General features: G+C 44.1%; 6 protein-coding genes and 1 non-coding gene across 8 annotated transcripts; 6 read left to right on the plus strand and 1 right to left on the minus strand.

Annotated features, from left to right (window-relative positions):
- The first annotated feature begins 16143 nt into the window (after positions 1-16143).
- LOC112883787 (probable LRR receptor-like serine/threonine-protein kinase At3g47570) lies at positions 16144-32103 on the plus strand. Its single transcript, XM_025949003.1, has 4 exons — positions 16144-16351; positions 28526-28612; positions 28701-31418; positions 31537-32103. Exons 3-4 carry the CDS (start codon positions 28748-28750, stop codon positions 31896-31898), a joined length of 3033 nt encoding a protein of 1010 aa, XP_025804788.1. The 5' UTR covers positions 16144-16351; positions 28526-28612; positions 28701-28747; the 3' UTR covers positions 31899-32103.
- Positions 32104-33391: 1288 nt separating this feature from the next.
- Positions 33392-36734, plus strand: LOC112883789 (lipase-like). The gene is made up of 10 exons (XM_025949006.1): positions 33392-33754; positions 34191-34261; positions 34385-34450; positions 34551-34598; positions 34715-34782; positions 35000-35072; positions 35155-35316; positions 35832-36026; positions 36119-36207; positions 36292-36734. The coding sequence occupies exons 1-10, from the start codon at positions 33472-33474 to the stop codon at positions 36473-36475; spliced, it is 1239 nt and encodes a 412-aa protein (XP_025804791.1). The 5' UTR covers positions 33392-33471; the 3' UTR covers positions 36476-36734.
- Positions 36735-37654: 920 nt separating this feature from the next.
- Positions 37655-42742, minus strand: LOC112883788 (receptor-like cytoplasmic kinase 185). 2 transcript variants are annotated; one of them, XM_025949004.1, is made up of 5 exons: positions 42360-42742; positions 41031-41239; positions 40666-40855; positions 39879-40270; positions 37655-38841 (listed from the first exon to the last, which is right to left on the minus strand). In XM_025949004.1, exons 1-5 carry the CDS (start codon positions 42463-42465, stop codon positions 38299-38301), a joined length of 1440 nt encoding a protein of 479 aa, XP_025804789.1. In that variant the 5' UTR covers positions 42466-42742; the 3' UTR covers positions 37655-38298. The 2 variants fall into 2 exon arrangements, with proteins under 2 accessions (XP_025804789.1, XP_025804790.1); XM_025949005.1 differs by having other exon boundaries at positions 41031-41227; positions 42360-42741.
- Positions 42743-46662: 3920 nt separating this feature from the next.
- On the plus strand, positions 46663-49897 carry LOC112887829 (succinate dehydrogenase subunit 4, mitochondrial-like). Its single transcript, XM_025954098.1, has 3 exons — positions 46663-46873; positions 48876-48977; positions 49073-49897. Exons 1-3 carry the CDS (start codon positions 46718-46720, stop codon positions 49472-49474), a joined length of 660 nt encoding a protein of 219 aa, XP_025809883.1. The 5' UTR covers positions 46663-46717; the 3' UTR covers positions 49475-49897.
- An 8437-nt stretch (positions 49898-58334) lies between these two features.
- LOC112886415 (probable leucine-rich repeat receptor-like protein kinase At5g49770) lies at positions 58335-61841 on the plus strand. The gene is made up of 8 exons (XM_025952316.1): positions 58335-58727; positions 58855-59033; positions 59143-59375; positions 59782-59908; positions 59989-60060; positions 60138-60321; positions 60497-60629; positions 61224-61841. Exons 2-8 carry the CDS (start codon positions 58877-58879, stop codon positions 61470-61472), a joined length of 1155 nt encoding a protein of 384 aa, XP_025808101.1. The 5' UTR covers positions 58335-58727; positions 58855-58876; the 3' UTR covers positions 61473-61841.
- A 284-nt stretch (positions 61842-62125) lies between these two features.
- LOC112887601 lies at positions 62126-65501 on the plus strand. The gene is made up of 4 exons (XM_025953826.1): positions 62126-62266; positions 62650-62686; positions 64808-64883; positions 65004-65501. The coding sequence occupies exons 1-4, from the start codon at positions 62141-62143 to the stop codon at positions 65197-65199; spliced, it is 435 nt and encodes a 144-aa protein (XP_025809611.1). The 5' UTR covers positions 62126-62140; the 3' UTR covers positions 65200-65501.
- Positions 65502-65912: 411 nt separating this feature from the next.
- TRNAN-GUU lies at positions 65913-65986 on the plus strand. Its single transcript has one exon. It is a non-coding gene; the product is annotated as a tRNA-Asn (tRNA).
- Positions 65987-70127: the final 4141 nt, after the last annotated feature.

Consider the following 70127-nt stretch of genomic DNA (forward strand, 5'->3'; position numbering starts at 1 on the left):
TAATGTTATAAACAAGTTTATCCTCAACATCAAGAATTTACAATCCATTCACCAATGGACAATGAGCATAAAGTATATCATTATAATAAATTGAACAATGCTTGTTACAATCTTATAACCATCAATTTCTTCAAAACATGAAGAAGAAATAATGATCTTACTCAAAGTAGGAATGCAATAATAATTATTTAATTCAAAAACTTATCCAGAGGGTAACGACAAGTGATAAGTGCCGACCGCCATGACTGCAACCTTTGCTCGATTGCCAACACGAATATCCAACTCACCGCCATGACCGCAACCTAGTCCTTTGAAGTCCCTGCAACGATTTGCAAGTGTGAATGATCGACCCAGTTTCAAATACCCATGATTCATTAGAAGATATAGCAATATTAATTTCTATAATATTTATAATATTTATACCTGAGGCGGAAGTCTTACTTCTCTTCTTCTTCTTCAGATCCTCCAAGTATTTCTTGGAGTTTTTTAATGCCCCTTGGTATGGCAATGGAAGCATTCATCATTAGGAGTAGGGCCAGATTTGACCTTTGGCTTTTGCTTAGAGCTTGAGGGTTCATTAGGAACCTTTCATTTAGCTTTGCCTTTGGGAGGCATCCAACGCTTCCTCTTTTTGTTCTTCTTCTGAACCACCATCACATGAGTGGGGTTTTTCTTACTGCTCTCCTCTGCTGTTTTTAGCATCCCATGCAATTCAGCCAATGTTTTCTCCATGCCATTCATCTGAAAGTTCGTGATAAAAGGCTCATAGCTCGCCGGGAGAGATTGGAGAATGACATCAATAGCCAGGTTAGGCTTGAGTTCAGAACCAAATTTCTCCAAAGTCTCAATTTAACCAATCATCTTGATCACATGAGGACTGACCGGGCTACCCTCTTCCAGCTTGCACGCAAACAAGGACTTTGAGATGTTGTACCTCTCAGTGCTAGCTTGGTTCTCAAACATTCTACACAGCCCCTCAATCATGGAGTGAGCATCGGCATGCTCATACTGCTTCTGCAGATCAGGGGACATGGTGGCAAGCATGAGACAGCTGACATCAAGTGAATCATTGCAGTGCTTCTCGTAAGCTCTGCAGGCTGCAGTATTTGCACCATCGGGGAGGTCATCAGGGTATTGTTGCTCAAGAACATACTCCTTTTTCTCTTGTATAAGAACAATTCTCAAGTTGCGGTACCAATCAATAAAGTTCATTCCATTCAACTTTTCTTTCTCAAGAACATATTGCAAATTGAAAGTGGAAGTGTTACTGGTAGACATGATCTACAATATTAAAATAAGAGCAAGATTTTAGCACTAAGTTTTATGCAATGCTTCTATTAACAAATTTAATAAAAGACCCCCACTATATTAACATCATCTTTCCTCTAACGACATATAGGGGACCAAGATCCATATTCACTAAAATCCTAGTGAGATTTGGCTTCACTGCTAGAAAGTTGGTGACATAGGTAAACAGCAAATTGCGAATCATATCTCTATATGACTCTTGTTTGTTGGGTGGCATTCAATGCCCCGGCTCCAACTCTTTATCCTAAAGCCCAAAACCATTTTGATAGCTTTGTTGAGTAATCCAATACTATTTCTAGTGAATGTCTGACACCCACCCTATTTATGATGATAGTTGATGGTACTCTACTTTGGTAAACCTATCACACAACGATCAAAATTTTAATAGGTGCAGCTATTGGAAAAGGATATCAAAGTTCTCAACTTTAATGAGGGAAGCCATTCTATCATGATTAAAAGCATATCGACCATATGAAAGATATGAGAGAATAGTATGATAGGTAAATGAACATCACAAGCATATAATCATATTATATTGTGAATAGTAAGGCCTTTTGCATCACAATGGGCTCCATCACCATGACTCTACGGTGACCTCCATTGCCATCCTTCCTGTCTTGTGGTGATCATCATCGCCATCATGCTTGAAGCCTTCAAGGACAAATACTAAGCTATTACATCTAATAGCACTAGTAAAGTAAATTACATGAGGGGATCAAGCATCACATGTCGACACGCAGGCCATTATACAATAATGGGACAACCTTAACCCGGTTGTTTCAACTTGTGACTCGCAGGTCACACAACTTATTACACACAGATCACCACATGATATTGAGGCCATACCATTCACATCATACCCTGCAAAAATGAGTTAGGTGCAGAACGTATTCTACTATAGGGGTATGAATAGGCCGCTATCAATAGATTGCAACGGCGGTCCCGCTATGAAAATTTCATCAAATTGATCCAACCAAGCCGATTTAGGGTCATTCATAATGTCCCTTATTTTCACTAGATCAATCATATTGACCATCACGACAGGTAAATCGGAGAAGACCGCAACACACGACTTAGATAAGTCAGTTCAATCTCTTCTCATTTACACAGTTAGCCCATATGGTGATTCCAGCCGGTATGGGCATGTCGTGCACACAGTAGAGAAAGAACACGAACCAATCTATAGTCATCATGATGCTATCAACTCGTACCGATCCTATAACGTGCATCAATCTATACAACCCATAGGAACAGATTGCAAAACCCTAAACAAAGCATATCTCTATATACGCATCCAGACCAAAGGCTAAACATGATCGCTCTGGTGCCACTGATAGGAAATGGGGGCACTACACTAGCTACTGTGTTCAACAAGGATTTCATGTAAGCGGATGATTATAGATCATTACCACTAGATATGCAGCGCAGCAAAATTGAGTTGGGGTAGCATGCCCTAACGTAGTCATGCGTCGATGAAGAGGAAGAAGATCATAGCTCGCGCTCCTCCTCCTCCTTGTCCTGCCGATCAGCACCACAGCAATGCAGCAGCGCCTCCTCGAGGTCCACAAGTACGGGGGAGGAACGCCGGTCACCGGTGTGCTAGCACCGCGCGCTCAGCTAGGGTTGCGTGGAGAAGAGGGGTGACGGCAGTTAGGGTTTGTGGCGCAAGAGTGTTGGCCGCCCACAGCCCCGCCCCTTATTATATAGACCCCACTTAATGGGCCTTCACGCTAGAAGCCCATTAGGATTCTAATCCTCCTCGGATTAATATCCAGCCCACGCATGATTGCCTCTTGGGCATATCACCAACAGTGCATATGCATCTCTCGTGGGTATTCAAGAAAAAATAAATGGTCACTATGTAGTTCCGGCATACAGAATTGAAAAGCCATCAATAAAGTGCACATGTCATTTACTTGTCAATAAATAATGTGCATGTACACCGCCTGCAAAATAATAGCGCCGCAATTATAATAAATAGATAATGATTGCGGTGATAATATTCTTGTTCGCCAATTATTACGCATAAAGGCTACATGCAATGAATGCATTATGGTGAATTGCGCGTGTTAATTGATGTAGGGTGTACAACTGTGATGTATATATACATCCCCGGCAACAAATGCATGACAAGGAACTTAGATGAGGAGGAGCCGTAAATCTTTTGGTCTTAGATGACAATAAATGCATGACAAGAAAGATTGAACATCATAGCACATACAGGCTTTTGCTTTTTACAATAGGAAAACTTATGCTGGCTCGTGATATATAAGCCCTATCTGTAGAAGATGAAACGAGAATCTTGCTCACCTTAAAAACCAAAGGATTGAAGATAGGAACCTCGAATCCTAGATATAGGAGTTAGAGAGGGGATTTCAGCTCTGCAACGTACGTAAGCTGGAGAGATAAGCCTGATTTCTAAAGGTATAGTATGACAAAAATTAAATTTGATTTGATTAAATCCAACGTGGTGCTAAAATGAGGATAATGTGAAACAGATACCAAATTAATATTGAATGCACACTCATTCAGATCTTATTGTTCTCTGGCTCAACAAATCCAGACAGCTATAGTTTTAGTTCTTCCTTTTATTTGTAGTTTCAGCAGTTTGTTGGACTTTCTTCAAGAACTGCACCCAGTGTTTTTATTCTTTCCTTTTTGTCGATCAGTTCTTCATCGTAGTAGGTATGTCATAGGAAAAGCTTTCATTGTTATATTTTATTATATGTTCATACTTCTGTTGTCCTCTGTGTTTAGTACTAGTATAGGACTGCTGCTATAGATGGATAAAATGATATTCTCTTCAAGCATAAGTTCTTTACTACTATTCCTAGTATAAGCTTTTCATCACTATTGTTACGATATTATTTTTGTTATACTCTCTGTGTTTATTGTTTATTACAATGAGTGCTACTACGGTATATACACTGTGAACATAAGATTATATATAGATAAAATTAAGTACATGATCATCTATTCCGGTGTACATTGAATTGAAAAATGTGGATTAAATAGTAGATTTAATGTTGTTTGCTTCACTATGTAAGCCAGCCTCATAGGAGACGCAGTTAACTCACATAGGAGATGTGTTTTTTTGCATCTCCAAATTTACGTCTTTGATATGAAGTCATATGAGACGCGGTTTTCGCCATCTCCTATGAGAGGGGTCATTGGAGACATGTTTTTACAAACCCACGTCTCCAATGACCCTCACATAGGGTACGCGGGTTGTTAACCCGCGTCTCATATGACACACATAGAAGTGGGTTGTTAACCCACGTCTCCTATGACTTCACATAAGAGACGCTGGTTGCCAACCCACATCTCCTATGATGAATTAAAAAAAGAAAAAAAGGGAGGACAAAATATACCCTTATATACGTCACATACACACATGTTTTATCCATTCTTTACATCACAAATTCACATACTTTATCCACTATATACATTACAAATGCAGTCCTAATTTATTGAACTCATACAAATCCACTAGTATCTTTGTGCAGAAACAAAAATAAGACAACATATATTCCTAGTAGCCATCATGTCACATTGAGCTTCAAATATTCATTCACCACACCATACGTCTGTGTACATTATCACTTCTAGCAAGTAAAATGCCAAAAGAAATTCATGGTTAATTGGTTCTAATAGGACACTACTACAGATTGATTTTCACCACCAGCCCTAAACCCATTTTCACCGCCGGTTTAGGCGCCGGTGGTGAAATATTGGCGGTGAAAATGGAGTTATCACCGCCGGTCCGTAACAAGAGCCGATGGTGAGAATAGGGTTATCACTGCCGGTCTGTGACATAGGCCGGTGGTGATAACTGTGACACTCAGGTAATTAGCTTGGTCACACCCTAAAGCTTTGGTATGCTTTTATGTCCAAAGTATGGCAAATGTGTGTTTAATATGTGCAATGTTATGGAAAAAGTGGTGTTTATGTAATTAAATTTAACTAGAGGTCCTTTTATGCAAAATGGGTGGATATAGAGGGAAAAATTTAAAAGCATAAGGGTTGTTTTGTAAAAGGTAGTAACCTGTGGATAAATTGCAAATATATGAGAAATTACCCTTGGGTATGTATGTAAAAGTGTTTTTATCCATAGGACTTACATAAAATGTGAAAATTTTACTAAGTCTAAAATATCTTCAAAACTGTTGCTCAACTGCAGATGAACTTTAAAGAGAAGTTGTAGAGTTTGAAAAACTATGCACTTGTGCTTTTTGGACCAGCTCCATTTGAGCATTGGTTTAAAAGTTACAAGTCCTTTTCAGTGAGGTCCCTGCTTTTCTCTAATATTGCAAATCAGTCCCTGGTTCAGTTCTTACCCCCTTCTTCCTCCCTGCGCCCTGCTCCTCTGCTCTGCGCTGCTGCACGTCAGGTGCTCCTACCGCCGGCACAATGCGCCGCTCCTGGCCACCGCCTTCCACCTCCTGCTCCTCCCTCGCCCACGCGTCACTCCACCGTCCCTCCACCGCCCTAAATCCCCTCGCTGGCGCCTTGCCCGAGCGCCACGCTGCCTGCGGTCCTGCAGCGCCGCTCGCCGGTGCCTCTGCCGCCGCCGCGATTCACCGGTTCCCCCCCCCCCCGTAGCAGCTCAGGTCCGAAGTTCAGGCCGCCCCGGCTCCCCCGCCTCACCCCATTCGCCTATAAAAGCTGCCTGGACCTTCCCACGCGTGCACAGAAGCTTGCCGCCTCCATTAGCGCCGCCGTGAGCTCGGTCCGTAGTCGAGCTTCCCCCTCCGCCCTTTTCTTCCCCAAACCGACCGCACCATCAGCTCCCCCGTCCCCCACCGCACCTCCCCAGCCCGGCCCTTCCCTCCTTCGCACGCCGGAACCTCACCGCCGCCGTGCGCCTCCGGCCGCCGGCTCGGCCTCCCGTGGGCAGCACTGCTCCGGCCACCCCGAGCCTCTCCAAGACCACCAATAGGTAGCCCAAGACCCCCTCGTGCTCTCCCTCCCCTTCCCCCTCACCGCCGGCGACCCCCACGGTCGGAATTTGGCCGGAACCGTGCCCCCATCGCCGGCCATGGCCTCTGGACCTGATTGCAAGGATTGAGTTCTTTCCAGGGGGTTACCTGTTAAAGTTAGGGACTAATTTGTAATAGAAGTAGCTGTTATTTCATGTGTGTTTCCTGTCTTGCAAAATTCGTAGTAATTCACAGAAAAATCCAAAAATGGCAAAACTAGTTTTGTTAGAAACTAGATTTCAAACTCTATAACTTTTGTTAATGGAGTTTAGTTTGAAACAAAATACTTTTACCTTTATTTTTAAACCTAAGATTAAGGGGTAGTTTATGCTTAACTTTGATATTTCATGCCTCGTTGCTTATGAAATTGGCATGAAGGTTCTATAAGCTTTAGGTAACTTTGTGCAAAGTTTCAAACTCAAATTTGATTTTAACTTAACTTCTTTTATTTTGAACTTTCAAATTTGAAATGTTAACTAAACCTAATGTATAACCTTTCCTAATTGAAATCTATTGCCATTCTCTAATGTGATATTTTATAATATTTAATATATAATCAAATTTCTAAAACCTATAATCTTTTATTTAAAAGTTTTGAATTTAAATTTTGGTTCATTCCAAATTTAATGTTTTAATTCTTGGTTGCAACAAACTCCACCCTATCTTTGTGATTCCTTTATAAATAGTGTTTCAAACCTAAACCTCTTTATTTTGTAAATTCTTGTGTGTTAATTGGATAAGTTACGACATTTGAAATGTGAAATCTTAAATTTAAATTTCACCTCATTTAATTTATTGCATCTCATATAGAATCAACAACGCTCGACGACGGGGACTACGAATTGGTCTTAGGACAAAACCAAGGCTTTCCAGAAGACCCAACGCAAGTCGTCGAGGGACTAACTGAAGCCCCGAACCCGAGTTCGGAAACCTCTGACACTCCTGCCCCCACCCCCACTCCAGAAGGCAAGCCCCGGACATATCCCACTACTTTATTTACACTGCAATCTATGTCTATCTATATTATATCTTGCATTAAGTCTAGGAATTGAAGTGAAACCCTAGATGCATGAATCCTAAGAATCCAATGTAATGCTCCCGAGTCCTTATCGGATAGTTGCTCCGCTAATAGGACCGGTAGAAGTCGAGTGATTTCCTGTCACTCGCGCGATATAGGAGTTGCATATTTACATTCCTGCAACCACTATAAGGATGACGGACAGGGTCATGTGTTGTATCATGACCTGGAAGTTTACCCTGTCTGTTTCGTTAAAAGTTGATAAGGTCGATATGTGTGGTAGTGGTGGCTAAGCATTTGAACAGTACTAGCCACATGCCGCGAAATATGGTAAAGCGGTAAGCCTAGTAACCAATCGGCCCGGCAAGTGGACATACCTTCCACCACTCGATTAATTTGGTTCTTTTTACGCACCGACCTGTGGGAGTACGTTCTGCATGGCAGACAGGAATACGGATTTTGTAGTCGCGCTACAGACGTATGTCCTGCACATATAGGGTGTGCGTACGATCCTGCAAGTCGCTTGTGGTGGCCTGTTCCACGACCCGGAATGAAAGGCAAACGGTTGCTTCGGAACAATCTGTGGATGTTCCAAGCATGTGTGTTAGGTTTACCTTGCAAGGTTGAATCTCAATTCAGGAATCGTCCGCCTCTCACGATGCATGAGACTGCTTATCCCTTCTGCCACATTGAGTAAAAAGTGTAACTAATGAGGAGATAATCTTGGTGGATGATAATATCTATCATGCTTGTTTAGTATAGGTGCTAACCTAGAATGGCTAATCAAGCTAGAATCTGAAAGCTAAAACTTGAAAATAGTTTATACTCTCTGTTGCCTTTCAGCTGAAAATAAACCCAGAGCCTTTACAATGCCTTCATGAGTCTAGTTATGGGCTAAAGTATACCCAATCCCGGGTAAGCCTTGCTGAGTATTAGAATACTCAGCCTTGCTAATATCTATTTCAGGTATGACCTACGAGAATCCCACGGACAACCTTGTGTGGCCAACGTCCGTTCCTTTTGGCTGGTCCGTGGAATGGGACCCGTCCCCGGCCGGCACTGACCCTCCGGAGTGACACCAGGCCCTGGGCTAAGCTTGGTGTTCGCCTTCGCGACGTGTGTAGTCGCGTAAAAACTTTTTCTTCCGCTGTGAGTTTGGACAAGCTGTTATGCTTGTCAGTTTGAACATGGTTTGTAAAAGTTTACTTATCTTTGAACTCGGTTTGTAATAATGTATGTACGGCTGTAAATTAAAAGTTGATGAGCTATTCTGTGATGTGAACTCGCCTTCGTGCGAGGTAAACCTGCTTCGATCCTGCTGAACCGTGGTTGCATCGGGCGGAGACCCGACAGACCAAAGGATTGTTCCGTTTGAAATGCGTTGGGCTGATTGCAGTTGTACGGCGATCAATAGCGCACTTGAGCCGGAATAATTCGAGCGGTTCTGCCACAATAACCCTTTACCGAGGATCAATTATTCCAGCTCAATTTTCATAATTAAACCGTATTTCAAAGATTTAATATGATTCACATATATATAAAATGGGTACAAATTTGGATCAAGCATTATAAGTGGTGCATTGCAGATATGATGACAGAAGCGATATAACCAGCTTGGAACAAGAAAATTTTCGCAAAGTATAATTCAACAAAAAACAGCAATGGTTCATAAACAGCATTGTGCATTTCTTTCTTTTAGGTAAGAGTACATATTGTGTAGCAATGACTCATAAATAAGCTTTTAGCAGTACAACAGTCTTAAGGCAAAGAAACCACATCTGTTCCATTAGCTACTCAATCCACTCCATTATCTGGTAGATTGTAGCTTTGCAACTCTAGTCAGCCACAGGAAGATCATGCCAATTATCTTATGGTTCACCATCACCCCCAATTGGCTGAAAAGCATCAGGAAGACGATTTTATTCATCCAGCTCAAGAAAATGATACCACTATTGAGCTAGTCTATACTGCTGAAAATAAAAAAAATAAAAGAGAGAGCAATAAAAAACCTACCAAGGCAAAAAAAAAACTGCAGCATTACAATGTTTTTTCTTGAGCTGACTAACAAGGTTATGAGTCTTTAATATAAACCCCCCTTCCCTTTTTCTCCCTTGCACAACCGAAGTATGATTAAATCTAATATTGCTAATGTTCTCAGGAGTTACAATTGTCTCTAATAACAATGTAATTTTCTCGTGACTTGTACGGAAACTATGTAATTTTCTCATAACTTATATGAAAATATATAGTTATATTTATTCTTTAGTACTGTGTTTCCATAATATGAATTACTATACAAATAACCTTGTTACAAAATAAGAAATTATATAAGCTTGGTGAGGTAGCATTTTCACTGTCGGTCCATGGCTTGAGCCAATGATGAAAATGGATTATCACCACCAGCCCGTGGCTAGGACCGGCGGTGATAACCCTTTCCATTTTCACCGCCGGCTCCATTTGAAACATTTTCACCACCAGTGTTTGCAAAACCAGCGGTAAAAATAGCGGTGGTAAAAATATTTTTTGCACTAGTGGGAGGCTATGCTAGATTATGTCGCGGACCTAGCTATCAGGTTTGTGCTCACAATCATTTTCACAAACTCAAAAATCAAAAGCAATGCATGGATCCAAAAGCGGGATGTACTAGATTGTCTTGCACTTGTGTGCACACTCACTTTCAGGGACTCCGATCCAAAACTAAAAGGAATTACATGGATCCAACAGCAGCAGCGCCTAGCACTTCCTGAAAAATGAATTTACCATGTATTCAGTAAAGTGCACACAGCTATGTAAAATTGAAGTACGTGAATCTTGTTGTCTCCTTAAGTTCAATATGGAAAAAAAATAATCAATGCCAAATAAACATATAGGATAGAACAAAGCAGAAACTGAATTGTTCCAATGGAAACATTGGACAGGAGAGAGCAGTGTGGAGTAGGTAACCCTAAAAGAAAAAGGAAGGGGATCAACACTAAACCTAATGTCAGGAGCAATGCCAGAATGAAATTTCACTGTGTTGCTAGATATGCCAATGCAAGAACCACAACTTCAGACTACCAATCATGTGCCACTACTTGGTTAACTGCCAGCATCATCTTGAATACCAGCTGGGAAATATCATACTAACCACCATTGTTCCAGCAACTAAAATGAAGAGTAAAAATGGGCACATAATCAAGACGAATCTATGTTTTCTACAATTTCTTGCTATAATAAATATCATTTTTTGCGGGTATAAATATCATTAATTAGCAACATTGGTCACTCATCACAGATCAAAGGAAAAAAGAAATGACATCAAGTGTAGTTTATTACTCAAGTTACTCTTGTATGGCCACAAAACAAATCTGAAGCTTAAAAGAAGACAACATGGCAGTCAACAATAAATACTAAAGGAACAGAAACTAACCGTTACATACAAGCTCCTTCGTTCACCTAATAACTTCTCAGCTATGGAGGCCAGCTGCTATGGATGCTTGCAAGCTGTGCCCAACCACCTTCACCCTCTAAAGAGGTAATCCAGTATGAAGGTCAGCCAAACATCTCAACAAAGAAAGACACAAATTGCGAACTATATAGACACCATGTATTTACCAACAGATTGCTCAACTAATTGTCCATATATTTGAGTCAAATAGATCACTATAAGCTGCCAGCTGTCTTGCACTCAGATACTACTAATCTGGCTTTTGCAGTATTCAGTAAATGGTTGCTTCTTAGTTAAACAAGACAACTTATATTCTACATAGAAAGGAGAAAAACTCAACAGCACTATTAGTCCGCTGCACAGATGTTGGACGGAAAAAAAGATATATTTCCTGAAGATAGCCTTATCACTGTACTACACTACTCCCTCATCATAGATGAAAATGGATACACGGAGAATGAAAAAGTCAGGCTTGCAAGTGAAACTACTAGTTACTCATAATTAAAACAAATAACAGGTCCATTTGGCTCCCCAGTTATTCACCTATCAATATTTGCTACTAACAGCATGACGCCTAGTTAAGCAACTAGCATGATAGCCACTTATCTAATCTTAAAAATGTCAATTGAGTAGAGATGAATATTAAATGTTTCTTAGGAGAGAGAATAAATGGTAATGTCCTTCAATTGATGAAAATTTGGATGATTTCCATCAAGTCCTGGAACAAGCTCTACAGCTACAATACCATGTTCAAGCGTGCAATTACTCAAATCATCACATAATGTATAAATGCTAATTTCAGTCGAAGTACTCTCTACTCAACAAATGCTCTAGGAATTCCAATACTCAATATCGCCACAATGAATTGTGAACAGACAACAGTTGAACTTGGTTAAACTAGGCCCAACAAAAAACTACAGAGCAAACCCCAAAGTCAACCACACTGTGAAAACATCTATAAGCATCAGATGATCAGAACCAGCCTACCAATCACAGGGTGAATCCTTCACGATTACTCGGTGAACACTTGAATTGTCAGTCACAAATTGAGCAGCAGCAACAACAACGCGCACCCCACACTACTTAAAAAATAATTTGTAGCAACGTCCCAATTTTTGCTAGGGGCGGATCAAAAGATAATCCGCTCCTACAAATAGAGCGGGGGTACTATACCATCCGACCCGCCCGTAGAAGATCATTTTTAGGGGCAGGTTACACCATCACCTGCCCTTGCAAATGGGCATCATTTTTGGGGCGCGTCATGGCATCACCCGCTTCTAAAAATAGCATTTCTAGGGACGGGTGACGCCACCACCCGCCCTGAAAAAGGTGGCATTTCTAGGGGTGGGTGATGGCGTCACCCGCCCCTAAAAATGCATTTTTAGGGGTGGGTGATAGCATGACCTGCCCCTAAAAATGGTTCCATGTTAAAAAAAATTCATAACTTTTTTATATGATTTCAGATGAATTCAAATTTTATATCAAAATTGTAGAGAATGACTAGATTCAAAACTTTATAGTTGATAGCTTTTTTATTTAAGGTCATTTAGTTTTCTAAAAAATTATCATGAACCTACATATGTGATTATGATTATATAGTATCTCATACAACTCAAGTCATACTTTGAGATTTCAACAATCTTAACAATTATATACACTGAAATATACTTGGCATATTTTTATCTTAGTTCACAATAACCATAGTGTAGAAGTTTCACTTTTTTATTTATTTTTATATATATAAAAATTTAAATAAATTTTTGGAATAAAATTGAAAAATATTTTTAGGGGTGCATGGTGGCGTCATCCGTCCCTAGAAATGATTTATAGAGGCAGGTGATAGCGTCACTCACCCCTATAAATCACTTTTAGAGTTAATATAAAAGAATAACATACCCTATAGAGTCACAAGAGACTGTGTAGTGTGGTGGAGAGGAGGGTTCACGCGAGGCTTGAGATATGCGATTCGAACTCCAGGTGATGCAAGTGTGTATATTTCATCGAAAAAATTATAACTCGATAGTACAGGGACTTGTGGTGGTGGCTGATTCGCTACAATATTTTTTTCTTTTTTATTTTGTTATTTTTTATTTTTTTATTTTTTTTATTTTCTAGAAATCGATTTGTAGGGGCAGCTCATGCCGTGACCCGCCCTAGAAATCATTTTCAGTGGCGGGCGCGTTACCCGCTCCTAAAAATCGCATTTTTAGCTGCGAGAAATAGGGGTGAATACCGCACCCGCCTCTAAAAATACATTTTTACTCGCCCCTATAAAACTTTTTTTTGTAGTAGTGCCAATCCCAAGGACTCACCTCTTGATCAGACTTCTCGTTCTCGAACTTGGGGTAGAACGTGGCCCTGATCTGGGCCTCGGTGAAGGTGTTGTTGTCTACCTCGAAGTGTGGGGTAGCCTTGAAGAGGCTCGAGAGCATCTAACTCACGGCACCACCCTGCTCCGCCGTCACCACCGCGGATATCAAGGTGGATGCGGCAGCGGCGCCGGGGCCATCAGCCGTGGAGGTCGCGTAGCCCCTCGGCACCCACAGCTGCGCCGCCCCCGCCTGCGGCGGCTCCTGCGGGGCGAGGGTCATCTTCCCGACAGGCTCAGCGGTCCCAGCCGCGGTGGAGGCGGAGGACAAGGAGAAGGAGGCATCGCTGGCCTTGGGCTTCCATCTGTGTGGTGGCGGCTTGGTCTGCGCAAAATAGAGAGGGAGGGAGTGAGGCGGGGTTAGAGTTTAGTGGGGAGGCATTGCGAGAGCGGGTGCGGAGATAGCAGGGGCGGCGGAGGTGGAGGAGGAGAGGGAGGTTTCGCCGGGGGGCATGCAGGGAGAGGAGGGAGGAGGCGGGCGAGGTGGAGCGCGGTGGCGGTGGAGTTGTGGGTGATGGCGCCACCGATCTGCGGAGTGAAAGAGAGGGGTGGGAGTGCCGGGGTCCATGGGCACTGCCGGCGGGCGAAAACCTAGATGCGAAGGGGAAGGGGAGCAGAGCGGGTGGAAGAACTCGCAAGGGAATTCGCCTACGGGGGAAGGGAAGGGAGCGGAGCACCGAAGAGGAGGAAGTGGAGGCGCGGCCAGGGCTGGGGCCGTCGACATCGTCAGATCTGGGAGAGGAGAGGATAGGAGGATGAGGAGGAGGGGGCTTGGGAGGAGGAGGAAAGAGCCGAGACATCGGGAGGAAGGGGGCATCCGGCGGGTGGACAGGCGCATGCGTCATTGATGAACTGTGTTGAAGGAAAATTTCAGGTCCAGAAATAGTTGGTTTGGTGACGCGGCCGCAGAAATGCGTCTCCAATGTACATGCGATGTTATATGAGACACGTTTTAGCTGATCCATGTCTTCTTTTACATGCCACATTGGAGATGCGGATTGTTAACCCGCGTCTCCTATATGGTATGGGGGACGCTGGTTAAACATACATAGGAGACGTGGGTTGTCCTCAGGTGCTGGGAGCAAATTTATAGGAGCCCGCCTCTCCTATATGTTATTGGAGACGCGGTTTAGTTCCCCGTCTCCTACAAGAGTGTCTTCTTTGACAGTTTCTTACATAGTGCTGGTCGATGAATCACTAGTATAGAAACGGGCTTTAATCCCGGTTTGGAATCCCCTTTAGTTCTGGATGTAGCAACTGGAACTACAAATCCGGAACTACAGGACTTGAATCCAAGATCTCTTGCCTCATACATAGCTTACTTACCACCACACCTACACAATACATATGACTCTAGTTGGGATGCTTTCCTTTTGAACTAATCCGTAGAGGACCACCAACCTAGATTACTCACGGGTTCAACAGTGGCCGTTCAACAGTGGCCAGGACAAATGCTAAAGATCGATGTGGTATTCTGTACTAGTGAATCGATGCACGCACAGATATATGCATGAATGCAAGCAGACAGAATAAGATCTTTTTTTTTGTTTGGTAATTCCTTCAAACACAAGAAAAGTTTTGACCGAAGTCAATAGGGGAAGCCCCCGCCTATTTTTTTTATTAATACAGGAAAAGTTATAAGAAGCATATGTACAACTAGGAAGCAAGTCTAACTCAACTGGCAGGGGTGAGAGTGGTTGTACACCCCATCCACCCAGTACAAAATTGACATTATTGATGGGATATGGGTAGATTGCCACCAAACAAGTTGCCAACATTTTGGCAAAATGAGCCTCCCATGCAGTTTGAAGCCACCAGCTTAGGGCGCAAGGACCTCCCTCTCACATATATTTTCGCAATGCTCTGAATTAGTTCTAATTGCAAGCAAACCTTAAACTGTCTCCTTGTTTCTTGTGCTTTATTGACCCTATACCATATGTTTGTCCCCTCTCCGTTACTGACCAAGCTCCGCCACTGCACCAGCTCACTCTTTAGTTAAACTTGTAGCTGCATCTACCAATCACCCAAGTAATTACAATTAGACTCCGTATTGATCCCTGCAATTGAAACTCATTCCAACAGTCATATTCTAGAGATTAGATTCAATACAAAATGGATTACCGAGAATTTGATTCAATTCAAATTTTTTGTTTGGAAATCCTTTCTCATGGACCAAATTCCATATCCTGTTTGGATGATTGATTAATATATAAGCAAGGAATCCTTTATGTACTGAATAAACAATATGGCAAAATAAATTTATCCTCTATCTTTCATACACCAATAATTGAATCTCTCGAAACAACAGGTACATGCCAGACCATATATTTGATCGTATACATAGAATGGATCCTCCTACATGTTGCCATGTAATAGTGGTTACGTTTCATAACCAAAATATGTATAGATTGGTTACAACAATGCTACTATAGTTGGGATCATTGATCGAGCACTGGTAAAAATAGTGTTGGATAACAGAGCATAGAGATCTGTTTGGTGACACAAAGAAAATTGTATTTGTGGTCAACTTTGCTTCAACAAAATAGCATGAAATACAAAACATGGAAAATTAGAAAAAGCTACATGTCAATAGTGTGCTTTTTCTAAGACTACCCAGCCACTGATAGACTTGAATCAATTGTTTTTTTCTTCATGGCCCCATGTCCAAAAGATTTATTGGGAGTAAGGAACAATTAGATCTTTATTAACAACTGCAACGATTAATTCTTTTGGATAGCGGAGGCTTATCGGTTGCCGTCTTGCAGGTTGCAGCAGTAGCAGCATAATTCAGAGTCTGAGGGGCCCTAACCCTGTGATTAGCAAAATAATTTAAGGCCCCAATTTCCTGCTGCGGTTGCATGGGGGGACAAGCAACGTCTTCAGCGGGGGACGTGTCTGACACGTACCCCAGGAGGAGGGAAAGTGGTCGAGTGCTAGCTGTCGTGCGTGTGTATTGGTTTCATGGTCTGGTGAGTGCAAGTGGCCAGTGGCGTGTGTGCTGGGAGTCCACTCTTGATTACTATCTATCTGAAAAAACAAAACACTGAGACGGGAGGAGGAATCATTCCTCTGAGTCTGTTCTCAAGCTCTAACTCTCTTCCAATCCAGTCTGCTCCGCTCACGTCGTCGGCGCTGGCGGCCACCGCGGATACTACAATCACCAAGGCGCACTTGGCGAGGAGTTGATGTTCGCCGCCGAGTAGCTGATGCATCCACCACGGCGGAGGTCTGAAGGCGGTGAGCTCCATTCGGTAAGTAATTCTTCGTTATCATCTCCTGGAGACTCACGTCTGACTTTGAGAATTTTTTGGTGTTCGTAGGGTTTCTGATTTCGGACTTTTCGGATTTAGGGCATTTATTTGAACGACGAGAATATCAATCTCGTTTATCCCGTTGGTTCTCATTTGAGTAAAATTTTGGAGAAAGTTTCGGGAATTTCAATCATGTTTATTCCTAATTGCCTTCTTTTCTGAATTCAAGCCAAGCCAGATTGCATCCGGTCTAGGTCCCTGAGTCGGGAACTGGGGATTTCAAATTGCATCTTAAAGTGTTGAGTAATCAAACTCTAATAACCGGTGCTAATTAATTGACTGAATTTGATCGCTCTTTCTGATGTGATGATTGCAACTTACGTCAACTGTCTTAGAATTTTTATCAGTGTTTATATAGGTTGGAGCCACCTAAAAAACATTTTAAATTTCAAGTAAACATCATATAACTTCAAATGTGTTTGTCCGCACGAACTAAATGTGTTTCTTCGCGCGCTGGTGGCACGGTTCAGCGTGTGCACCTGTGCTGTGCGCCCGACCCCGACGACAGGCTAAGCGCCTAGTCGCCCTGGACACCTGTGCCCGTCGATCAATGCGCAGGCGAACACCAGCTATTAGCATGTGTTTGGTTTGGAGATGGGTTGGGCAGGGTTAGGTCGGAACCAGTTTCTTGTTTGGTTGCTGGGTTGGGTCGGACCCAGTTTTTTATTTGGTTGCAAGAATAAAGTGGGTTGGAGTGGCTCCATCCATTATTTGGATGGAGGATAGGATTGATCAGTGAATTTGATCACCTTCTTGGTGAGACTACCACAGTTGAAACCATGAGACAGCGGTACAACAGAGTTCAAATAATGCTAATGAAATTGGACGGAAAATCCCCATGACTCGAACAACATGAAAATAGCCTTCCCAATAATGGTCATGACAAAGAAAAAAATTCATGACACATACTGCTCATGAAACCATCTTAGCACCATCCAAAGTCATAATAATATAGCAAGTGCATAGTGCAAACCTTGCTTAGATCGTATTACAAAGCTGATACAACTAATATATAATACTACCGGAATCAGGAGCTTTGCCGAGTGTCTGGGACACTCGGCAAAGCTCCGATTACACTTGGCAAAGGGCACTCGGCAGCGATTTCGTCGGCAAAGACGTCACAAAAGGCACTCGGCAAAGGCTTTGCCGAGTGCCAAAAAATAGTCGGCAAAGAGAAGCACTCGGCAAAATATAAATCGAAAAAAATCCAAAAAAATGAAACAGAAAAAAATGAATTTATTGGGGAAGCATGCACATCCAACTAATCACCCATCTAATAGGTTGCATATTTTTTCAGCAATTTTTCATAATTTGTCAATGATAGGTTTCGAACTCACGACCTCCTGCACAAAAACAACTCCCTCTACCACTGCACCATTGGACCACGTGTGTCAACATTACGTTTTTATTCTCCACATATTATAATTAACCGAGTGTAAATTATTTGTTTGAGATAGTAAATAAATTCAAATGAAAAAGTTGTGAACTAGAAAGTGGTATAACTTTTCGAGATCTACAACTTTTATTTTGGTAGTTTCTTTATCCGAGATCATTTACAAAATTTAAATTTCAAATTTGAAAACTTCAAACGTATTTTAATATGACACAATGATTTCAAATCAAAAAGTTGTCAACTACAAACTTTCATTACTTTTTGAGATCTACAACTTTAATTTTGATGGTTTTTCCATTTGAGGTCATTTGCAAAATTCGAATTTTAAATTTTCTATATTCAGATGTAGTTTTTGTTGACAAGATGACTTCAAATTAAAATATTGCCAACTGTAAAATCTTATAACTTCTCAAGATCTACAAAGTTTATTTTGGTTGTTTTGTCATTTCTTCATCTGAAATGATAATTCTAATATTGTTCACAAATCTTATATATATATCTCTCTTCTAGTTTCATAAACTACGAGAGATATATATATGTTTTGTGAACAAATGTACATTTATTTTGTCAAATGAAGAAATATCCAAAATAAGAATTGTGCATCTTGATGAGTTATACAACTTTGTAGTTGAAAATATTTTTATTTGAATTAATTTACTACTTCAAAATATGATTTGAAAATTATCTTTGCCGAGTGTCTAAAAAAAGCACTCGGCAAAGAGCTTCGTCTTTGCCGAGTGTCTAAACAAGGCACTCGGCAAAGAGCTTCTTTGCCGACACTCGGCAAAGATCTTTTTTCCGGTAGTGTAGTGTAGGATATAGCAAGTCCAAGCCTTACTTAAATATAGAAAGTTCAGGGCAATACATCATCAAGCCTTACATGATATACGGTCAAGGCTTACACAACATAGAGTACAAAGCCCAGTAAAAGAAACATGTGTCTCATCCAAATCATCATTACTGTCCAGGAAACTTCTCAGAGATGAACATTGAAACCCAATCTAACTTGTTCTCCCACGGCAGGGCGTAGAAAGCTCTAACAATGTGAGAGTTGGCCACCAAATAATGGAAGTAGTAAGATATGTGGGCTGAATTGAAACCAGGCATGCTCTTCAACATTGGAAGTAGGTCTCCTGGCAGGTCGTCCGGATGAGCAACCATTTTTATAGCATCCGCAAGGTCTTTACCTGCGCTTTTGACAGCACCAATCAGCCCCTCCTCTTCAATTCCAGCTACCTTGGCCCTCTTGTTGGGTCTGCTAGCAGAAGATGTTGCCCCTTAAGTATTAGTACCTTCACTTGCACCATATCCAGTAACCTCCTCCTCTTGGCTGTCACCGTCATTATCTTCTCTACCTAGAGGTGCACTTGAGTCATTCGCTTTTGGAGGAATCACCCTGAGCCGCATCTAGTGGGTATATTCTCCTCCATGTTGAACCCATGTGAACCCCTAACCAAACGCGGGTCCAACTGAGTCAAACCCATCCCGAACCAGTTGGACCCTGCAACCAAACACACGCTTAGTCCGTGGGGCGTGACTCGGAGACCTGCCCGGCCACCCGCGTAGTCGCAACATGAGGCGTGCTCAGGAGACTAGCCGGTCAACCTTGCTCGGTCAACCTTGCTCGGCTTACGGCACGCGGTGTCCTGGCAGCGGTAGAAGGGACGGATGCTAGTTAGGGCCATACTAGGTTCCGCCCCCCTTGCCAATCATAAATTTCTGAAAAGTTTAGCACATATGTATTGTATGTATGCTAATTTTGCATGACAATGGAAATTAACTCAGCTAATGGAATCCGTAAAATGCTTTGCCAACAGGCCTCCCCTTGGTTTCTTGTCACGCGACCGTTGCCTTCCGATTGACACTTCCCCTGCTACGGACCTGCTTACCACACGGTCGTACGTGGGCATTTCACATTGAGACCTATAGATGACCAAACGGGCCGCCAGTCCTAGCACGGCATGGGCCCATCTTGGCATGGACGTTCCGGCATGGGCACGTTAACGGGCTATGCCGCTCCAACGGCCCAACATAGCCCTAGGGCAAGAGAATCGTGCCAGGCCGGGCCAAGGAGAACAACGGGCCGTGTCGGCCTGCTAGCCCGCAAGCGGCTGGAGCGGCGAGCGGAGCGTAGAGGCTGGCCGAACGGACCAGCGACCAATGGAGCTGTGGCGGCGGAGCGAATACCAGAGATGCCCAGGGGCCGGAGCGGTGATTGGCAGAGCTATGGCTGGTGGAGCAGAGACTGTCGGTGTTTTATCGCCACGCCCACCGAGGACCCCCGAGGTGGTGATTTTGTATGTAGGGTGTCGTCAAGATCAGGAACTCGAAGGTGCAAAGGAACACAAGGTTTACACAGGTTCGGGCCACTGAGAGCGTAATACCCTACGTCCTGTGTTGTTTGTTTTGTCTTTGATGGTTGCTGTCCCAAAGGGGGTCCCTGTGCGCCCTTATATAGTTTGGAGGGACAGGTTTACATAGAAGTCCTAGTCGGATACATGCCCTAGAGTCCTACCAGAGTACTTTTCTGGTAGTTCCCTACTGTATCCGACTAGTTTTACTACTGTAGGAGCAGTTCTACTAGCCTACGAGTAGTTACATAGATGCAGGGCATGGGCCATGTCCCAACTCTTATCCTAGAAAAAGTATGCCACGTGTACAGTCCCATGTACCCGGGTTTGACAAGCCCCCGAACTCTTCGTAGCCGAGTACTGCAAGCGTCCGAGTACTTCTGAAAGCGTCTTTGAGTTCTCCCAAACTCCATCTTGAAGGTGTCCTCCAAGTATTTCCTTGGCTGCGTCGAGGCTGTGAGGTGCTCATGCCCCAAGTAGTTGTTTTCTTTTATATGGGGTGCGATTAAACTCGCGCTCCATATAGAGTAGCCCCCCGAACCTTAAATTACTCGCAGAATCAGGCTAAGAGTCAATTCAATCTTGAGTCTTCTATCTTTATCTTCCAGCAAATTTGAAAAATAAGTCGCTGTTATCGCCATAATCTGACTGGGCCAGAAGTGGGCCATGGAGCAAGATGGGCCTAGAAGACAGTCACGATAAGCTTGCGAATTGGACCCTGTGCAGGTGATTGAGGCCAGAAAGGCCGTGTAATTTAGGTATAAGCAGTTAAGATTCGTGTCGTGTTTGGTTAGAGTTAGTTAAAGAGGATAAGTCTACGGACTATAAATATGTACCATGAATAAACAAGAAAGACAGAATCATTCATCAACAACTTTCGGCACATCGCCTACCCTGTTTTAGGGTTTTCATCGGGTAAGTGACATGCGGCCCCGATCATGCTCTGCGTGATCGGGGTAGCATTACCCTTGCTCGTTTGTTCATATGTTGCTCATTCTGAAGCCTTGTAGATGGCGAGTAGCATTAGTTATTCTAGCACGCATAGAGTGATGTTATTCCTTTTGCATCTTAATCATGCTTTGTTCGTTGCTCTCGTGTGCTTAATCGTCGTGTTCGATCACGGATGCGATGGTTGTATCTTGTTTCGTCTTTATCAGTAGATCCGATCTGTTATGGCTAGTTTCTATTTATTTAGAGGCTTGGTTCGATATGTGCATGATTAGGCCTTGCAAACGAGTTGAATGTTCCAGCAGTACGCTTTAGTATCGGCTTCTAGCTTGAATAGAGGTTGCTCTAGGAATCGGCTTTTCGGTTGTTTCTTTAATCTCTGTTTAGATTGTTTGTTCCGATGCTTTCGTGTATCTGTTAGGATCAATCACGTGTAGGATGTTCCGATCGTGCAGTGAGGACTTAGTTATCGTGGGTTGGATTAGATTGATATTTATGAAGCAAGACTTATTTAAATATATATATATATATATGTTTGTATGTTGCCTGTTCCAAAGATCCGATCCGGTATTGATGCAATCGGCTCTCTATAGCCGGTACCGGGGAGGAGGTGATGAGCCGATCACGGCTCGGACTAATCTTTACATATGTCTATGCACACAGGAGTTTGACACATCACACCTTCCTGATCAGGTGCAGCATCAGGTGGCACGCCTAGCGACTTCAAGCCAGGGTGCGCGCCGGATCGCTGGGCCGTTGACCGGGGGACCGGGGCCCACCAGCCGTCCCGGAAGCCTCCCGGCTCCTCGTGTTGCCAGTCACTGCCCGCCGGCGGGTTTTGGCCGACAACAGTCGCTGATGACACGTGTCCCGCAGCCCCCGGAGCCTTGAATCCATATCCCCAAGTTTTGAAATAAAGGGTCCAAAGAATCGTGGCATGCAATCTTCATTGCTGAAAGCCGTGTCGTATCCAGCCCCCAAGCCTAGGAGCAAGATGAGTCACATAGGATATGCCAAAGAGTCAGTGGCGCCAGCCCCCGAGCCAGGTATTGGCCAAGTCGCCGCTGAATCTTGAACTGTTAATGGAGCAGGCTAGTCGGAGTTGATTCCGACTAGTTTTGAAACAGTCGCCAGCGTATCACCAAGCAAAATCAATTCCAACTAGCTTGCAGGCAAAACGAGTAGTCGAATTAGTCGCCTGCGCATCGTCAACCATAGTCGTCTCCGGCTAGTCTTATAGACCAAACGAGTAGTCAAATTAATCATCAGTGTGTCGCCGTGCATTCTTCATGAAGTCCAGTAGTCATCGACGGTTGTTGATGAACCCAACTAGTCGGAGTCGAATCCGACGAGTAGTCGTTGTACTTAGCGACGCGTAGGCGAGCGTTCTCACAAAATTAGAGTAGTCGTTGGCGAATGTTGATGAAGCCAACTGATCGGAGTTGAATCCGACTCACCCAGCAGCACGATCCAGATCAGATCCCCTGCAAGGTAAACATAAAAGTATGTTGTAACTGGTAGGCATGAAACCATGATGGGAGCGTTGCCCTTGCAATAGACTCAATGTATAAGTAGTTCAAATCTAGTAAGCGGAGAAATATTGAAAGGATAGGAGCGAGACCCCTTCAGTAACATAAAGTACTAGTCGGAGACTAGTAGCATGAACGTTATTGGAAGTATGGAATTAAAAATCCCTTTAGTAACATAAGATACTAGTTGTGAACTAGCAATCAAAGCATTATTGGAAGTATGGGAGTGACGCCCCTTCAGTAAACTACGCGTAGTACTAGTCGAGAACTAGTAAAATGGATTCTTACTAGAAATATGGGAGCGAGATCCTTTCAGTAAACTACTCGTAGTACTAGTCAAGAACTAGTAAAACGGAGTATTACTGGAACTATGGGAGCGATGCCCCTTCAGTATACTACGCGTAGTACTACTCGAGAACTAGTAAAACAGAGTATTACTGGAAATATGGGAAAGATGCCCCTTCAGTAAATTTGCACGTAATACTGGTCGTAAACCAGTAGAACGGAGTCGTACTGGAAGTATGTGAAGATGACTAGAAGTCAATGAGGGAGAAATAAATCATGCTGGTAGCTTCCATTACATCCTTGGGCGAACCATGAGAATGCACATGTGGACTTATGAAAATATCATGGTTGGCCCAAAGAGATTGATAACGAGATCTTTCACGTGAGGCGATGAGTTCCTTGGGCGGGCCAAGACAAGTCTCGGTTGGCCCAAAGGAAGAGACTATGCAATCCTGCACTTGCGTTGGTACAAAAGTATGTGTTGAGCAAGGATGTCTTGGCTAGCCCAAAGGGAGTCCTTGGGTGGGCCAAGACAGGTTGTAAGTCACCATGCGAAGATATCTCGGTTGGTCCGAAGGAATACCTTGGGCGGGCCAAAACAAGTTGCAAGTTGCCATGCGAAAATGTCTCGGCTAGCCCGAAGGAATATCTTGGGCGGGCCAAAAACAAGTCGCATGGCACTGAAGTAAGGATAAACGAACGTGCCCTGTTTTGGGAAAACTTCTTGATCCCCTGACCAAGTGGTTGAACGAATTCTTTGGGAAAAAAACCCCTTGTGTCGGGATGAAACTCGAGACAATGGTTAAACAAATTCCCTAAAGATCTCCATAAAACCTCCTTGAATCGGGTCTCAGTCTTCTCGTGGGTGATTGGCAATCTTGATTTGTTGGTGATAGCCAATGAAATCATGTCGCTTGTTGATGAAGCTGCGCTGGTTTGTTGAAGATCCCGACTAGTCAGAATCAATTCCAACTAGTCACTGGTGGTGTGAGTCCTGCTTCCGGCTAGTTGTGTAGTCGAGGTAGTCGGTGGTGTGTCGCCGAGTGCCCCACGATTGTGAAGTAGTCGTCGAGGAGTCAAGGATCCTGCCTGTTTTGGAACGGTGCTAGGCCCGACTAGTTGTCGAGGTTTATGGCACAGAAAAGAGTGGGCTAGACCGGGTAGCTTGGAGGGCTTCATGCCCTTCCGATACCCTGGCCTGCCCTTCCAAGATTGTAGTGCAAAAAGGTGGGCTGAGCCGGGTATCATAGAGGACTCGTGCCCTTCCAATACCCAAGACCGCCCAACCAAGTTGTAGGCAAAGAAGGGTGGGCTGAGCCGGGTAGCTTGGAGGACTCGTGCCCTTTCTATGCACAGGCTCGCCCAACCAAGTTGTAGGCGAAGAAGGGTGGGCTGAGCCGGGTAGCTTGGAGGACTCGTGCCCTACCTATGCCTAGGCTCGCCCAACCAAATCATAGGTGAAGAAGGGTGGGGTGAGCCAGGTAGCTTGGAGGACTTGTGCCCTTCCTATGCCTAGGCTCGCCAACCAAGTTGTAGGCCAAGAAATGTGGGCTGAGCCGGGTAGCTTGGAGGACTCATGCCCTTCCGATGCCCTGGCCCGCCCTATCAAGAGTAAGGTGCTAAAAGGGTGGGCTGAGCTGGGTAGCTTGGAGGACTCATGCCCTTCCGATGCCCTAGCCCGCCCTACCATGATTGAGTTGTCATCAGGCCATGGTGGCCGTTTGGTGAAGGTATGGCGTTGTTGATCAAGTTCAAGTAGTCAGTGGGGATGGGAACCATTCGATAGATGATGGCTGGTCCTTCTCTGACTTGAAGTAGATGATCCAAATCTCCGATGATGACTTACAGTAGGTGATCCAAGTTCTCCTCCGACTTGTCGTGGACCATCCAAATGCTCTTTAGATTTGTCATAGATGATTCAAATCCTTCTCCGACTTGTGGTAGAGGGCCTCCGACCGAGGGGGATTCGTTTCAAGGGGTTCGGAGTCTTGATCGAGTCGTCGATTGCACAGTTGATTTCCGTGCAGGTGGTACAGGTGCTTCAGGCTTCTTCTAGTCAGGGAAAATTAATTTCCGGGGAGACCATTAGCATGGTCGTGCGGGAGCAAGACCCCTTTAGTAAACTATGCATAATACTAGTCGGAAATTAGCAAATGGAGTGTTACTGGAGATTTGGGGGCAGGGCCCCTTCAGTAACATAGAAAACTAGTCGGGGACTAGTAATCTGGGGGTTACCAGTAGTTTTTGATAGACAATAGCGTAGGTGCTATGTTAGAGTAATTACCGGGTTCCACTAGCCATTGCCAATCAAGGCAACCACTCTTGGTAGTTGCATGGTTCGGCTGTGACAGGGTTCCCTGTGTTTAGCGAGGGAGTCGTGGTTAACCCGAGTAGATAAACATAAATAGCAACCCTGACTAAGTGGTAAAAAGGGGTGCTTTTAGGTGGACGTAACCTCTTGTTTCGAGATAAGGTTCCAAAACAATGGTTTAAACAAACGAAAACACCAAAAAGACCCTCAGGAAACCGTCTTGAATCGGGTACGAAATTTATGAGTGAATCACTGGTTGGGTAGTCCCGTCGCCTTTCTTCGTGGACTTGGCGGAGTTCCAAGGGCCCTCCGAAGGGCTTGACATTCAAAAGTAAAATGCTTGCTCTTTGGGTGGTACAGGCATTGCCCGTGGAGCACTTCCTCGAGTCGTTTCGTTGAAGTGGGAGTCTTTTTTCTGCGGATGGATTGTTCCACGGCTTTTGGCTTGCGCTTCCGAGTAGTCTCCGCGTACTTGAGAGGGTGTTGGTTGCGGTCTTCCACTTCTCTACGCTCCTGCTGCCTGACAATGATGATATTGCGGGTGTCCCGGCCAGCGTTGATGATGGCTCGAATGTCACACGTGGAGAAGTCATGGAGGTTATGGCTTCCCTGCTAGTTGGTCTTGATGGCTCGGTGTCTACGTTGGGCGTGCTTCGCATTGATGAGCCTGCGGCGTTCCCTTTTGATCTTATCTTCATCTTCCACCTTCACATTGATGTTCACATTGTCATCGAGTGGATCAAGGAGGTAGTCATCGTAGTCATCCAGCTGGACCCGCTCTAGGCCTTCACAGCCCTCGTTGGAGTGAATTATAAGTACTTCTCGATTGGGTGCGAAGCGTTTGGCACTCCACACCGCCTGGCCCTCGCCTTCATCGTCAGATGGGGGGAGGGGTCTGCCCTCTTGAAAAGGGAGTTCCCCGTGTATGGCACTGAATCATGGTGGACTTGATTTAAGGGACCTGGAGGGTTTCTTGCCCTTCTGCTGCCTAACCCTGCCCGACCAATCTGATCCCCTTACCAGACCCTGGGTCACATGAGTAGATGGATCCGAGTGATTTTCGGAAACCATAGCCCTCGGACGAGTGGTGCTTCTCCTTCTCCGAGTGGTGGAGGATGATCAAGATCCTCTTCCAATGCGGAGAGGGTGTTGGGTTGAACCGTCTCAACCCGATCTTGATTCATGAGCAATGTGTCGATGGAGTCAACTAGTCGGAGTTAATTCCGACTAGTTGTTGATCGAGCGGAGCTAGTCGCCGAGTAGTTTGCGGCTCAGTCCCGGCTAGTTTCTAGTCGAGACAAGTTGCCGAAGATGTTGTTGGCGCTACTGATTTGTCAAAGCAATTGTGACTGCAGCGCGAGTCGAGTAGTCGAGGTTGTCACGGCAGCGCATCGATGTTGAGCGGAGTGGTCGAGAATTTCCGGCTCCATAGGGTCGATTCGCCAAAGGGTGGATTGTGCCACAAGGTGGGAGTTGGATTCAAGTACCTCATAGGACTCAAGACCCTTCTAGTACTGGAAACAACCTTGCGGCGTGGATGTTATAGTTAAACCCGGATGACTTCCCGAAAATGACTCAGAGTAGTCATCGGGTTGTGAGTAGATAATGAGAATTGGGACCTCCCGACAAGCGGTGGCTCCTCCATCCCCGAGTGCTCCTTAGCCCGGAATTGTAATTGACGGGTACTCTTTATTTGAATCTGAATCGAAGTTGAGAACGGGGCCCCCTGACACGCGTTGGCTCTCTCATCTCGAATCTTGAAGAGGCAATCCAAGTCCTCCTCCAAATCAGGGAGGGACTTAGATCGCGAAGCTTCTTCAGATCGGTTTGAATCCGATCCGAGTCCTGGTGCAGCACGACTTGGAGTCGTGTTGAAGACGGACGTGTTTCCGATCTGCCTGGGCAGATCGAGGAGGAGCAACTCATCGAGATCGTCGATGAAGGAATCGAGGTTGTTGCATCGAGTTGCTGGAGAGGCCTCCGGCTTCCTGGAGACGATTAGGTGGCTGTTGAAGCCACCCAAACAGTTAGCGATGCAGATACAGTAGCCGAAGATGAAGGTTGTGCCCTCGTCAAGCACGTTGCTGGTGAAGCTGAGAGATGACATCAAGTTCTCCAATAGATGCTCGATGAACACCCCTACCTAGCACGCCAGCTGTCAGTATTTTATCGCCACGCCCACCTAGGGATACCCCGAGGTAATGATTTTATAGGTAGGGTGTCGCCGAGATCAGAAACTCGAAGGTGCAAAGGTACACAAGGTTTAGACAGGTTCGGGACCGCTGAGAGCGTAATACCCTATGTCCTGTATCCGACTAGTTTTACTACTGTAGGAGCAGTTCTACTAGCATACGAGTAGTTACATAGATGTAGGGCATGGGCTATGTCCCAACCTTTATCCTAGTAAAAGTATACCACGTGTACAGTCCCATGTACCCGGGTCTGATAGAGACGTCGGGTGGAAAATAAAAGCGCCGACCAGCAAGGCGGAGAGGATAGAGGGGAAGCCGGGGTGGAGGATGACGTAGAGAGGTCAGAGCGGAGGCCAGCGGTATGGTCGCGTAGACTAGTGAGGTGCGCGGAGCCGTGGGTGTGGCTGGCGGTGGGTAGGAGGGTGGTGGCGGCGTAGAGCAAGAAGAAGGGGCGGGGGAGGGCTGGCAGGCGGGCAGCGGCTGGGTTGAGGTGTGGACTGGGAAAAGGTTAGGAAGTTAGGATTTTGGTAGGAACATTAATCGGACCAATTGGATCATTTACTTAAACAGGCCGTGCCTCGAGCTGCCCAACGTGCCGCACCTGCGGGCCAAGCACGGCACGACCTATCAGGCCGTGCCGGCCCGGGCATGATACGGACCGGGCCGGATTGTATGTGCTTGTGCCATGCTTTAGCAGGCTGTGCCCGGGCCGCCCATGAAGCACAGCTCATTTGGCCAACTATAGTGCGACCTAAGGATCCTGGCTTGGCATGGTAACCATTGATTATGTAGCGTGGCCAAATATTCTCGGTTCCATGGTGACATCTGTCGTTTATAAAATTGCAGCTTAAAATACAGTAATATTATTAAAAAGTATGGTGGACCAATTTCGGTAGCTTAGGGGATAAAACGAGCCAAAAAAAATAGAGGTTAGGGCATCCAATGAAATAGTTCAAGGAATATTTGATAAGGGTTCATTTGATAAAATAGAAAAAAAAATAGCTGACAAATATGCATGTATAGTCAGTATAATCACCAGCCTATATCTAACATTCTGACCTTGAGATTTGAGCTGTAATAATACTATGCCTGTTCTTGTGTGCAGCGTCATAAAGAGAACTCTCACCTCTGTACACGTCTCAACAGGAAGCAAGTTTTCAGAGAATACCTCATCCCAAGTTAAATCATTCAGGTACTTCAACTACTACCCACAGGATGTCTGAATATTTTCAGAGTTTTCTGAATATCTGAATTTTCCCGCTCTGTTTCTATCTACAAAGTACAAATATAACCAAGATCGATCAAAATTCGACCAAACAAGCTTGCCATGAAGGTTACTACTTCAACTGCACCTTTCCTCTTGGTGTTCCTGGCCTCCATCTCCCATTCAGTCATCTGCTCAACTTTCGGAAACGATGCAGATCGACGCTCTCTGCTAGAATTCAAGAATGCGATCACTCTCGATCCACACCAATCTTTGATCTCCTGGAACGAAAGCACCCACTTCTGCAGCTGGGAAGGCGTCTCATGCAGCTCCAAGAACCCACCTCGCGTCACCGCCATTGATCTCAGGAACCAAGGTCTGGTTGGCCACATCTCTCCTTCACTTGGCAACCTGACTTTCCTCAGGAATCTGTCACTGGCGACGAACAGGTTCTCCGGACAAATTCCTGAAGCTCTCGGCCGCCTGCGTCGTCTCCGGTCACTCTACCTGACCAACAACACGCTGCAAGGGATCATACCGAGCTTTGCAAACTGCTCTGATCTAAAGGTGCTATGGCTGGATAGGAATGAGCTCGCCGGAGGATTACCTGGAGACCTGCCTCTTGGCCTGGAGGAGCTGAACCTCTCATTCAACAATCTTATTGGGACCATCCCTTCCACGCTTGGCAACATCACAGCGCTGAAGCGCTTCGCCTGTGTGTTCAACGGCCTCGACGGTGGCATCCCTGGTGAGCTCGCGGCGCTGCGTGAGATGGAAATACTGGCTAGCGGCGGCAACCGGTTCACAGGTGGGTTCCCAGAGGCAATCCTGAACATGTCGGCGCTCGTTCGGCTTGACCTCGACAGCAACCGCTTCAGCGGCAAGATTCCGCCCGGCATCGGCAGCTCACTGCCTAATCTGCTGTGGCTGTTCATTGGCGGCAACTTCTTTCGAGGAACTATCCCTTCTTCCTTAGCAAATGCTTCGAACCTAGTCAAGGTTGACATCTCTTCCAATTTCTTCACCGGGGTGGTGCCTGCCTCCATTGGCAAGCTTGCCAATCTTACATGGTTGAATCTTGAGATGAATCAGCTCCATGCTCGTAGAAAGAAAGACTGGGATTTCATGGATAGCTTAGCTAATTGCACTGAGCTACAAATATTCTCTGTGGCAGGGAATCAGCTGGAAGGACAGGTACCAAATTCATTAGGAAATTTTTCAGTTCAGCTTCAGTCTCTTACCTTGGGACAGAATCTATTGTCAGGGAGTTTTCCTTCAGGCATTGCAAATCTTCCAAACCTGATAGCTCTTGGACTGGATTACAACCGGTTTACAGGCTCTGTGCCACAATGGCTTGGAGGCCAGAAAACATTGCAAGTACTAAGCTTGACTAACAACAATTTTACAGGGTATATTCCCTCCTCCCTGTCCAATCTGTCACATTTGATAGAACTTTATCTGGACTCAAATCAGTTCATTGGAAACATACCTTCAAGCTTTGGAAACTTTCAGTTCCTTACAACAATCACCACTTCTTATAACAATCTTCATGGTAGTCTTCCAAAGGAGATCTTCAGAGTTCCAACGATAGAGCAAGTTGAGTTCGCATTCAACAATCTCAGTGGAGAACTTCCTACAGAAGTAGGGAATGCCAAGCAGCTCATGATTTTGAAGCTTTCATCCAATAATCTGTCGAGAGATATTCCTGATACTTTGGGTAACTGTGAAAATTTGCAAGCAGTAGTGCTGGACCAGAATAATTTTGGTGGAGGTATTCCTTCTTCGTTTGGCAAATTAATTAGCCTACAACTTCTCAACCTGTCACACAATATGTTAAGTGGATCAATACCAGTGTCACTTGGTGACCTTCAGCATCTTGAACTGCTAGATTTGTCATTCAACAATCTTACAGGTCAGGTCCCAACTAAAGGAATCTTCAGGAATTCAACTGCCGTGCAAATTGATGGAAATCAGAAGCTTTGTGGAGGTGTACAGGAGTTACACCTACCTGAATGTCCTAATAAAACTTCACATAAAAATAAACACAGGCTATCTGTACTACTCAAAGTAGTGATCCCATTAGCCAGCATGGTGACACTTGCCATTGTGATAATGCTCTTATTAATTTTGAAGGGGAAAAAAGGGACAAAATCTATATCTTTGCCTTCATTTGGTAGAGAGTTTCCCAAAGTTTCCTATAAGGATCTTGCTGGAGCAACTAACAGATTCTCGACGGCCAATTTAATTGGCAAAGGGAGATACAGTTTTGTATACCGAGGACAACTACTTCAAGATACAAATGTAGTTGCTATCAAGGTCTTCAATCAAGAGATAAGGGGAGCACAAAAGAGCTTCATTGCAGAGTGTAATGCTTTGAGAAATGTACGGCATCGCAATCTTGTTCCTATCTTAACGGTGTGCTCAAGCATAGATTCAAGTGGAAATGACTTCAAAGCATTGGTATATAAATTCATGCCACGAGGAGACTTGCATAAATTATTGTACTCAACTCCACATGATGATAGATCTTCAGATCTGTGCTATATTTCACTGGCCCAAAGGTTAAACATTGTGGTCGACGTGTCTGATGCATTGGCATATCTACACCACAGCCATCAGGGAACAATTATTCATTGTGATCTCAAGCCTAGCAATATCCTTTTGGATGACAATATGACAGCTCATGTCGGAGATTTTGGTCTTGCAAGGTTCAGAATTGATTCCACATCTTTTAGTCACTCAGATTCGACTTCTTCATTTGCGATAAATGGAACCATAGGATATGTTGCTCCAGGTATATGTGACCCATTTCACACTGTATTTTCTTATTAATTGACTCCGGAGAATAGTTTTGTAATTTTTCTGTTTATGTAAAACATCTAAACTGAACTCTTCCAACACGCAATCTGTAGAATGTGCCGCGGGTGGTCAAGTTTCAACTGCTGCAGATGTATATAGCTTCGGAGTTGTTCTCCTCGAGATATTCATAAGGAGGAAGCCAACAGATGACATGTTCAAGGACGGATTGAGCATTGCAAAGTATACAGAGATGAACATCCCTGATAAGATGCTGCAGATTGTTGATCCTCAGCTGGTACAAGAGCTGGGCCTCTCCCAGGAAGATCCGGTGACTGACGATGAAAGTGCACCACATTGCCTTCTTTCTGTACTGAACATTGGACTCTGCTGCACCAAGTCAGCCCCGAGCGAGCGCATCAGCATGCAAGAGGTGGCTGCCAAGCTACATACAATCAGGGATTCATATCTCAGATGATGATCCTAAAGCAACACCGTCGGTTTCAGTTGTTCTGCTCTGCCCGAAACACTGAATAATTTTTAGAAGCTTTATCCATGTAGTAGCTTGGTAATACTCAATGCGATCTGAACACTACTTCCAACTTCCAATAAATGAGTTTTAACTCGTTTCCCTTGTACAGTCTCAACTCCAAAAAGTACAGGTCAAATATTACTGCTTCTCATAATCACATGTCAAGATTTTCATGACTGCTACCAAAGATTCTAGCGGCGTAACGGTTTCTCTATGGTCAAGTTTTTCTTTTTAAGATTTTGATGGCTGCTGTGATGATCTGATATGTTGAGATTTTAAGTCATGGATGGTAATCAGATTAAGCAATAAGCATCACTAGCGCGCCCTGCAGAGTGCTCTGGACTTATGTGGCGGCAGTACTATGTTTTTGAAAGTCGTATTCTATTGGATGGTATAGAATGTTGCCGATGAATTAGCTTCGTTGATACCCAACTAATTTTTCTACGGGCATCGTGACACAAGTAATTGCTCCGTGGTCTAAAAGCTACGACTCGAAATCAGTCGACCTGCAAAAAAAAATTCCAAGTGGGAGTAATTCTGCATACTACAAAGAGTGAGTTTTTTTATAAATATGTCGAAACTTCAATGAATACAATACAACACAGAAGAAAGGCGACTGGAAATTTTGAACAATACAAGCAGTTTTCAGCTGACACGGCACATAAAAAAGTCCCCCATACAAGGCAGAAAGTTGTGTGCCGCTCCCTAGACCGCAAGACGGGTAGCAGAATGAAGGGAAGAAAACTAAAAAGCAAAGTTGTGAGGACGATTGGACGAAGAGAAAAGGACGCCCGAACAAAAAATACGGCACCAACACGAGATAAGAAAGGTATGAACCCTGATCTTCTTTCCGCAACTGTATATTTCTTTCCTGCATGGAAGAGGATTGAAGAATCTATCCATTACTGAATGTTCCGTGCATGCTCCTGGTTATCTCGCAATTATTCATCATTCACTTGTGAAATTTAAAACTGAGTTATGAAAATCAGTTATGAGATGATCCATCATTCAGTTATGAATCCGTATCAGAGGTACGAGGCTATGTTTCAGCCTTTCAGGCAGCAAGGGTAACAGATGTGCTGAAAACAAATGTGCCACTACGATCAAATTCAGAGAACCACATTGAGAAACAGGTAACAGCACGCGGACATGTTTGCTCTGCTTGTGGCTTGTTTGCTCAAGGAATCACTGGTCTCTCTTGTCTAGTGAATGAAAGTGAATCATGACCGCATAAAAAAAATCAGATAGTTCAAAAGGATCATTTTCAACTGGGCCGGGCCCGATTGCTATCCAGCCCAAATCCGAAATACATGTCCAGACCCAATAAGCCTCGGACCCTTTGAAGGACTTTAACACTTAACCCCCACTATTATGCATAAATACCAGAATTATCAGAGACGCGTGGCCTTTACCAGTTACCCCTCCCTTAAGTATCATAATTCAATTCCCCTCCCCGCAAACTTTTCTCCCTCTCCTATTTTCCCGTTTTACTTGCCCTATACTCAAACTCGAATTGTGTATGTATGGCTCCCAAATCCGATTCGGTGCGCACCTAACCCCAATAATCGATCCTTGGCGGGTTGGGCCAGGTCCTTCTCGCACCAATTTCGGTGGTTTTGTTCTCCGGTGGGGCAGATTCCGTCGTTCTTGTGCCGAGTTTGGGCAGGATTTTTGTCTTCCTCCTCCCAATTTTGGGGGCGGTTTCGCCCTGGTTCTTGCGCCGCGGCTCCAGGGCATGGAGCCGCGGAGGTGGCTCGCGGCCGCTGTTTTGATGTGCCTGCTGGTGCATTGCTGCGGGAGAGGTAGGCTGTTGGCCCTTCTATGCTCCTTGCTTGTCTCGCCGCATAAAAGGAAAAGGAAAAATTCCGTCTTGGATTCTTTTTTAGAAGGACAAATTCCGTCTTGGATTAGTTTCAGCTTGACGATTGAGCGCCGTACGGTACAAACGGACTCTGGCTGCCGGTTAATTTTCCTAGGTTTGCTTGGGGAATGTGGCCGTTCAGTGATGTGTTGAGCCTGCAGAATCGTTTAACGCTAGAAGATTAGTAAGTAGTTACATGTTTTGAACATTTCTTCTGTTTGTGGAACGCAAGGTTTAAGTCTTGAAGATGCTCCGTCATACACAATTTGGTGGCATAACCTGCAAGGATTCGTAGTTTAATTAGTCTGTTTCCCTCTTGTGTCTCATGTATGGCACATTTTATCGCATTCTCATTTTGCTTGTGCCTTTTGATTCAGAACTGAAGACAAAACATGCGCCCATATATGACCCAGCCCTTGCCCGGACACTCGCTGAATATACTTCTGCTGTAGGTTCATCTGACCTTGTTGCAGTCATGGCCCGCTTTAGATTATCCTATTGGTGAATACCTCTGATTTCTAGTAAAATATGATGTGGCTCTGGTGGACTTGAACCTGGCGCTTTTGTGCAGGTCTATACTGCTGACCTGACCCAATTGTTTACGTGGACCTGTGAAAGATGTGGTGACTTAACAGAGGTATATCATCATCTGAAAACAGTTTATGATTTCACCAAAGCTTTTCAAATTCACGTTTGGTTTGGTGTGGAAGATTCGTTAAATTTGTTTTGTGACTCAGGGGTTTGAGGTGATAGAGCTGATTGTTGATGTGAAAAATTGCTTGCAGGTAACAACAATATGTGTCTTTTACTTACAGGACTTCTGCCTATCTGCCTGAATCTTTTTTTCTTATTACTTAGTAATAGACTTTTTTATATTGATGATGTATTTATGATGAATCAGGGATATGTTGGATTTGCTAAAGGTATGAATGCAGTTATAGTCGTGTTCAGGGGCACTCAAGAAAACAGGTAATTATTGTACATCTGTTACCACTTTCTCTTACTTTTTAAATGGTGCCCTTGAAATTCTGGTTCTTTGGAAAGCTTTGTTATTTGCTTTCTTCCGGATGTCATAGGTGCTAAAATGTGAGGCATTTCAGATTAAATATGTGAGGTCTGTCAAATAGATATGAAAGTCTGCCCATGCTATTCTTTTGCAATAATTTATGTTCCTCTGATTTCTCAGCATTCAGAACTGGATAGAGGACTTATTTTGGAAACAACTTGATCTCGACTACCCGGTTATGCCTGAAGCAAAGGTGAGCATGGTCTTTGTATTTATGATCAAACTCCATTCACTCAGATTGCAGACAAATATGTTGGTCTTCTATCTTCTTATAGGTTCACAGTGGATTTTATTCTGCTTACCATAACACAACATTGCGTGATGGAGTTGTCAGAGGTATTCAAAAGACCAGGGGAGTGTATGGTAATATTCCTATCATGGTCACTGGACACTCCATGGGAGGAGCTATGGCTTCATTTTGCGCCCTTGATCTTGTTGTGAGTGACAAACTTTATACGCTGGTTTTTGTTTATCTTTGCTTAGAAGTTACTGACCACATTGAATGAAGCATGCTGTTTTGTCACAACTTTTGTGCCTATTAAGGGATGAAACTATTTTTGCTATTCTTCTGGTATTAGTTGTGACTGTTACATTACCTTGCATAGTTTGCATTCTGTCTGGTATGTGATACCGGAAAACGATGGTAGCCACTTAATTTTCCAATCCTACCAGTACCATCCGATATTAAGAACCTTGGCTGAGCATAAATTTTATGCCAAACTTCCTCCTGTTCCAGAGCCTAAGATGAACTTACACACTCTGTGGATCTGATGCAATACCTTTCAGTATGGACATAACTGTTGCCTCAAGCATTCGAAGTGAATTGTGTTAAAGCATTCTTTCCCTTTCCTTCTCAGTGGAAACGTGAAAACCCTCTAAAAACATACTTATGAGCATTCAAAAAATATAAATCATGCATATTTTCTCTAACCGGCATTCTATGTTCTTGTAGGTTAACTTTGGGTTAAAGGATGTTACTCTCATGACATTTGGACAACCTCGGATTGGCAATGCTGTCTTTGCTTCTAATTTCAAAGGGCATTTGCCAAATGCAATCCGAGTGACCAATGCACACGACATTGTGCCTCATTTACCCCCATACTACCGCTACTTCCCACAAAAGACGTACCACCATTTTCCACGGGAGGTATGCTTTTTGTTTGTTTCCCTTTTGAGATATATGTCTCTTCTTGATTTCTGGGCTAATTCTAGCACATATCAACTATATTGTTCTTTCAGGTATGGATCCATAATGTTGGCCTAGGAACTTTCGAATATTCAATAGAGGAAATTTGTGACGATTCTGGAGAAGACCCAACTTGTAGCAGGTCCCTCTTGCATACGCATCAATTTCTGTGGTTTAAACCATCATAAATTGATGCCCCTTCTAACATCATCGTTTCGCTTTCTAGGTCTGTGAGTGGAAACAGCGTGCAGGACCATATACACTATCTTGGCATCAGCATGCATGCCGAGTCATTGGCACATTGCAGAATTGTCACGGGAACCCTGCAGTATAAGATGGATCCTGCTGGCAACATTGTGTTCTCCAAGCAGCCTGGTTTATCAGTCGATGAGCTACACAGTGCGCAATGAATAAACTCAAGATGCATGAATAAATTTCCCTGTATTGCTGATTCCTATTGTTATGAAATCAAAAGGGGATATATAGGATGAATGACTTTGCAAATGGCTGTTTTGTCACGTAAAATATACTGGTAGCAATCTTCATTCTATAGGGTATACTTGTCAGCTGTATGTACATATGCATATATACCAACTTTTCAGCATAGCATCTGCAACTTGTATAGCATTGCAGTAAAAGCGAAAACTTTTTTACAAGGAAATTCGACTATGTTTTCCTTGTCCTTGCAGACAAAATAGTCTGTGATATGGTTTGTTGGTCAGTCGCACGAACTAAATGGGTGTTTAGTTTTGAGTCGATTGTTGATCCATCACCACCTTGCCACACAAGTACATGGGTTTTATAACAGTGAGCTCACTAATTTGTGGATACTTCCTCAAGAAACTGGTTTCGACGAGTTGTTTCCTAGCAAGCTACGTTTCAGTGGTCATCTTCATCTACTACCTCCCTCCCAAAAAAAAAATGCAACTCTCACTTCTTGAGAAGTCAAAAATATCAATGTTAAGTTTGGCTAAATTTATATAAAATAATATTAACGTTTATGTTATAAAATAAGTATCATTAGATTAATCATGTAATATATTTTCATACTATATATATTTGAAGATATAAATATTAGTAATATTTAATAAATTTGGTTAAATTTAAAATCATTTGACTTCTCGGGAAGCGAGAGTTGCATTCTTTTTGGACGGAGGGAGTATCTTAAAATTAAATTCTAAAATTGCCCCGTAGAGTCAACCTGTGGTTAAGAAAAAAAATGATCTTATCCAATCAAAATTTATGTAACGACCCTACGCTGTTCCATGATATCTCAAACCCATTCTAAGTGAGTTTGATTTTGCAAACCAGACACCCTAAGATCTGAGTGAGAGAGATCCCTGAAACAATTTTATAACTTATGACAAACAGGATTGCATAATTTCTCAAAAGGAAATAACAGCTGTGTTTTTACTGAGTGGCTTGATATCTGATGTTTATGCTTCTTTGGAAGATGAATAAATTTGTACTAAAACTTGCAAATCCTCCGGAAAAGGATGATTGGGAATGAATGAGTATATCACCAATCATGATTCGTGTCAAGTTCTGATGCAAAAAATCTAATGATTGCAAGTTTGGTTCATAGGACAGGGGAACAAAACCAGTTTTCAAAACAGCATGCATAAGAGGCAAGGGGCACGACAGTTTGTTGATGCAGACAACATAAAGGATGTGTTCTGACAACAACTCAAAAATGTAACAAGACAACCCCAGGTACAAACCCTTCAGGAAAAGAACATCACATCCCTCAACCCTCGGTACACGGACTTACATAAGCTCTACACTCCCACACTGGTGCGGCCGCTGACACCCATCATGCAACAGCAACATAAGATACCCATTAGTTGAAATCCTTTGCTCCTCTGAGAAGATTTTCCCTATGCCCGTTACATTTTCAGCCGAATGTTGTTCTTTGCCAATGACAACAAAGGCTCATAAGCATGATCACATTCATGAGGAACAGATGCCAGGAATGGGCGTTTTGTCGGTGGTTGTGGTGGTGGTGATATTTGTATGGAGAAGCTGTGAAGCAGTGGCAATAGCCAGGAAAGGGGAAAAAGAAAAGCTCTATTCACATGACCAAGGGACCAAGATGGAACAGATGCAGAGTTCCTAATCGTCCTGTTTGGTGCTGGCAAGGAACTCATCATTTCTTCTGAATGATGAGTGGATTGAACCTTCTGCTTCAGAGTTCAACTCATTCATACTCTCAATGCTGCCCTGAAAGTTTTGGTCAATTTCTGTCTCGCGAATTCTCCCCCCATGTTTTGGCCGTTGCAACAGCTAGCTGCCTTTCTGTTGTCCTCGGAGATTCCCTCTTCCTTCCTGCATGTCCAGGACTCCCCAATTGCAAACCTGCCGTATCCACGTCATCCAAGCCAGACCGACGACCAGAACCACTGCCAGAGTTTGTCCTACTGACCTCAGCCTCGTATTTTGACCCTGTGGTGGCTTCCCTTCTCCTCAAATCCGGAGAATGGTGATTCGGTGAGCGGAGACGGCGTTGGTCATTGCTCCCGCCACCTCGGCTAGCCCTCGGAGTTGATGTATTACTCCGACTATGTTGAACAGGTGCGTTTGGATCGTATGTCTGAGAAGCTAGGTATGAAAGAGCAGTGACCACATCACCTATAAAGGGGCGTGTAGCAGCTTGCTCTTGCAAACACATAGCAGCAACGGCTAAAGCCTGATACAGACCCCTCATGGGGAAGTGGCCCTGAAGTAATGGATCAGCCATTTTAGGAAATTTTCGCCGGTCCTTGAATAGAGGACGAGCCTGCAAAAAATCAACCACAAATCAGGCATCCAAACTTGTAATATCAGAACATATATCCAGAGCAATATTTGTTTAAGACTAAGCAGCCCAAGAATGTGCACAAGCAACTCAACAGTGTAATATAATCCCATTTACACTTTTGCAGGACCAAAAACATTTTTTAGTATGACAGATTCCTATTAATTATATCACATCAACTGAAAGTACTTCTATGGAGGACCAATTGATGCACATGCGGTCTATTCCACTTTGAAAAATAATTTGATTGAACTAAGTAACATAATGATATTATGTTTTATTATTTAGGAGATACTTCAAGAAAAGAAAAAAGAGAAGGCAATGATGTCTCAAATAGCAACAGATAGGAGTCCATCACCATATGCGAGTTAATAAAGATTACAACAAGTACTATAAATACTGATACGATATGACGAGGGAATAAAAGAAAGAACAATCAAATGACAGTACAAAAGGGAAAAAAAACAAGATAGAATTCCCTGTGTGCCACTGAATAATATCGAATTTAATTTGCTACGCAAAAAATCCTGCTCACCAACCTGCCACTAATCGAAATTTTCTCTATGCCACTTCCATCACTTTGGTTACCCAAACTCATTGTTAGCTCCCAGGATGTTGTCAGAATTTTGTGTTAATGACAGGTTGAGGATTTCGATTAATTTCAGTGGCACACAGGGAATTGCCTCAAAAAAAAAGCAAATAATTTGTTTGACTGCAAAAATCTGTGCTGCTTCATAAAACCTTATTGGTTGGGTATTTGTTCTGCTGACTAAACAGGCTGAACTGACATATTCGCTTCTGTTTCTTGGAACTGTCTTATTTTCCAGGTTACGAAAATAGTTTAACCCCATCCTAATTCTTTTGACAAAACATGGCTGCATTTTTTAATCAGATAAACTATTAAGTACTTGTTTTTTACTTTATCTCAAGAAATCTAAAAGTTATGTGATGTTTTCATTGATAATTGAACGCAAACAATTAATTTTTTGAAGAAAGTTATGTAGAGAAAAGAAGTATACCCATGCAACTAGATTTTGCTCTCCATGGGGCTTGGTGTTGTCAATTGCTTTGCGACCAGTAATCAGTTCAAGGAACACAACGCCAAAACTATATACATCAGATTTAACTGTAAGCTGCCCTGTCATTGCATACTCTGGGGCACAGTAGCCATAAGTTCCCATAACACGTGTTGAAACATGAGTCTTGTCACCAACAGGGCCAAGTTTAGCGAGGCCAAAGTCCGATAACTTTGGATGAAACCCTTCACCAAGTAGAATGTTTGAGGACTTGAAATCCCTGTAAATAACAGGAGGACTTGCTTTGTCGTGCAAGTACTCTAAGCCCTTGGCGGCACCAGCAGCAATCTTCATCCGTGTATTCCAGTCCAGAGGTTCCTTATCAGGTGGAATATCTAACATAAAAATAAATTATATAATTAAGTTGCTGGTCAGGGGGGAAATTGTAAACGAGAATAAATCCATGAATATCATTTTGAGAGAAAAAATTAATAGTTACTCTAGAAAATCACAAGTTATCACTAAAGGGAAATGAATATATGTTTGTCATTCTTGTATGGTTGTTTAAAGAAACTCAAATTGCAAATTTCAAAGTATTGAATGTGCAATAACAAATAATCTGGATGCATGCACATTGTCCACAACCACAAAACAAACACACTAATTGATCCTTTATTCCTAGGCCAATTTAGATTTCTCCGAGAAGTTCCACCAATTGATACTACTTAATGAAACTCTTTGAATAGAAGTGTTTCAGTAAAATACATATTAACAATTATAGGAAACTAACCATGCAAATGATCCTCAAGTGATCCCAATGGCATAAACTCGTATACAAGAAGACGTTGGTCCCCGTCAGCACAATATCCAATTAGGTTGACCAGGTTGTCATGGTGCAATAGGCTCAGCATTAGAACCTCAACAAGAAACTCCCTATTTCCTTGAAGGCCATTGCGATCAAGTTGCTTCACTGCAACAACCTGTCAAGGTATAGTTTGGTCAATCAAGAGATACACTGAGAGGTATTCTGACCCATGTGTCAACCATATCAGGACTTAAATTAGCAACGAAACTAAATTGCTGAACCTAAAATACGAGAGGATCAATATAAAAACATGGAATTCAAAGCATCAAAGCATTTTTCAAATCACAAACCTGCCCATTCTCCAACCGTCCTTTATAAACACGGCCAAAACCTCCTTCACCCAATAAGCAATCTTGTCTGAAGTTCTTAGTGGCAGCAGCAAGTTCACGAAAAGTGAAAGTGTGTGCTGCAATATGCTGATTGTTCCCATCCCTCAGGATAACTGCATCCTTCTTAGAGTCCGATCCACCCTGTGGCTTTGATTTATCTAAAGCAGAAGCTAGTCTAGAGTTAGGTCTCATCCATATTAAAGAGCTCAACATAAACCAGATGAATTACAACAAAAACACAAACTTAAAGTAGTAAATGTAACACCAAATTAATTCAGTGCAACACAGGTCGTGCATCAAATATTTAATTACAAGTTGATGCTAGATCTCTTATCTTTATGCCTTACAGTGGAGTTCTCCTTATAAACGGCTAAGACATATAACTGAAATATACGTGTATTCATTATGCAATTAATAAATCATAACAATTCTAATATGCACATCGCTATAACCCATTGACGTACAATTGTATAATTTGAGCCGCCGCCCCCCCCCCCCAACCCACCCACCCATACACGCGCGCGTACCCACCCACAAATAAATGGTACATCTTTTTTTTTAATCTGATCAGAGTGTGAATTTCTAGCCTCTCAAAGCAAACCTTGAGCATCCCATTTACATCATTTTTAATTTATAAACATAGTAATTGATTGAAAAAGAAAAAAAAACTAAAGCTACTGATGAAATACATAACAAGTAAGGAAAACTAAATCAAACTGGAACTACTGATGCTAATTAATATCACATGATCTAGATTCAAGAATGCATGACAAAGTCTGGGGGTAGGTGCAGGCAAATATGTGTTCAATAACCATCATCAAATAATTATTTGTCACTTCTTATCAGCGAAAGACCATATCATTGGCGAAGCTCACCCCCATAAGCTCTTCGCTCTAGGATTACTGAAACAATGGCCATAGTCCTTTTCTAGATAAAGGGATAAAATTATCCCGACCGCTGCATCAACAATGAAGGATGCACAAATCTGTAATGGTCATGGTCCTATCTTGCACACAGTAAACTTCCCCAGCAGAGTAGGCTAACATTAATCACTGCACCATATAGCCATTTGCTAAACGAGAAACACGAGATGAACTTCAGCTCTAGTGGTATCTGAGTCGAATACTCTATGCGGTACAAGGACTGCCCGAACAGCAAGCTTGGCTCATTCGCTAATCCGATCCACCCAAATCCGGTTTTGCGCGCAACAACCGGCCATTTCAGAAGAAATTACAGACCATTTCCCACCACAAATGCACCCAAGATCCAGCCTTTCCCCAGGAACCGTACCTGATCCGACGCGGGTGACGCGGCGATCCGACGAGCCGTCCTTGCGCGCGCCGCCCTTCTTGGCCGCCCCCTCACCAGACGACCCGAAGCACGGCAGGCAGCCCATCCAAGAGCCGCCCTTGAGAAGGGGAAAATAGCCAAGAAACGAGCAGCGGAGGCCGACCCACCAGACGGAACGGGGATTCCTCCCCGATCTGGGGGCGGTGCCCCTCCCAAAATCCGATCTTTGAAAAGATGCGGAAGAATTTGGATGGGATTCAGGAGTGGCGGGTCGGCGAATTGGGGGAAGGGGGCGGCCGGGCGGGGATGCAAGGGAGCTAAGGGGAGCCAAGGACAGAGATGGTGACGAGGGTAAAAGTCAGCTCGGGCACTCGGACAGAGTGACGAGAGAGGGGTTCCAGGATTCAGTCCACGACCAATCTCGCGTCCTGTCTAAAGCAGTATAATTTGATTTTTATTTATATTAAATTATTTGATTACCTTATTTTTTCAGTCTTATTCCATAGTTTTATTTATATTAAATTATTTGATTACCTTATTTTTTCAGTCTTATTCCATAGCTCCATATGTAATATAATCAAATAATTCTATCAAACGACTATTTGTATTATACATGACATATCAGCTAAAGAATAAAGATGCAAAAGAACCAAAGATAGGGAAGATATTCAAGATCACAGTTAAAAGCTAACTTGAAATACAATAAGAAGATAGAGAGGATCAAGGGATTCAATCTAAAACCGAGTAATCTTACATCTTACCGGGGTGCAGTATAATTTGATTTTGTTATATAATGTATTCAATTATCCTTTTTATCTTATATCATAGCTCGATAATTATAATAAAACACTAATCACAATATAGAATCCTAACTACTTTCACGACACATGACTTATCAGCCGAAGAAAACAGATGCAAATAAACCAAGGACATAAAAGACGTCTATGGTCATAATTAAAATTCAGTTTTCGATAGTGTGAGAATAGATAGGATAGTTAGGATTTGAGACATCTTGTCAGGTAGTATACGTGATTTTGTTTTACATTAAGTTATTCGATTGTCTTATTTTTTAGGTTTGTACCATGATTCCAAAAGTATAATAAAAGCATGGACCGTAATAAAATTCTAGAAAGCGATTATTTTTTATGATACATGACATATTAGCCGATGAACAAAGATGCAAAGAACGAAGGACAAAAAAGGTAGCCAAGGTCCTGCTTACAGCCAACTTGGAATAGAGCAAGGAGAGAGCGGATCATCCGCATTCAATCTGTCCAATAACCCACATGTTTTGTCTTATCAAATGTTTGTATTAGTCCCTCCAGCCAATGTTAGATGATGTTTTGGACTACAAATTAGTAGCAATTTATTTGATGGTACTATTTTAGATTGAGGAGAGAGAGCCATCGGCGTTTAGTGTTCCAGTAATCCACATGCCTCATAATGTATCCAAATTGTATGATTTGATTTGATTACATAGTAATTTGTTTGATTTGTCTTGTATGCAAAAAGTATAACAAATGAATATTGTTGTTCTTCCCCAACTTTAAAGGTCAAACTGTATTTTTACCTTTGCCTTTCTTAACTTTATGATTTTGCTCCTTTGTTTTAAAATTGAAGGCACCATTTGCCTATGTAATTAGACCCTCTTTGTTAGGTGGAATTGGAGTAAACATAAAAAAACATTCAAATAAATAGGAAAAGATGATACTGACCTTAACATTATCCAACACATACCCCTTCCCGAGTTGGACACAGCCCGTTCCTTCCTGCTCTCGCACGGCTGGCTCGTGAACACACACCCTACTCTAGATAGTATAATAATTTTATTTGATCCAGCGTTAATTTATTTTCTTGCATTTTTTATGTCACGGTTTTGATAATTTTTTTTGGCAAGCGACGGTTTCTATGCTATGTCGTAGGACACATTAAAGGCCTTTAAACATTTCATGTCATTTCTTTTTACTTTTCATGTTGGTTTTAGTGATGTAAAGTAGAGAGATGAGGTGAAAAATATATTATTTTCTTGTTAAACAACTGGTTTCATAAGCAAATTTTAGGGTTATGGGACAACAAATATGCTATTGTAACATGTAGTGTTGCAATGGAGGAGCTTTTTCCTCCTTCCACACAGACTAAAGTGCCACATGAATTAGTAGAAGATAACATATTTGTATGAATATGTAGAAGATAACATATTTGGTAAGTAACTTCTAATAAGATGTTGATGCTAACATATGTACATCCAAAGTGTAATTAAAATTCATAGAAACATCGTGTAATTGTTTTGTGCTTTGCGAATTCTCTTAGAGTATGCTCCTATCTCTCGTATTGCTTCTTACATTTTATATTACCTTTATGTCCAAAGAATCTTTTATTTAGTGCTGGAAGGAATTAGCATAGAGTTACTCTCATGTTTTTAATATCAAACATGATGTTGTCATTGTGAATGATATGATAGAAACAAAGAGTTTATAGAAGTGGAAAAATTAGCTATGATTTTTATTATGCATATAAAAACAAAGAGATGGTCAAACGAATTTCATCCACTAGATCAAACCGAGTGACCAAAGACTTTCCAACTCTCTCTAATGTATTCCGTTCTCTCCTCAATCTTTGAGCGTACCACTCTTGCTTGCCTAGTCATTACATAATATCTTGGCCGCGCCCTTGCCTAGTTACCTCCAGTATAGTGCACCATCATGTTTCCTTATTCATTTTTGTACCAACTCTAGTGTAACCTTTTACCTTTGCAATTAGTGTTGCCCTACTAGAATATTACCAAATGAATGAAATAATGCATAGGATTATTGACGGGTCCAGGGACCCAGGGTCCCCAGCGGAGCCACTTCTCGCCGACCAATCCGAGGCCGCGCCTGGGACGAGCGCCCTTCCACGTTGGCGGCAGCTTCGTCCAGGCCGTCCTAGCCCATTATCCCGATTGACAAGTCGGTCAGGGTAAGCCTAGCCTATGTCCCCAACCTGGGAGGCGATCGGAGACCGGATCCGTACCATGGCTTCGACTGAGGACTCCAATCGGGCTCCACCTTACGCGTGTCAACATCCCCGACCGGTAAGGTCGGGGAGCCAGAACCTACGCACGGGCCTAGGGGAAGGTGCAAAAGATAAGGATGAGCTCCGAAGTCGACAGGGCCAACCACTCCTATCACAAGACGTACAGTCCCCTCTGTTACCACAGCAGGGAGGGAGGCACTATTCCACATGCCTATCCTCGCGAAGGGATGAGGCGCAACGTCATCGTGACACGGTGGACACGCCTCCATCACGATGAAGTGATAGGACATGGCGCTAGGGACGAGACGTGACTGCAGTACCGTACTTATCGGCCCCCCTTCCCACCCCCCGACCGGCGAAGCATGACGCACATGGATGAGACGAGACGGTCACCCCAAGAGGCAGAACTTGGGTAGTGGCCGTCCGAGGACTCCGACTGACAGAGCTGACGACCCCGACCAACGGGGTTAGGAACACCCTTTGTCTCTACCTACTTTTTTCTACCCTTAGCTCCCTGTAAAGGAGACCCCTCATGAACTATAAAAAGGGAGGGTCGGCTGCCTAGAAGGACGGGACCAAATTATCATAGCAAATAACGCACCACATCTTCCACTCGCAAGCTTGTAACTTCACGAACTCTCACGAGCAACTAGACTCAAACAATACATCTAACTGACCCCGACTGGACGCAGGGCACGATTGCCTGAACCGATATAAATCTTGAGTCATTGTGTGTTAGACCATATCTGATCACGACGCGCAATACACACTTCGAGTAGGTTTAGCTGCCAGTCATTTTCGGAACCGACATATATTTAAACTTTTATAAAGTTCTCATATAGGACTTTAAACAGATAAAATGATGATTTGGGTCCTTAACATTTTAAGCGAAGATTCAGATCCTTAGTTTGAGAACCTGGAAAAAGTTAAAGACCCTTCCGCATTTCATTCTTACAGTATCCTAACAAACCACATACTCTAGATATCTCGAGAAGACGTGAACATGGAGCATAAATCTTTGAAGTACGTTTGAATGGTAAGAAATTTTAAACTGTATAAAGTCTCAAACATTTTTTATTTTAAACGAATGGAAAATTTCTTCCGAATATGTGAAATATAGGGGGGGGGGTAGGAATATATGTTGTTTTTTTTGAGAGGGGGAGAGCATCTTGGGCCTATCCGAACGACAGACCAGCCCAAAGAACGAGGTAAGACCGAGACGGGCCGGGCCGGGCCCATCCATGTGGTCTCGTGTGCACTGCGACGAATGATCCCGTGCCGTGTGCCCCTGCTTCTTCTCCCCCACCCACCGCCGCCTTCTCTCCAACCGAACCTCTCGCGCCATGGCGTCGCGGATCCTGGCCCGATCCAAGGCCCTGCCCCTCGCCGCCGCCCTCACCCGCGCTGCCGCCGATGCCGCGCCGGCCCTCGCCGGCACCCGCGCTCTATCGTCCCTGCCCCGCTACCCGGGCGCCCCGTGTCAGCATGGGCTCGGCAAGGTTCGTTCGCCTCCCCGTTCCCCCTCTTCCCCCGTGCTACATATACGCAGATCGGAGTGGGTGATTGTGATGCGGGGTCGCAGCACCCGCGCCCTCGTCGCGTGCACGCTTGGTCTGATCCGCTGTCGTGTGATTGATGATCTAGATCGTTGGGGTGCCTAATGCAACCCTCGTCTTTCGATTCGCATCTGCCTTGCTTTGGTACTGGGGAGGTGGAGATTTCTCTTGTTCAGTATCGCCGTGGGGGTTTACTTGCATGTTAGGGATAAGGCCTCGTGTCCCTGTGGATTGGCGAGCTACTGGATTTCCGTGGTAAAGATGCAAGCTAGACAATTGTGGACAGCCTTACTTTTAGGTGTGCAAAATCTTTCATATTCAGTATACATTATTGATCCTTGGAATATTGCATTGGCTACAAGTCTTAATGATGAGTTGGTAATTTTAGAAATGGGTATGAGTATGATGCTTATATCTGCCTCTTATATCTGCCTTTTGTTCTTCTTCCGTGGAAGTTAATTGACTTAACATGAGGAAATACTGCTACTGCTTGGTGTTGTCTGCTTTGATGAGCAATGGCGGATCCAGGCCCCGGGCTAGGGGTGCTGCAGCCTGGGTCTGGCCAATAAAACTGCATGTATTCCCATGTGTTATGCTGTACAAATCAGCCTAGTTAGCTTGAAATTAGCCCTGAGTATCTCCAATCAGAACAAGTTATATTGTCCCAGCCTGGGCCCAACTTGAATTCTGGGTCCGCCCCTGTTGATGGGGAACAATATCTCTCAGTTTCGCACAATGGATCATGCTGCCAAAGCTTTTTCTTAGAGTGGATGCAGTGTCATATTTAGCTGGAAAGTCGATCCTAGTTGATGTCTGGTGGTCATAGAGCTATCATCTACTTTGAGTACATCAACTGCAGCAATTAGGTTCAAGTATTAGGGGTGTTCGAACCGGTTTGTGCCAAACCGGCTAGATGGCAGAAATAAACTAACAGTATTTTTTTTTTGCTTTAGTTCATTTGCCCCATCAAGCCAGATTGGCACAAACTGTTTTAAACACCCTTAAGTGACATTCTTCTGTTCTTTAGCTCTTATTCGGATATAATGTGCAAACAACATGGATCTGCACATTAGTCCAACAAAATGCAGTCAGCAGTTGACATTCTTGTACCATGAGGCATGGGCATCAAGCCATCAAGGATTGCAATTTTTTTCTTGAACACGCTAGAGATCTGCAAGTCATTTTCATTAAAGAAGAGGAAAAAAACCCAATTTGCAACACCCAAGCTCACGCGCAAACTCACATGCACACAAACTCAACACTCACACACCCATATATCTTCTGGAACATGAGTGTCACAGCTAATGATAAGAAGGAAGCGGCCCAGATTGCCCCATGCTCACAATGATATATCTCTAAACACACACAGCCATCAGGCCCTCGGCACCAGCATCACACCACAGGATCATTTTTCAGTAACTGATGGTCCAAAGGACTGTAAATTTATAATGAATAGTTCTGATGGATGACAAGGATATGCATAAGTATTCACTATTTAGTCCTCACATTTTGACTGTCACCTGCCAACATGCACTTAACTACCACTGTGATGCCTCTAGGACCTCTGTGGCTCTGCCACATAACACGCAAAGTCTTTTTGCCTCATTAAACTGTCACATTGTTACTCTGTGTAACTTTATTTTCAGATGATGGTAATCTAAATATCCAATACTTGATGCAAGCTAATAGTTAATCTACTTCCCTACATTTTAAATTATTTCTAGTTTGTTGCTTGACCTCTTATTTTCATTATATCTGTACTCTTGTATGTAGAAAAAACAATTGCTATGTTTGTTTTGCTGAGTAATGGAAACTTGTAGCCTTTTTAAAAGTCTGGTTGGAGGTTTGAAAGGTTGTGGTTTGCAGTATATTATACGTCCTTTGTTCAGAAGAATGAAAGCCTATAGTGATCTAATTTTAATTTCTGGCATGTATATGCACACAGGTTCTGGGATTTGAACCAACATCTCGCCTCAGTGAAGCACATTTTTTCCCTCGTTGGTTTTCCTCTGTAGCGTCCAATGGATCCCCCATGCAGAAGTCACAGGTTTGTCACCTCCTAGACTAGTCCTTGATTTGTCTCTTAGTCTGCCATCCTGTGCTAGATGTTCATGAATTTGATGATGTTTGCAAATCTGACAGATCCCAGAGACAAACAAGTCAGGTGCTGAATTGAAACAGTCCAGTGCACAGAAATCAAGCGAGGGAGCCACACCAAAGGTTGTGGCCTTCAGCCCGCTAGATGCAGCTATCGCTAAACCTAGAAGCAGCCCCTTAACAATTGAGAGCTCTAAAGTGAGGCGATCGGAGATAGCAACCCAAGTCACATTTTACATGATCCCAGCTCTGCTTCTCGTCTCCAAGAACAGCATAAGCACCTCTCTCCTGGTCAGCGCGGTGTTCCATCAAGTGTACATGTTCCACAAGGAGATCCTTCTGGACTACGTGCACCATGATATCACAAGAAAGTGGTCTTTGATATACTTCAAGCTGCTTCTGCTGGTGATGGCGAAGGACACCATCATGTACTTCAATTTGTTCTAAGCTTGCTCGTTTAGTTTCTCAATGGACCCGCAATGCACTCATCTGTACACCGAGGGAATAATGATGATGGATGAAGTCTGGAGCTCTTGTTCTACTTTTCTCCTTGAACTTGCTTCTGGAGCGCTGATTCTTGTATCATGCTTTGATGAACTTCCACATCTGTTTTGCTGCTGCAGCTTGCTCTCTTTTTAAGTTTTTTTTTTTGGATCAAAAGGGGTTGATTAGCGACCAATCAGATGATATCCCTGATCAGACAACAAGGCCAGTGTAGTGTGCCTTTGTAATAATGGTATAAATAACATTTGCTAGCCTGTTATTAAGTTGCAATGGTTTATGCCCCATGCATGCTTATCGTCATACTATTAGACGATCATGCTGTTTTATGTTGCTGGGAGAATAATCTGTTTACGCCTCATTTGCTCAGTGAACACGCTGTTTGTGCAAGCTGATGCAAAAAGATTGACAGTTCATGTTGAATGCGTCTGGAATGCTCTCGCACCTGATGATACCACGGTGAACGTGTGTCGATTGTTGTCAACTTTGCTGGGCTTCAGCATCCCCTCTAAGCTGCTGTATCATCTGCCAGGCTAACTTCACTTCACATTCACAGTGAAACTATCGAGAGGGCTGTTTTGCCTTGCATTCTAGAGCCGTGCCGGTCTTGCTGCCTGAATTGAGAACCCTGTGCGCGTGGCATCGCCAAGTAGCCATGGCCAGACGGCCCAGATGAGTGTATCCGGCTATCCGCGGTTCTGTGCGCTACGCATCCTCTGCTGCAGCAGCCTTGTGATTGCCGGCCGGCTGGGCGTTTACATGGGACGCCATCGGCTGCCGTGCGCACATGCTCTGTGACGACCGGCCGCCACCGGCTGCGCGCGTGAACAGACCGGCCTGCCTGAGGTGGGCGCTGGCACTGCCCCAGCCCAGCACAGAGCAGCACAGGCACAGGCAGCAGCTGCGGCAGGAACGGGTGGGTGTGGTGTGGGTACACATATCTAGCTGTCTCTGCATACACTGGCTGTGGCTGACCCCAGTTGCGCGTTCTCCCAGTGCTCTACCTGTGACTCTCTCTGTGAATGGCAGGATCAGTAACTACGGCCCTAAGGGTCACTGGTATGTGCCCATTGTTACTGGGAGATGAAAAATTGGGTGCCATCTCTTCCAATCTCTGTTTTGGGTTTCTCGAGTTCCAACAAAGTGGAGAACAGGAGGCAGAAAGGGATTTCTTGGGTTGGGCTCTGTTTTTTCACTTCTAATCTCTTCTGCATTTGATTCAGTTTTACATCAATTTGAACGGATTGTCTCTTGATATCTTTTTGGACGGCATGTTTCTTCAGATCTCACATCATATGCATGACCATGGCTTGGTTTGGTGAGCTGAGCCCGAGGGCCAAGACTCCAAGACGCTGTAGGGGAGGGATCCTTGCAGCTGCAGCTGCAGCCTTGCAATGCAGGACCGGGGAGGGCCAATGAAGCTGTGGCAGCGGCAAAAGACATGTAGTGACAGTGATGAATGGCCCTGCCATTACAGGGAAAAGTAGATATGGCTAGGATTCCCAGACTGCTCACCTTTTGTTGGATTCCTGGCCATTACAACTCACCACCTGTTCATATAATCATATGTGTTTCTTCCTTCATCTCTGCCTCGGTGCCTCCTCTTGTTTTCTCTCTCCCTTTCTGCTCATTTGCAGAATGGGGTCTGCTGCATTGAAGGCTGATTTGGCATTTTCAGATCCTTAAGAGCTTCTTGTTTTCAGCAAATAATTTGCAATCAATGCTGTATCAGCAGGTGCGTGTGCTCTTTCCACTTTCAATGTTGACCCACTTTTGGCATTTAATTTCCATGGACTGATCACATTACTTTCTGCAATGAATACCTAAAGTCACTAGTACTAGTAATTCTAGCAATTTGGAAGTTGGAACATACTTTCAGCATCACAGTGAAGGAAGAAAAATTCTTTCCTCACTCCTGTATCTAGTTGATGATTTTACATTCAAAAACTCTGTTTTTTTATGATCAGGAACTACGAAGCACCGATACCGCACCGAACCACAGTATCGGTATCTCGATACGTATCCGATACTTCGATACACCGATACTCCTCCGATATATCAGAAATAAGAGCAGAAAAATAAATAAAATTAATCCCGATACTTATTCGATACACTTCGATACCTCTTCGATACTTTATAGCCCGTAACCACTCATTTTGCAGCCCGTAGACTCAACAGCCCAGTTCTACAGCCCGTTTGTGTCGTTGACCTATATAGGGAGGATCTTTTGACGTGGAGGTGGATTAAGACCAACCTTGGTCTTGAAGTTTCATTTAGTCTAGCCATGCAGCTAAATGTTACTTGCTATCTCATATTATTAGTTATTTCTCTTTAGAACTTTATTGCAAGAACAAAATACTATGCTGTCTGGAATGTGTTATTGAACCATGCTTTCTTTAATTATCTTTATTGTTATTTTTATTTTTTTATATTTTTGGAGTATCGGAGTATCCTTATTTTTCGTAGCTGCTGTATCGCCGTATCGGAGTGTATCGCCGTATCGGAGTATTAGTATCGAAGTATCATTATTCAGTATCGGTGCATCGTAGATCAGGAAGAAGAGCGGAAGCTACTGAATGTCCCATCAGGTAAACAGCTACCCATCTAGTAAGGCTTCTTTGTGATTGTAACAGACTGGCACTTGGATTGTTATAGTTTCGGGATGAGAAGCTGCTTGTTTGTTTAGCTTGTGATCCTAAACCTGCAGCTCACAGTCGGAGCAGAAACAAACACGGCCTAATATAATGCACTCTCTACTTTGGATAGAATGTTGGTTCTACTTTGCGCATCGTCATCATGAGCTACCCAGCAGTTAGACGTCCTGCTTACATATGATTGCCAGATCCTGTTGATAATATAGATCCTCTCACACCTGCAGTTTTGGATGCAAACAGGCTGGACGGTCTGGCCCGTTGTGATGAGTGTCTCTGCAGAGAGGCAACGCCCTTGGATTCTCGCCTCCATGACAGCATCATGTATGTGGCCTCCCACTGCTTGAATCTTGCTCCCTGCCTTGGCTTCTTATTTGGTCAACTTGGGCGCCTCTGTTCCGTCGAGAGAGATTGCATCTGACGTTCTTCCATTTCCAGGGCAAAAAAGAAAAAAAAAACAATTACGTGCATGTAACACAAGCAAAAGCTATGCACTTCAGATAATCTTCTGGAGGTTCTTTTAGATTGTTTCCTGTCATCAACACATGTCTGAAGAATTAGAATATGGGCTGCTCTGATATCATGCATTACGTGCAGCCAATGAATCAGGTCAAAGAGGGCATTTTTTATCCGGGGTGCATGGGTGTGTGAGCATAGTTTGCTGGATGCATGTTTGGATCTTTGTGGGGAGTATGGATCTGGCCGGACCCGTTGCTACCCTGTTCTTGGCCGCTTCCTTCTATTCAGACACAGCAACCTGGGCGCTGCACTCTGTCTAGGACCCCCTACTGCACATTTGTGCCGGAATCGTCTACGCACTATGCCAGCATGCTTCATGTGGTGGAATGGATTTGTTTGATATTCGATTAAAGAGTTTTGCAAAGATGCCATTATAACTGTAACAAACCGACCTATGTCAAGTGGCTGTGTATTTTAGTGATTTAGCCGAGCATCGTCGAAGGTATCAGGCAATAGTATCAGCTATTTCTTGTGGTTTTCTCTCCGATAAGGAGTGAGTCTGCTGCAGTCTGGTAACGTGTTCCGTAGAAATTACCGACCTAACCGTTGAGAGACGACCCAGTTCCCCATCTAGCAGCAACAGCAGCAGGAAAAAGAGGTCGGGTCGCTACGCGCTGTAGCACGGGCCCTCCTCCCCTTTGCCGCGACAGAGGAGCTTTTCGAGCCCCAAAAGCCAGACCCCTGTTCGCCCGGCCGCGGCCGTCTCCCCTCCCTTTTCAGTTTTCACCCACCCACAACACAACACATGACGATGAAAAACAAGAGGGGTGATTACTGATTAGGGGACGAGCCTGCTAATCAATCACCTGGCCGGGCCGGTCAATGGATCGAGGTCCCGTGGCCCGGGGGCCCAAAGCGAGCCGTACGGCGGGGCCCTGGCCCGGCCAGCCACTTGCGCCGCTGTGGGGCCCGCCTGTCCCAAGAGCCACCGTCCTTGCTCTCGCTCTTCCTGATTAGGGGACGAGCCTGCTAATCAATCACCTGGCCGGGCCGGTCAATGGATCGAGGTCCCGTGGCCCGGGGACCCAAAGCGAGCCGTACGGAGGGGCCCCGGCCCGGCCAGCCACCTGCGCCGCTGTGGGGCCCGCCTGTCCGAAGAGCCACCGTCTTTGCTCTCGCTCTTCCTGCTTCCTCGTCGTCTCTGGCAGTCTGGTGCCTGGGCTGAGCCTGCACATCCGTGAGGCTGAGGCAGGTCCTCCTGCTTGCCATCTCGGCGTGTGTGTGGCGGCCGGTGAAGCAGGAGGACGACGAGGCCAGGCCAGTGGCTCTCAGTTTTGTTTTGCGAGATCTGTCGCCGGGATGGCATCCTACGGTACAATGCCTGATGGACGACGTAGCGATGCGCGAGCGAGACTCAGCCATTGGACGCCGGGCTCGGGCTCGACAGACGCCGCGCGATCTCAATCGAGTTGGCTAATCCTGATCGTGGCGGCGCTTCCGTGGCAACAAACACTGGTACAGTAACAGTTTGTGTTGGCGCCTCCAATTTACGGTGCTGATGGTTGGTTTTAGGCACCGCCGGTATAATTAGGTAGCTGCCCGGCAGCTTAGGTACCACCAGCACTAATCCATCTATGCTGACGGAGACGGCGTGGAGAGCAGCGGCGCGAAAATCCGGCAGCCTCCCACCTTCTTAGGAGATGAAAACGTCAGGACTTAGAAAATTTTCAAAGCTGGTAACGACTTTTATGTTAAGGATGCGGGCACTTAAGAAATCCATCATTACAAATACTTACTACCTGGGGGAGCATTTGTGCTTACGCCCACATGCACAAATACTTACGGAGGACCATTTGTGCTGGCGGGCCAATTAATATGCCCGCCTACACAGATACTTAAAAGAAAAGTGTGCCCAAGGGGCTCGAACTCGGGTAAAAAAGTGTGCCCAAGGGGGCTCGAACTTGGGTTGCAAGAATGAGAAACAAACCATCTCACCATTATGATATTCAAGTAAGTTTGTCTACTCTTTGATTGTTAATGTATTTGACCAGATCTGTACAATTTGTGGTGACGGATTTCGTAAGGACCCGCCAATGCAAATGATTTTCTAGAAACACACTGGAAAATCATTTACTTTTTAGAAAATAGTAAATAAGTTCCAAAAAATTTGAATCTCCAAATACAAGACACATATGTGCTATATTAGTTGTTAATAATAGGTTCAAGTGCATTTCAATTCGAAGACAAGACATGGAGTCTAAATCTCAAAGCTTTCCTTAAGATCTATGAAACTCCTTTAGAGATGTGTCCTTTTAGTAAATATGTATGCATTAACTATTTTAAAATACACTAAATATTTTTTATATGATCATTGACCTATTAAAGTAACCCATGCAAAGTTTTAGCTTTTTTTTAGCAATTACATAATTTAATTTTATTATTTCTATTGGACTTGTAAAGATTAACTTGATTTATCTTAAGATTGCCCCTTACATTTTCCTCCATTTTTCATATAGAAACTGTATTGGACCTAGTTAACGCAAAAGTAATTTTTATATACTTTTTGCTCTAAATATTAAGACATATGTAGCTCAAAAGTGAATGTAAATCAATATTAACAAAAAGAATAAATTAATCTCTAGAAAACAATAGATGCATCTAAAAATTTATGAATAATTCTATACAACAGAATTATACAATGACCTACTTTTAAAAAATATTTGTAGTCATCAAACATTATTTTGTGTTAAACTTTTATCTCATACACTACTTACTCAAAAAAATTATCAAAATGCATTTGTGCTGGCGGCCCACTTAATATGCCCGCATGCACAAATGCCTCCTAACTGGGAGGAGCATTCGTGCTGGCGAGCCACCTACTACGCCCGCCAGCACAAACTTTTCTATATAACGACGAGCAGGACCGAAATTTTTCCAAGTCCTGGCGCGCAACGAAACGACGCTGCCAGGCTGCCGAAATTTTCCATCGCCGCAGGCCGTGCCCCTCGCCGTGCCCACCCGCTCCGCCACGGCCCTCGCCGTGCCCACCCGCTCCGCAGCACCCTCCACACTCCCATCGCCCGCTCCGACCAGCCTGTTCCTAGCCTTGCCAACCCTGTGCTCCGACTCCGGTGGCCTCGAGGAGCCCGCGCGGCCGACTGCTCCATCGACGGCCGCTGCCTCCACCGTGCGTTCAGGGGCTGCGCTGCCTCCCACGCTTCGCCACCTCCCCTGCCATGCACTCCAAGGACCTCGCGCCCCTGTGGAGCCGCCTCCCCGCGCCACGCCCCGAGGAGCACCACGCTGCGCCCTGAGGAGCCGCCTCCCTGCACTGCCGTCCCCGCTGCGTCTCCTCAACCACCGTCCCGACCCACATCTGCAAGGAGGACCTGATTATTTGAAAATAATACATCACAAATGGGTTAGTGCCTATTTCCGTACATATATCAGTATGTTACTAATAACTAATTTATTACACATGGCAACACTTGTATTTTATTTTATGCAGTGTCACAAGCAATTTAATGGGACTGTGCTTTATGGATACTATGTGTGCGACGGGCTCTATCGAACGAACCCCGAAGATATACGTTATTATACTTATATTTATATTCAGATCCTTCAATTTCCATGTATATACCCATGTAATCTAATTATTACTAATCATTTTATTCTCGTTTAATTGTTTTGTTGCAGTTATGGAGATTCAAACAACCAACGCATCCTTAACCAAAGACTATATTGATGATATTTACGCCGACACGTGCAGATTCATCCATTGTGAGATATGTCATGAGAGAGAATTGTACTATAGCGATGAAAGCGAGTTGGCTGAAGACAAGTGTCATCAACTTCGCATAGCGATGAAAGCGAGTTGGCTGAAGACAAGTGTCATCAACTTTGCAACTGGGATGACCATATTGTATATATGCTCGTACTATACTGTAACGTGAAACACGAATGCATCGTATCAATTGTGTAATAATTAATTATGTCGTCGAATATATAATATTAATTTTATATATCTATGTATCAATATATAATATTAATTAATTACGTAAATAAGAAAATAAATACAACAACTGTATTTGCAAAGGCTGGAATACATTTGTCAAAATTGGCGTGAAATTTAAATTTGAAAATTGGCGGAAAATTTAAATTTGAAAACTGACGGGAACATTTGAGAATTCAAACCTAGCGCGGACAATGGTTATTTTTGCTGGCGGGCATTGAGATATTTGTGCTGCTGTTTCAGCAGCCGCCAGCAGAGATGTGCCTCCCGCCAGCACTAATTGATATGTATTAGCGGTCAGGAACTGCCAGCATAAATCGACATTTACGCTGGCAGAGAGTTCCCGGCGGATACTCAGCCCGCTAGCATAAAGTCAATTTAGCTGCCAGCACAAACCGTTTCAATACCGGTGAAAGACATGGCCAAAATATTCGTGCAGGGGAGTTAGGCCAAGATGTCTGGCACTAACGATGTATTTAGTTGCTCGCATGAGGTCCCGTAGACCTGCGAATGCGGTAATCCTTGGGACGATGTTTGGTTGGTTGCGTAGACGGATGCAAAGTGACACCGCATGTGAAACTGATAACTAGATTTAATGTAGATGCAATGCTTCTTCCGAGCCTGCATGAATGGAGACGGTCAATGCAGATGTATCCACCCGATCAGAATGAGTGTGTATTTTTGCATCCGCTCATGTAGCCGGCATCCGCTTATACAGTCAACCAAATACTTTTCTCTGTGAGTTTATACGGATCCACCGGTACAAGCAAAGGACTGATGCAAGCAACCAAACACACACCTAACTAACCTAGGTGGAGATAGGAAACTTGCCACCCATAGCAAGTGCTGCGACGAGGACGGTAAGCTAGAGCTGCTCTACGTCCATGCGGAAGGTCCAAATTTTAGCCACGGTGGAGTGATCAAAACTTATATCAGATTAAAATCAGCATCCCGTGATAAAAGAGGCATGGATTCGCTGTACCGGCGAGGCGGAAGAAAATCACCGACCACACAAAAGTCATCTCGTCTCCTGTCCTGGGAGCCCCCCATTGACCATCGTTCGCTGGCACCTGACCCCTGCCCATGGCGGTAAATGTTTGCGTGTGTCCACGGTGAAAGCGAAAGGGGAGAGAGGCACTTCACATCCGGAGGTTCGGAGCCAGCAGATTCTCTCTCTGCTTTTCCTTGTACCAGAAATGCGTGCCCCATCAAGAAGATCTCTGCTCTTTCCTTTTTCTCGCTCTTGCTGATTGATTTAAGAAATGAGACGACGATTTCCTATGCAATCCTCCAATGATCAATGTACGTGTGTGCTGTACTAGTCTTGTAGATTTATTTATTTCACTCTTACTTTAATAATGTGCGCTGGGCTAGAATGTACTGCTGCACAAGAGGGAGGGAAGACCATACCATGGCGAGCAGAGGACTAGAGGAGGACGTTGTGAAAGATTCCAGTACTGCAGGCACGGCACGGCAGGCAGCCATGCTCTCTCTCCTATCCCCTTAGGCTAGGCGTAGTAGCCCCACACGGGCGCGGCGGCACCCCCACCAACCCCTCCTCCCCCTCTCCAACGCGCGGAGCACGGCCCTACGGCGCACACGCCCCCCGACACGCGCGCACACATGGGGTGATGGCAGCGCGGCGCGGGGGCCAATCCATGGCGCAAGCAAGAATGGCATTGGCATGGCGCATTGACAAAAAGGCCGCGGCACCCGCAATCTGCCGCCCCAGTTGCCATGTGGGGGAGACGAGGGCGGGTGGGAGTGGGAGGCTGCCCCCTACACCAGCGCCACCACGAGCAGTCGACGCGCACCACCACAGCCCCCATCTATCCCCTCTTCGCCCCTCTCGCCTGCTGCTGCTCCCTTCTTCTTCTTCTTCTTGGTTCCTCCTCCTCCCCTCCCTGACCGATCGCCGTCGACAATTCGCCGCCGGTTCTTGCAGCGGCCGGTTGTTGGGATCTTGGGTTCTTTGCCCTGGCGAGCTGCATTGCCGAATTGAGGCGCCGATTTGGGGAGGGAGAAGATTGCTGCTGCATTGATGAATGCCGGAGCTATAGCGCTCACTGATTTAGGGGTAGGTCAGAGGGGGTACCCGGATTGAAAAAGGGGGGCGGGGGCTTTTGATGCGAGATGTTTTGGTGGTTGCTTGACCATTCCCCAAGTCCGGTGCAGCGCAGCTAACCCCTTTTTGTCTCTTGCAGATTCGATGTCACGGGCACCCGGATGTCATTGCCGATCGCCCTCGTAGTCGGCATTGCCGCGGGCGGCGCCACCTTGCTCGCGGCGGCGGCCGTGCTCCTCGCGCTCTGGTGCGCGGCGCGGCGCAGGGCCCGGCGTAACCGCAACTCCGACACCGGCTCCTCCGACCCTTCGACGCTAGGTGAATTGCGACTGCTAATTCTTGCATTTCCCATAGACGTCGGTGCCGCGAAAGCATCAGCTTTTATTTTTCTTTCTCCACCGTGCTAACTGCCTGTGCAATGCGTCAGTGGAGTGGGGCAAGGGGGGCCGGAGCTCGTTGGCGCCGGAGCCGGAGCCGGAGCAACAGGTTACGAGGCAATTCTCGCTGGAGGAGCTTGTGCAGGCAACCAAGAACTTCAGCGACGCCAACATCGTTGGCGCTGGGAGCTTCGGCTTGGTGTACATGGGGCTGCTTCTTGATGGCACGATTGTTGCGATCAAGAGGCGTGTGGGGGCGGCAAGGCAGGATTTTGCTGATGCGGTAAAAAACGTCGGTTGAAATATGATTCTTGGGACACTGTTCTGCATTGGAGATTTCTCTTGAGATTTATTTACACAATGTTGAATGATTCAACTGCACTGTCATACTAATACTTGCTTAGTCTCTGAAGTGCATTTGTCATAATTATTTGTCAAGTGCTAACAGTTTTCTGTCATCAGACTTGGAAGTTCTGGATGCACTGTGTTATTTGGATTTGGCACTAATTTGAACCTTATTTAGGGCAGTAAGGGAACACTTTTAGCCAAATGACAAGTTGTGGTGTTATGAAGATCTTTCTCTGGCACAAATAAATGACACAAATTAGCCAAGGACAAGTAACATAAATGCACTTGTCGTTGCCTAAAAATTGGTTCTTAGTAGTACTGTCGCCCCTTGCAAAATGCAGGTTAGGTGTTTCTCTGAGATTCGTCACCGAAACATTGTAACTCTCATTGGTTACTGTCAAGAAGGGGGTCTACAAATGCTGGTGTACGAGTACCTGCCCAATGGCAGTGTCTGTGGACATCTGTATGGTAATGTTTTGCTCTTGTTAGGAAAAAGAATTGTAGCCTTCCTTGCCTTACTACCTCTGAAGCTTCACACTATTTACCAGATAACGGGAAAGGCTCCACCACGCGGCTTGAGTTCAAACAAAGGCTTTCAATAGCCATTGGGGCTGCTAAAGGTAGGAAAACTGCGAGATTTGCCCTTTTTCTGGGTTACTGGGTTGAATGACTTAATGTAAGTGCAATCCTGTTGCAGGTTTAAACCATCTGCACAGTCGTGATCCTCCCTTGATTCACAAAAACTTCAAGACAAACAATGTGCTGGTTGATGAAAATTTCATTGCAAAGGTGGCTGATGTTGGACTTGTTAGGTTACTTAGAGGATCTGACGACGCTGGCCCATCCCATGGGTTCAGTAGCAGTGTTTACCAAGACCCAGAGTAAGTTTAGTTACTAGATTAATTTAAGAGAACGAGTATGTAGGCCACTTCACAATAACATGTACACTGTGCAAGCAATACTTTTTAGTTCCATCAGTTCGTAATGCTGTTAAATATTTGCAGTTTGGAATGATTTCGTTTTCTCAGCCAACCCATTGGGCATGCTTATATGCAGGGTACAATCGGTGGCTCAGTTCTCTGAAAGCAGTGATGTGTACAGCTTTGGAGTTTTCCTTTTGGAGCTAATTACTGGCAGGGAAGCAGCTTCCTTGATGCCTCCAGAATCCAGAGAATATCTGGCCCACTGGGTAATTTCCACTGACATGTAGCTGTAAGTTGCCTAGAAAGGAAGTTATTGAACTCATGCTGTTTGTTTCATAATTTCCAGCAAGGTCTCATTCTCTAATGTGTCAAGGAACCATGAAAAGCTCCGACCACCTTTTTCTTGGGGAAAGAATTTAAATTCTTTTCTTCATGTGGTCCATAAGTCAGCATGGAATTAGCTTATCTATGTGTGCATTTTGCGTTGACAAAATGGAAACTGTGGTCGTTTAGTGTATCTAACTGTGAAGTTAGACCACGGAATTTCCAAAACTTTGATAACAGCTGGAACATATCAGCATTAAAGCATTTTTAATACTTATTTGGCATGAGAAGTACAAACCATGCTGCAGGAGCACATAAATTCTCTTAGGATTTCTTTTCTATCGATATTGTGTTTTTCTACGTCTGTTGAGACATAACCTTTCAGAGAAAAACAATAACTTAAAAATGAGCTGCAGTTTCTCCTTTTAGAAAAAACAACAATTTCAAAACTGAGATGCAGTTTCTTGTGAATAAGCAAATTTCTTTTACTAACCGCCCAGGCGCCCACTGACAGACATTTCTTGTCACATTGAAAGATGGAAGCACATTTCAGTTCAAATGAACTGATTGACCCAAGATTAGGTGGCAACTTCACTTCAGAAGGTATGAAGGAGCTTGTCGGCCTTGCTTTCCAGTGCCTGAACCCATCGTCAAGACGGCGACCAAGGATGAGGCTGGTTGCGACTGAGCTAGACCGGATTCTGGAGACGGAGATGTCCATGACGACGTTCATGGGCGACGGAACCGCCATCGTCACACTAGGGAGCCAGTTGTTCACGTCGTGAAGCGACGGAGGATTGATTTCATGTCTGCTATTTGATGACATGATGATTGCCTGTAAGAGCCTAGCAGCTGTTGTTTCTGCCAAGCTGCGCTCGCTCTGCATTGTTGCGAAATGCCATGTATGGTTATTTTTTAGGCTTGTCATGGTTGATATAGTTTGGTAGGAGGGGGTGAGAAGAAATAGAGCTGTATGTATCTCTTTTTTCTTCTTTTCGTCGCCTGGAAGAAGAATTGTATGTAATCTTCAGATTGTTCATTTCCAATGTAACTGGCAGATTGTTCATTGCCCTTCAGTGTTTTAAGCTATGAAAGGGCTAATTCAGAGTTACCATGAATTTGGTATTGCTGAAGTGCTCATGGCCATTTATCTATATATTGGGTATGAAAACAAGCGGGCGCCGTCGCTAGCCTTGTATATTGTCCAATATCAGGGGACTCATGTCAGAGGATCCCTATTGGTAAGTACAATGCACTTCTATAAAATAATTTTCTTCTTCTTCTTGAGACAAATACCGGCGGACGAGTCTTCCTTTGAGGCCTCCTCAACGCGCGACGACATCGTCAGCGCAAGCTGAGGTGGAGGAGGAAAAGCCTACAAATCTTAGGGTCTGCTTGAAATCATGCCTAAGCGTTTGGATCCCATATTAAGATCAGCGCACCACACTACGCTATGTTAGGCGAGGTACAGCTGCCTCGCCACGCAAAAAAACGCCACGGGTGCGGCGCTCGATTTGGCCGCCACACCCAAATCGCGCCACAGCTCGGTCTCCTCCCTCCTCCCGTCCGCGCCGCCCAGGTACTGGTCCTCCCGCCGCCAGCGCCGCCCGCCCCGCCCACCCCCCCCCCCCCCCGCGCCCCCCCCGGCCGGACCCCCCCCCCCCCCCGGGCGGAACGCCGCCGCCCGCCGGACCCCACACCCTCGCGGAACGCCGCCGCCGCGGCAGGCACCGCCCGCACCCCCCCACCCCCGCGGAAGGTCTGCCGCCGATAGAGCGAGCGGCCGGCGCCACCCCCCCCCCCCCCGGTCCGCTGCCTCCTGGCGCCCCACCCCCGCCTCCTCCTGGCCCGCCCCCCAGCGCTCAGGAACAGAGCGTTCCGCCGCCTCCTCCTGCCCCCCCCCCCCCCCCCCCCCCCCCCCCCCCCCAAGCATTTGGCTAACATTTTTGTTCCTTTTTTCAGGTATTTTTCCAACAAGGCAGTCATCTTCTGCTTCGAGGTATAACTATCTTCTAGATTTTTTACTTGTATCATATGTGTTGTATGCATTCTAAAATAGTTCTTAAATCTGAATAGATGGGTGCAATGAAGGATTATCTTGAGAACTATTATAAAAACAGAATGCCATTTCAAAAAAGAATATTACCTGCCTGAGAAGAAGTAGTAACATAGTACACCACAATTTGTCTTGGTACAATTATGAGCTTACAATTCAGACTGTAGCATAGGATTTTTTTCTCTTTCCAAAGAAAAAAAGAAGTCCCCGAACATAGCCACTGAATTACATCCATTGATGCTTATCTTACCAGATTTCTAATACAATTCCCAAAGCGTGTCATGCCCTAACTGCGCTAGCGCTTGTTTCCCCGCTAGCGCATGACACGCTTATCGAAATCACTGGAGAGTGCATTTGCCGGAGTAGCAGAAACAGAATGGCGCCGGAGAGAGGTTTTCTTTTCTTTATTGTTTCTTGACTCCACCTAGGCTGTCGATTTTGACAGCATTGTTGGAGGCGGCCTTACTTTGGCCCTGGTCACTTACACGTGGGCTTGGCCCCTGGCCCCACGCGTCAGTAACCAGAATGCAGAGGGACCAAAGTCAGAGGAACCGACCGGCATAGCCCTTGGTTATGTGTACGCCCAAGGTGGGCCGGGCGGGCCATGGCAGCATAACCTAGGGAGAGGCGCGCGGACAGGCCCAATACGTTCCCCCGAGGCCCCGACAGCCCACAACCCCCACTCCTGGCCAACTCCCGTCGCTTGCAAGAGTCAGAGGCCGCACGATCGCAGACAGCAGGATTGTGCGAGCCGCGACTCCGACCGGCGCAGCGGCGCCCCCGCCTCCGCCCTCCGTCCAGCAAGCCGGACTGGTGGCCTCAACGCCGCCTCCGTCATCCATCCCGGTGTTCCCAAATCCCGACCAGGCGCCGGCCGCCGGCGGCCCGCACGGCCGAACCTCCGTCAGCTCCACCTCCGGCTCGACGTCACTCCTCCACTGCCTAGAATCAGCCCCCCTCCTGCCGTCTGCCGCGATTCCTCGACCTCGGCCCCCCACGCCGAGGGATCCAATTCCAAGGTATGGAAATTGCAAACCCCTACCCTGTAGTAGATGAATTGATACAATATTTTTTTTGAGAGGAACAAACATTGATTATGTTCTCACTGTAGTAGATGAAATTGTGTAGCTTGTAGGAATTAAGGATTCGGTTGATTGTTGATTCATTGTATATTTTATCTATAGGATTATTGAATTAGGACGAGGAATGTGGGCATTGCATATTTTGGACTTAATATGTTTGAACTATTTGTATTGCAATTTAGCCCCCGTTTGGATCGTCTAGATGTAAAGTTTAGCATTTGCTAAACTTCAACCCAATTAATGTTTAGATGCTAAGCTCTAGCACATGCATGTTTGGATCCATAGCTAAAGTTTAGTTAGTTAAGTGAGAAAACTCTCTTTTCACAAGCTATTGGTTCCCATTAGCACCCAATAGCTCCCTTCTCCTAGCTAAAGTTTAGACACTTTTTTGAGGTATGGCTAAAGTTTAGCTCATCCATTAACTCTCCTATTTGGATGGGCTAGTGCTAAAATTTAGCACTTTTACCTATTAGCACTTGGATCCAAACTGGGCCTTATGGAAGTTTCAAACTCAATTGTTGAATTTGATACATAATATGTTTTTTGTACTTGTATACCGAAGTGTCTTTATTTCCGAATTGTACAATGGATAACACCAAATTGTACTCGGAAAAAGATGGTGCGGCGTACCCTATGTCAAAATCCTAGGTCCCATTGCATCCATGTCCTATGTTGGGTCTGCCCCTGTTAATAGATTGTACCTTTATCCGATTGTCCATGTTCTTTCTGACAGTAAATTTCATATTGTCTGTTTCTCGATTTGGGAATTGTATTAGAAATCTGGTAAGATAAGCATCAATGGATGTAATTCAGTGGCTATGTTAGGGGACTTCTTTTTTTTTGGAAAGAGAAAAAAATCCTATGCTACAGTCTGAATTGTAAGCTCATAATTGTACCAAGACAAATTGTGGTGTACTATGTTACTACTTCTTCTCAGGCAGGTAATATTCTTTTTTGAAATGGCATTCTGTTTTTATTACAGGAATCCGAATTAAGACGAAGTTTAGCGTGATGTCTTTCCTGAGATTGTTACCTCAAAGACTACCCCGAATTTTCAGGTACACTTAACCTTCAATTTTTCAGTGTGCTCATGTATGATAGATACTCCAGTTGTGTGGATCCACAATTGCCAGAAATCAAATCATGTTTTCATGTGCTTTCTTGATGCTTTCTCTCAGGCAGGTAGAGCAGGATGTTGAGACTGTAATCCATGTTCTCCAGCCAGGTCCAATTGGGATCGTGGAGCACAAATTCACAGACGTGGAGATCCTGGAGGCTAGGGCCACAGTAAAAAGAGCAGTAGATAATTGGCAAAGGAACTGGACCCTTGAGAGAAATCTTGGCAGTGCTTCTTTTGATAAATGGAAGAAGTAATATACCCCTCATGACTCGCAGCTGCAGTACTTGAAATAGTAGGGTGCCATGGCTGGCTGCAACCTTTCCCATTCAATAGTTGCTTTGTTTTCTCCCTTGATGAATTCCTGGAAATGTGGTGCAGTTCATGTCCTACCTGTGACTGTGACATGTTGCTGTGAACAAGGTTTGCTTATCGAGAGTTCTGTAAATTGTTCTAATCTGTGAAACTCTGCTGTAGCTCTATGATGTCTGTCTGTACTTCATGGCTTGAAAGTGATCCGAGCCAGATTCAATAGCTTGTTTGGAAAGATTTCTTTTTCCATCATATTTCTCTGCTGCAAATTTCCTTTCGCCAATATCATTGTTGGCTTTGCATATTTGAATGCGAGTCAGACTGCTTGTTGTAGTTGCTGCACAAAGATTCAAATGCAGAACTCCAGGAAGCTTCATGCTAGCAGTGCGCTGAGGTTAGACTTTCCACCTTGGGGTAACAGCGAAGAAGTTAGTTATTTACAACTGATTCAAATGCAGAACTACTGAAAGTTTCATGCTAGCAGCGCGCTGAGGTTAGACTTTGCACACTGGGGCAACAATTTAGAAATTAGTTATTTAGGTTAGACTTTGCACACTGGGGCAACAATGCAGAAAATAGAAAATAGTTATTTAGATTAGGCTTTGCACATTGAGACCGATAACTAGAAATAATGCATTTACAACTGCCATAACAAACAGCTGGAGTAGCTCAGTTGGTTAGAGCGTGTGGCTGTTAACCACAAGGTCGGAGGTTCAAGCCCTCCCTCTAGCGTAGTTTCGTTCTATTTTTTTTTCTATTTCAAACTTAGACAGTTTCGTTCTATTTTTTTCCTATTTCAAACTTAGACAAAGTAACTTGTTTCCATATTTTCCACACGAATTGAAGTTTGTTCTTTTTTCCTATTTCAAACTTAGATAAAGTAACTTGTAATTTTGTTATTTTTTTCTATTTCAAAATTAGATAAAGTAACTTGTTTCCATGTTTTCCACACGAATTGAAGTTTGTTCTTTTTTCCTTTTTTTTTCTTTTTCATTACTTTTTCAATATTCAAACTTAGATGACAATACTCAAATTACATCAAATCGTATTCAACTTCACGTTCCCATGTTTACAAGAAATGATTTCAGAACGACTTAACACTCTCTTGGCCGCACCAAACAACACGCTGCGTCGGTAAGAACCAAAGCTCCATTCTCCACTCTGACTGTTACTTCACCAAACCTGTTTCGGGAGCTTTCCAGCTTGTCTGAATTGAACTTGAACAGCCTCCGTTGGTGTCTCGATGGTTTAGAAAGCATTGCTCTCAGTTGGAGTCTGTTTGGATGGACTAAATTTGAGTGCTAAACATTAGCACCTATTAGCACTCGTATTTTTGTTAAAATTTTTAAATCTTGATTAATGTTTAGTTTATCCATTAATACTCTTGTTTGGATGCGTCGGTGCCTTAGCACTTTTAGGCATTACCGTTTGGATCCAAACACTCTCTTGGTCTGATGCTTTTAGCACTTGGACATACCTCCCTTCCCGTTGTATTGGCTTTTTCCCTCTCCCATAGAATCCAAGCAAGTATTTCTGTTGCTCGTAAATCGTAATTGCTCTGCAATTTGCATATTCCATAGTTCCTCGAACATGCTCTTAGCAGAAGATGCAGGATTCAGACTGCCTCTCTTTATACATCTGCTTCGGGATACTATCATGTGCTAGATCTTTAATTTGTTCTCGAACATGCTTTTATTGGTGAGTTCGCATTCACATGCCCTGATTTTGTTTTTCCAATCAAAAACCTCATCCTGTCCACCAGAGCTTGCAGCATTCCATTTCACGGATTGGGATTTTCTTAATAATTCGACTAATAGCACTAAAGACTTGACTGATTAGTAGTATCGTACGTACTATCTAAAATTGAGCAAAGGATTAACGGTCATGTAAATTACAACTTTTTTACCCCCTTTTGGTTGTTTCTTTGTTCCCTCTCCAAGCAAATTACAATCTTATTTACTTTTTATTCTCTAGTTTATTGGCGGTGCTCCTAGGTCTATTTGAGGAAAAAAACTTAATTTTAGACCTTTGTGCTAGAGAACTTTTCATCAGGACTCAGTAATAAGTGTTTCCTTTTGGTTGACGAATCATCCCGATCATCTCCGGTGGGCATTCTTAACTAGTCATGTCCAGTCCTCATAAGGATTTAGGTTCAAATTTTTTCTTTTTGCATACTGCGTGTCAGCATCAGAGATATAAGTTAATATAAAAAGCAAAATAGCCGTTTTCATCCCTCATCTATCACCTGAGGGTCAGATTGGTCCCTCAATTTTGAATTGGACAAATTTAGTCCTCAAAACTTCTGTTTTCGGGTCAATCTTGTTCCTCATTCTAGGTGGACGACATTCTAGGTGGCCGTCCACGTTGGCATGCCATATTATCCTATGAGTGTTTTATGTGAAGTCATCAATACCAAAATATCCTATATACCTCTTATTTGCATCCCCTCTCTCCTTCATATATTGTTAACGTCACCACCAACCGTTTATTTTCTCTGAAAACATAGTTTGCTCTCCAATTTACTCAATGTTAGGTTGAGTGCGAGATGAGAGAGAATAACGTGGATGGAGTTTGAGTGACCTAGATGGAGGAGACATATATGACATTTGCTAGTGATGAGTCAGCGAAAAACAAGTCTAGGGTGACATAGCATGCTAACATGTCAATAGTGACTTATTATCTTCCTTTTCTAATATGGATGTGTGGTTTGTTATCTTCCTTTTCTAATATGGCTGTGCGATGTGCCTTGGTCTTTGAATAAGAAGGAAAAAGGAGCTAGGTTGACTTAATGAGCATTTTTCAAAATATTGGTGGATGATAATAAGTATATATTGTTATCATTTTGCGAATAAGATTTTGCATAATAAGTTAACTAAATCATTGTTCAGGACTTTGTATAGCCATGATCATGTTAATTTTAAAACTTCTTTGTTGTATATTTAAAGTTATTCAATACACCATCCCAGTACTTTCAGTTTTATGTTAAGGTATATGTTACTTTCATTTCAAGACTTGCGATGCTGCTTTACTCCAGTCAAATGGCCAACTCAAGTCTAGCTCATTTCATTTTTCTGGGCCCTTTGGAAATATATGCCTCCACTAAATTTTAATGCAAATCCTATTGTCATCAAACCTTAGATTCAACAATAGAACTTTGTTTTGAGGAATATTGTGATCCATCATCTTTCCACTCCTTAAACTTTTGTTTGGTTTGATTAATGGAATGGGCTGATCCATCACCATTTCATCCTTGACAAAAGCACATGATAACCATATAGGGTCAACTACTCAACTCAAACGAGACCACATCATCTAAATCGAGGTGATTCCTCAAAAAGAAAAACATCCTCTAAGTCTTACTTATCTGCTTTTAAAATATAGTTACAATCCACGCATATATAGAAAAGCACATGCTGATTATGTTGTTGTATATATTCTACTCATACTCCAATGATAGTTTTTCAAATTTAGTGGCTATATAAATACCTCAGATTTCACCACAAACTGGCTATAGACAAATTCACTTTATTATTTTATTTGTGTTGACGCGAAAACGTGCCATCCCAAATACTGTGCACTGAACGTATAGCGTACAGCAGCGCACGTTGCAGCGCCGCTACGCCAATAGGTCAGACCGGTACGGTGGACTGGTCAGACCGGTCTTGCTGGGTCAGCTCAACGAGGATCCAACGAACGTCCACCCGGGAGGGACCCCATTAGGGCAGGCACACCTTGGGTTGCTCTAGGGTCGGCAGGCCACCTAGAGCATCCTCAAATACCACAGAGACCAAGGAAGAACAACAGATATGGGGGTTGGAAGAGCTAGGGTTTGGAGAAGACAAAAAGTAATGAAAAGTAGTAGATTGATATAATTTTGATCGATTGGATACCCTCAATCGGCCGTGGCCACTAATATTTATAGGGAGGGAAGGTCTTACCCCATTAGAAGTCGAAACCCTAGTACATCTCGTGTCAAAATACAACATCTAACTCGGACTGTACAACAAAAACCGGTTTGACCGCCATACTCAACCGGTCTGACCGGTCCTATCTGGGTCAAATCTTCCCGAAGTCATAACTCCCTTATCCGAACTCCAAATCGGACATTCTAAATATGAATTTTGATCGTCTCGACGAGAGCTACGCAATGGTGAAGTCAAATCTACATTTTTGGCAAAGTCACCCAAACAGTCTGACCAGTTTGTGCACACTGGTCTGACCGGTCTGCATAGTCGTGCCAATTTTGGTCGTCAACACATGCCCCCCTATTTTTTTTTGGCAAAGCTTGCATGCCAAAAAATAAGCTTCAGGACCAAAATTGCCTAAGGATGATGATGAACAATACAATCGGCCATATATTATTTCTACGGGCGATAGATATTATCTGCCATGACTTGCTCCAATTCAAAGTGACAATGAAACAACCCACTTCGGCTTCCATACCTGCTTGGTAGTTGCTGACCTTGCTGGTACTACCTCCACCAGTTGCTCCATTGATTCTTGCTTGCGCATCCGTTGTAACCTCCTGTTTTGAGTGTGAGATATGCCTGAGGGGCACCACTTCGGCTGTAAACACTTGTTACCTTGCTTCTTGTTTTTCTCACATGCTTCATCATTAATAAGTACACTTCTGACCAGATTATTATTAGCTATAATTGGTCTTTGTGATGAGCCACCAGATTATTATTAGCTATAATCGGTCTTTGTGATGAGCCACCATTTGAATACGTAGAAGGATATTGAATGATATATGATTGCATATGCATTCTACTGTAATCCAAAGGTGTATAATAGTAAGGATACGACCAAAACCATGGAGCAACCAGCCCATCAAATGAATATGGTGCAGCAGCACGATTACCTTGATGTGGAC

Source organism: Panicum hallii, chromosome 3 (genome assembly GCF_002211085.1).
Source record: "Panicum hallii strain FIL2 chromosome 3, PHallii_v3.1, whole genome shotgun sequence".
In the NCBI taxonomy this organism is placed as follows: domain Eukaryota; kingdom Viridiplantae; phylum Streptophyta; class Magnoliopsida; order Poales; family Poaceae; genus Panicum; species Panicum hallii.

Coding starts and splice junctions, on each gene's coding strand:
- LOC112883789 (XM_025949006.1), top strand. CDS start 33,472: ATGTATGGCTCCCAAATCCGATTCGGTGCGCACCTAACCCCAATAATC. Junction 33,755..34,190: donor GGTGCATTGCTGCGGGAGAG/GTAGGCTGTTGG, acceptor CTTTTGATTCAG/AACTGAAGACAAAACATGCG. Junction 35,317..35,831: donor TTTGCGCCCTTGATCTTGTT/GTGAGTGACAAA, acceptor ATGTTCTTGTAG/GTTAACTTTGGGTTAAAGGA.
- LOC112887829 (XM_025954098.1), top strand. CDS start 46,718: ATGGCGTCGCGGATCCTGGCCCGATCCAAGGCCCTGCCCCTCGCCGCC. Junction 46,874..48,875: donor GTCAGCATGGGCTCGGCAAG/GTTCGTTCGCCT, acceptor ATATGCACACAG/GTTCTGGGATTTGAACCAAC. Junction 48,978..49,072: donor CCCCCATGCAGAAGTCACAG/GTTTGTCACCTC, acceptor CAAATCTGACAG/ATCCCAGAGACAAACAAGTC.
- LOC112887601 (XM_025953826.1), top strand. CDS start 62,141: ATGTTAGGCGAGGTACAGCTGCCTCGCCACGCAAAAAAACGCCACGGG. Junction 62,687..64,807: donor CAGTCATCTTCTGCTTCGAG/GTATAACTATCT, acceptor TTTTTATTACAG/GAATCCGAATTAAGACGAAG. Junction 64,884..65,003: donor AGACTACCCCGAATTTTCAG/GTACACTTAACC, acceptor GCTTTCTCTCAG/GCAGGTAGAGCAGGATGTTG.
- LOC112886415 (XM_025952316.1), top strand. CDS start 58,877: ATGTCATTGCCGATCGCCCTCGTAGTCGGCATTGCCGCGGGCGGCGCC. Junction 59,034..59,142: donor CTCCGACCCTTCGACGCTAG/GTGAATTGCGAC, acceptor GCAATGCGTCAG/TGGAGTGGGGCAAGGGGGGC. Junction 59,909..59,988: donor TGTCTGTGGACATCTGTATG/GTAATGTTTTGC, acceptor ACTATTTACCAG/ATAACGGGAAAGGCTCCACC.
- LOC112883787 (XM_025949003.1), top strand. CDS start 28,748: ATGAAGGTTACTACTTCAACTGCACCTTTCCTCTTGGTGTTCCTGGCC. Junction 31,419..31,536: donor CATAGGATATGTTGCTCCAG/GTATATGTGACC, acceptor CGCAATCTGTAG/AATGTGCCGCGGGTGGTCAA.
- LOC112883788 (XM_025949004.1), bottom strand. CDS start 42,465: ATGGGCTGCCTGCCGTGCTTCGGGTCGTCTGGTGAGGGGGCGGCCAAG. Junction 40,856..41,030: donor GACGGTTGGAGAATGGGCAG/GTTTGTGATTTG, acceptor ATACCTTGACAG/GTTGTTGCAGTGAAGCAACT. Junction 40,271..40,665: donor ACTTGAGGATCATTTGCATG/GTTAGTTTCCTA, acceptor TTTTTATGTTAG/ATATTCCACCTGATAAGGAA.